Raw genomic sequence first — 72,089 nt, 5'->3', positions numbered from 1 at the left:
ATATTCTACCCACACACATTTGGAACTCTCCTGGGGTACCCTCACACATATTATTCCCTCATTTAGTGGATATTTTCACAAAAAAGTGAAATTTTCAAAAATCCAAAATATTGGCTGAAAACGACTAAATATCAAGGACTCATTGGGCGAATCGCTCTGGAAATGAAATCGGAACGCTCACTCACATTTCCCCTATCTGAAAGTCTGATAAACGCCGGAAAAATGACTAAGTCCAAAAAAAAAATTTTTTAAATTTTTTTCAATTTTACCCCCGTGGGATATATATTCTACCCACACACATTTGGAACTCTCCTGGGGTACCCTCACACATATTATTCCCTCATTTAGTGGATATTTTCACAAAAAAGTGATATTTTCAAAAATCCAAAATATTGGCTGAAAACTACTAAATATCAAGGACTCATTGGGCGAATCGCTCTGGAACTGAAATCAGAACGCTCACTCACATTTCCCCTATCTGAAAGTCTGATAAACGCCGTAAAAATGACTAAGTCCAAAAAAAAATTTTTTTCAACTTTTTTTAATTTTACCCCCGTGGGATATATATTCTACGCACACACATTTGGAACTCTACTGGGGTACCCTCACACATATTATTCCCTCATTTAGTGGATATTTTCACAAAAAAGTGAAATTTTCAAAAATCCAGAAAATTGGCTGAAAACGACTAAATATCACGGAGTCATTGGGCGAATCGCTCTGGAACTGAAATCGGAACGCTCACTGACATTTCCCCTATCTGAAAGTCTGATAAACGCCGGAAAAATGACTAAGTCCAAAAAAAAATTTTTTAAAATTTTTTTCAATTTTACCCCCGTGGGATATATATTCTACCCACACACATTTGGAACTCTCCTGGGGTACCCTCACACATATTATTCCCTCATTTAGTGGATATTTTCACAAAAAAGTGATATTTTCAAAAATCCAAAATATTGGCTGAAAACGACTAAATATCAAGGACTCATTGGGCGAATCGCTCTGGAACTGAAATCGGAACGCTCACTCACATTTCCCCTATCTGAAAGTCTGATAAACGCCGGAAAAATGACTAAGTCCAAAAAAAAATTTTTTTCAACTTTTTTTAATTTTACCCCCGTGAGATATATATTCTACCCACACACATTTGGAACTCTCCTGGGGTACCCTCACACATATTATTCCCTCATTTAGTGGATATCTACACAAAAAAGTGAAATTTTCAAAAATCCAGAAAATTGGCTGAAAACGACTAAATATCAAGGAGTCATTGGGCGAATCGCTCTGGAACTGAAATCGGAACGCTCACTGACATTTCCCCTATCTGAAAGTCTGATAAACGCCGTAAAAATGACTAAGTCCAAAAAAAAAATTTTTTTAACTTTTTTCAATTTTACCCCCGTGGGATATATATTCTACCCACACACATTTGGAACTCTCCTGGGGTACCCTCACACATATTATTCCCTCATTTAGTGGATATTTTCACAAAAAAGTGAAATTTTCAAAAATCCAAAATATTGGCTGAAAACGACTAAATATCAAGGACTCATTGGGCGAATCGCTCTGGAACTGAAATCGGAACGCTCACTGACATTTCCCCTATCTGAAAGTCTGATAAACGCCGGAAAAATGACTAAGTCCAAAAAAAAAATTTTTTTAACTTTTTTCAATTTTACCCCCGTGGGATATATATTCTACCCACACACATTTGGAACTCTCCTGGGGTACCCTCACACATATTATTCCCTCATTTAGTGGATATTTTCACAAAAAAGTGAAATTTTCAAAAATCCAAAATATTGGCTGAAAACGACTAAATATCAAGGACTCATTGGGCGAATCGCTCTGGAACTGAAATCGGAACGCTCACTGACATTTCCCCTATCTGAAAGTCTGATAAACGCCGGAAAAATGACTAAGTCCAAAAAAAAAATTTTTTAAACTTTTTTCAATTTTACCCCCGTGGGATATATATTCTACCCACACACATTTGGAACTCTCCTGGAGTACCCTCACACATATTATTCCCTCATTTAGTGGATATTTACACAAAAAAGTGAAATTTTCAAAAATCCAAAATATTGGCTGAAAACGACTAAATATCAAGGACTCATTGGGCGAATCGCTCTGGAACTGAAATCGGAACGCTCACTGACATTTCCCCTATCTGAAAGTCTGATAAACGCCGGAAAAATGACTAAGTCCAAAAAAAAAATTTTTTAAACTTTTTTCAATTTTACCGCCGTGGGATATATATTCTACCCACACACATTTGGAACTCTCCTGGGGTACCCTCACACATATTATTCCCTCATTTAGTGGATATTTTCACAAAAAAGTGAAATTTTCAAAAATCCAGAAAATTGGCTGAAAACGACTAAATATCAAGGAGTCATTGGGCGAATCGCTCTGGAACTGAAATCGGAACGCTCACTGACATTTCCCCTATCTGAAAGTCTGATAAACGCCGGAAAAATGACTAAGTCCAAAAAAAAATTTTTTTTAACTTTTTTCAATTTTACCCCCGTGGGATATATATTCTACCCACACACATTTGGAACTCTCCTGGGGTACCCTCACACATATTATTCCCTCATTTAGTGGATATTTTCACAAAAAAGTGAAATTTTCAAAAATCCAGAAAATTGGCTGAAAACGACTAAATATCAAGGAGTCATTGGGCGAATCGCTCTGGAACTGAAATCGGAATGCTCACTGACATTTCCCCTATCTGAAAGTCTGATAAACGCCGGAAAAATGACTAAGTCCAAGAAAAAAATGTTTTCAACTTTTTTCAATTTTACCCCCGTGGGATATATATTCTACCCACACACATTTTGAACTCTCCTGGGGTACCCTCACACATATTATTCCCTCATTTAGTGGATATTTTCACAAAAAAGTGAAATTTTCAAAAATCCAAAATATTGGCTGAAAACGACTAAATATCAAGGACTCATTGGGCGAATCGCTCTGGAACTGAAATCGGAACGCTCACTCACATTTCCCCTATCTGAAAGTCTGATAAACGCCGGAAAAATGACTAAGTCCAAAAAAAAAATTTTTTAAACTTTTTTCAATTTTACCCCCGTGGGATATATATTCTACCCACACACATTTGGAACTCTCCTGGGGTACCCTCACACATATTATTCCCTCATTTAGTGGATATTTTCACAAAAAAGTGAAATTTTCAAAAATCCAAAATATTGGCTGAAAACGACTAAATATCAAGGACTCATTGGGCGAATCGCTCTGGAAATGAAATCGGAACGCTCACTCACATTTCCCCTATCTGAAAGTCTGATAAACGCCGGAAAAATGACTAAGTCCAAAAAAAAAATTTTTAAAATTTTTTTCAATTTTACCCCCGTGGGATATATATTCTACCCACACACATTTGGAACTCTCCTGGGGTACCCTCACACATATTATTCCCTCATTTAGTGGATATTTTCACAAAAAAGTGATATTTTCAAAAATCCAAAATATTGGCTGAAAACTACTAAATATCAAGGACTCATTGGGCGAATCGCTCTGGAACTGAAATCAGAACGCTCACTCACATTTCCCCTATCTGAAAGTCTGATAAACGCCGTAAAAATGACTAAGTCCAAAAAAAAATTTTTTTCAACTTTTTTTAATTTTACCCCCGTGGGATATATATTCTACGCACACACATTTGGAACTCTACTGGGGTACCCTCACACATATTATTCCCTCATTTAGTGGATATTTTCACAAAAAAGTGAAATTTTCAAAAATCCAGAAAATTGGCTGAAAACGACTAAATATCACGGAGTCATTGGGCGAATCGCTCTGGAACTGAAATCGGAACGCTCACTGACATTTCCCCTATCTGAAAGTCTGATAAACGCCGGAAAAATGACTAAGTCCAAAAAAAAAATTTTTAAAATTTTTTTCAATTTTACCCCCGTGGGATATATATTCTACCCACACACATTTGGAACTCTCCTGGGGTACCCTCACACATATTATTCCCTCATTTAGTGGATATTTTCACAAAAAAGTGATATTTTCAAAAATCCAAAATATTGGCTGAAAACGACTAAATATCAAGGACTCATTGGGCGAATCGCTCTGGAACTGAAATCGGAACGCTCACTGACATTTCCCCTATCTGAAAGTCTGATAAACGCCGGAAAAATGACTAAGTCCAAAAAAAAAATTTTTTTAACTTTTTTCAATTTTACCCCCGTGGGATATATATTCTACCCACACACATTTGGAACTCTCCTGGGGTACCCTCACACATATTATTCCCTCATTTAGTGGATATTTTCACAAAAAAGTGAAATTTTCAAAAATCCAAAATATTGGCTGAAAACGACTAAATATCAAGGACTCATTGGGCGAATCGCTCTGGAACTGAAATCGGAACGCTCACTGACATTTCCCCTATCTGAAAGTCTGATAAACGCCGGAAAAATGACTAAGTCCAAAAAAAAAATTTTTTAAACTTTTTTCAATTTTACCCCCGTGGGATATATATTCTACCCACACACATTTGGAACTCTCCTGGAGTACCCTCACACATATTATTCCCTCATTTAGTGGATATTTACACAAAAAAGTGAAATTTTCAAAAATCCAAAATATTGGCTGAAAAAGACTAAATATGAAGGACTCATTGGGCGAATTGCTCTGGAACTGAAATCGGAATGCTCACTGACATTTCCCCTATCTGAAAGTCTGATAAACGCCGGAAAAATGACTAAGTCCAAGAAAAAAAATTTTTCAACTTTTTTCAATTTTACCCCCGTGGGATATATATTCTACCCACACACATTTGGAACTCTCCTGGGGTACCCTCACACATATTGTTCCCTCATTTAGTGGATATTTTCACAAAAAAGTGAAATTTTCAAAAATCCAAAATATTGGCTGAAAACGACTAAATATCAAGGACTCATTGGGCGAATCGCTCTGGAACTGAAATCGGAACGCTCACTGACATTTCCCCTATCTGAAAGTCTGATAAACGCCGGAAAAATGACTAAGTCCAAAAAAAAATTTTTTTAAATTTTTTTCAATTTTACCCCCGTGGGATATATATTCTACCCACACACATTTGGAACTCTCCTGGGGTACCCTCACACATATTATTCCCTCATTTAGTGGATATTTTCACAAAAAAGTGATATTTTCAAAAATCCAAAATATTGGCTGAAAACGACTAAATATCAAGGACTCATTGGGCGAATCGCTCTGGAACTGAAATCGGAACGCTCACTCACATTTCCCCTATCTGAAAGTCTGATAAACGCCGGAAAAATGACTAAGTCCAAAAAAAAATTTTTTTCAACTTTTTTTAATTTTACCCCCGTGAGATATATATTCTACCCACACACATTTGGAACTCTCCTGGGGTACCCTCACACATATTATTCCCTCATTTAGTGGATATTTTCACAAAAAAGTGAAATTTTCAAAAATCCAGAAAATTGGCTGAAAACGACTAAATATCAAGGAGTCATTGGGCGAATCGCTCTGGAACTGAAATCGGAACGCTCACTGACATTTCCCCTATCTGAAAGTCTGATAAACGCCGTAAAAATGACTAAGTCCAAAAAAAAAATTTTTTTAACTTTTTTCAATTTTACCCCCGTGGGATATATATTCTACCCACACACATTTGGAACTCTCCTGGGGTACCCTCACACATATTATTCCCTCATTTAGTGGATATTTTCACAAAAAAGTGAAATTTTCAAAAATCCAAAATATTGGCTGAAAACGACTAAATATCAAGGACTCATTGGGCGAATCGCTCTGGAACTGAAATCGGAACGCTCACTGACATTTCCCCTATCTGAAAGTCTGATAAACGCCGGAAAAATGACTAAGTCCAAAAAAAAAATTTTTTTAACTTTTTTCAATTTTACCCCCGTGGGATATATATTCTACCCACACACATTTGGAACTCTCCTGGGGTACCCTCACACATATTATTCCCTCATTTAGTGGATATTTTCACAAAAAAGTGAAATTTTCAAAAATCCAAAATATTGGCTGAAAACGACTAAATATCAAGGACTCATTGGGCGAATCGCTCTGGAACTGAAATCGGAACGCTCACTGACATTTCCCCTATCTGAAAGTCTGATAAACGCCGGAAAAATGACTAAGTCCAAAAAAAAAATTTTTTAAACTTTTTTCAATTTTACCCCCGTGGGATATATATTCTACCCACACACATTTGGAACTCTCCTGGAGTACCCTCACACATATTATTCCCTCATTTAGTGGATATTTACACAAAAAAGTGAAATTTTCAAAAATCCAAAATATTGGCTGAAAACGACTAAATATCAAGGACTCATTGGGCGAATCGCTCTGGAACTGAAATCGGAACGCTCACTGACATTTCCCCTATCTGAAAGTCTGATAAACGCCGGAAAAATGACTAAGTCCAAGAAAAAAATTTTTTCAACTTTTTTCAATTTTACCCCCGTGGGATATATATTCTACCCACACACATTTGGAACTCTCCTGGGGTACCCTCACACATATTATTCCCTCATTTAGTGGATATTTTCACAAAAAAGTGAAATTTTCAAAAATCCAGAAAATTGGCTGAAAACGACTAAATATCAAGGAGTCATTGCGCTAATCGCTCTGGAACTGAAATCGGAACGCTCACTGACATTTCCCCTATCTGAAAGTCTGATAAACGCCGGAAAAATGACTAAGTCCAAGAAAAAAATTTTTTCAACTTTTTTCAATTTTACCCCCGTGGGATATATATTCTACCCACACACATTTGGAACTCTCCTGGGGTACCCTCAACACATATTATTCCCTCATTTAGTGGATAGTTTCACAAAAAAGTGAAATTTTCAAAAATCCAAAATATTGGCTGAAAACGACTAAATATCAAGGAGTCATTGGGCGAATCGCTCTGGAACTGAAATCGGAACGCTCACTGACATTTTCCCTATCTGAAAGTCTGATAAACGCCGGAAAAATGACTAAGTCCAAAAAAAAAATTTTTTTAACTTTTTTCAATTTTACCCCCGTGGGATATATATTCTACCCACACACATTTGGAACTCTCCTGGGGTACCCTCACACATATTATTCGCTCATTTAGTGGATATTTTCACAAAAAAGTGAAATTTTCAAAAATCCAAAATATTGGCTGAAAACGACTAAATATCAAGGACTCATTGGGCGAATCGCTCTGGAACTGAAATCGGAACGCTCACTGACATTTCCCCTATCTGAAAGTCTGATAAACGCCGGAAAAATGACTAAGTCCAAAAAAAAAATTTTTTAAACTTTTTTCAATTTTACCCCCGTGGGATATATATTCTACCCACACACATTTGGAACTCTCCTGGGGTACCCTCACACATATTATTCCCTCATTTAGTGGATATTTTCACAAAAAAGTGATATTTTCAAAAATCCAAAATATTGGCTGAAAACGACTAAATATCAAGGACTCATTGGGCGAATCGCTCTGGAACTGAAATCGGAACGCTCACTGACATTTCCCCTATCTGAAAGTCTGATAAACGCCGGAAAAATGACTAAGTCCAAAAAAAAAATTTTTTTAACTTTTTTCAATTTTACCCCCGTGGGATATATATTCTACCCACACACATTTGGAACTCTCCTGGGGTACCCTCACACATATTATTCCCTCATTTAGTGGATATTTTCACAAAAAAGTGAAATTTTCAAAAATCCAAAATATTGGCTGAAAACGACTAAATATCAAGGACTCATTGGGCGAATCGCTCTGGAACTGAAATCGGAACGCTCACTGACATTTCCCCTATCTGAAAGTCTGATAAACGCCGGAAAAATGACTAAGTCCAAAAAAAAAATTTTTTAAACTTTTTTCAATTTTACCCCCGTGGGATATATATTCTACCCACACACATTTGGAACTCTCCTGGAGTACCCTCACACATATTATTCCCTCATTTAGTGGATATTTACACAAAAAAGTGAAATTTTCAAAAATCCAAAATATTGGCTGAAAAAGACTAAATATGAAGGACTCATTGGGCGAATTGCTCTGGAACTGAAATCGGAATGCTCACTGACATTTCCCCTATCTGAAAGTCTGATAAACGCCGGAAAAATGACTAAGTCCAAGAAAAAAATTTTTTCAACTTTTTTCAATTTTACCCCCGTGGGATATATATTCTACCCACACACATTTGGAACTCTCCTGGGGTACCCTCACACATATTGTTCCCTCATTTAGTGGATATTTTCACAAAAAAGTGAAATTTTCAAAAATCCTAAATATTGGCTGAAAACGACTAAATATCAAGGACTCATTGGGCGAATCGCTCTGGAACTGAAATCGGAACGCTCACTGACATTTCCCCTATCTGAAAGTCTGATAAACGCCGGAAAAATGACTAAGTCCAAAAAAAAATTTTTTTAAATTTTTTTCAATTTTACCCCCGTGGGATATATATTCTACCCACACACATTTGGAACTCTCCTGGGGTACCCTCACACATATTATTCCCTCATTTAGTGGATATTTTCACAAAAAAGTGATATTTTCAAAAATCCAAAATATTGGCTGAAAACGACTAAATATCAAGGACTCATTGGGCGAATCGCTCTGGAACTGAAATCGGAACGCTCACTCACATTTCCCCTATCTGAAAGTCTGATAAACGCCGGAAAAATGACTAAGTCCAAAAAAAAATTTTTTTCAACTTTTTTTAATTTTACCCCCGTGAGATATATATTCTACCCACACACATTTGGAACTCTCCTGGGGTACCCTCACACATATTATTCCCTCATTTAGTGGATATTTTCACAAAAAAGTGAAATTTTCAAAAATCCAGAAAATTGGCTGAAAACGACTAAATATCAAGGAGTCATTGGGCGAATCGCTCTGGAACTGAAATCGGAACGCTCACTGACATTTCCCCTATCTGAAAGTCTGATAAACGCCGTAAAAATGACTAAGTCCAAAAAAAAAATTTTTTTAACTTTTTTCAATTTTACCCCCGTGGGATATATATTCTACCCACACACATTTGGAACTCTCCTGGGGTACCCTCACACATATTATTCCCTCATTTAGTGGATATTTTCACAAAAAAGTGAAATTTTCAAAAATCCAAAATATTGGCTGAAAACGACTAAATATCAAGGACTCATTGGGCGAATCGCTCTGGAACTGAAATCGGAACGCTCACTGACATTTCCCCTATCTGAAAGTCTGATAAACGCCGGAAAAATGACTAAGTCCAAAAAAAAAATTTTTTTAACTTTTTTCAATTTTACCCCCGTGGGATATATATTCTACCCACACACATTTGGAACTCTCCTGGGGTACCCTCACACATATTATTCCCTCATTTAGTGGATATTTTCACAAAAAAGTGAAATTTTCAAAAATCCAAAATATTGGCTGAAAACGACTAAATATCAAGGACTCATTGGGCGAATCGCTCTGGAACTGAAATCGGAACGCTCACTGACATTTCCCCTATCTGAAAGTCTGATAAACGCCGGAAAAATGACTAAGTCCAAGAAAAAAATTTTTTCAACTTTTTTCAATTTTACCCCCGTGGGATATATATTCTACCCACACACATTTGGAACTCTCCTGGGGTACCCTCACACATATTATTCCCTCATTTAGTGGATATTTTCACAAAAAAGTGAAATTTTCAAAAATCCAGAAAATTGGCTGAAAACGACTAAATATCAAGGAGTCATTGCGCTAATCGCTCTGGAACTGAAATCGGAACGCTCACTGACATTTCCCCTATCTGAAAGTCTGATAAACGCCGGAAAAATGACTAAGTCCAAGAAAAAAATTTTTTCAACTTTTTTCAATTTTACCCCCGTGGGATATATATTCTACCCACACACATTTGGAACTCTCCTGGGGTACCCTCAACACATATTATTCCCTCATTTAGTGGATAGTTTCACAAAAAAGTGAAATTTTCAAAAATCCAAAATATTGGCTGAAAACGACTAAATATCAAGGAGTCATTGGGCGAATCGCTCTGGAACTGAAATCGGAACGCTCACTGACATTTTCCCTATCTGAAAGTCTGATAAACGCCGGAAAAATGACTAAGTCCAAAAAAAAAATTTTTTTAACTTTTTTCAATTTTACCCCCGTGGGATATATATTCTACCCACACACATTTGGAACTCTCCTGGGGTACCCTCACACATATTATTCGCTCATTTAGTGGATATTTTCACAAAAAAGTGAAATTTTCAAAAATCCAAAATATTGGCTGAAAACGACTAAATATCAAGGACTCATTGGGCGAATCGCTCTGGAACTGAAATCGGAACGCTCACTGACATTTCCCCTATCTGAAAGTCTGATAAACGCCGGAAAAATGACTAAGTCCAAAAAAAAAATTTTTTAAACTTTTTTCAATTTTACCCCCGTGGGATATATATTCTACCCACACACATTTGGAACTCTCCTGGAGTACCCTCACACATATTATTCCCTCATTTAGTGGATATTTACACAAAAAAGTGAAATTTTCAAAAATCCAAAATATTGGCTGAAAACGACTAAATATCAAGGAGTCATTGGGCGAATCGCTCTGGAACTGAAATCGGAACGCTCACTGACATTTCCCCTATCTGAAAGTCTGATAAACGCCGGAAAAATGACTAAGTCCAAAAAAAAAATTTTTTTAACTTTTTTCAATTTTACCCCCGTGGGATATATATTCTACCCACACACATTTGGAACTCTCCTGGGGTACCCTCACACATATTATTCCCTCATTTAGTGGATATTTTCACAAAAAAGTGAAATTTTCAAAAATCCAAAATATTGGCTGAAAACGACTAAATATCAAGGACTCATTGGGCGAATCGCTCTGGAACTGAAATCGGAATGCTCACTGACATTTCCCCTATCTGAAAGTCTGATAAACGCCGGAAAAATGACTAAGTCCAAGAAAAAAATTTTTTCAACTTTTTTCAATTTTACCCCCGTGGGATATATATTCTACCCACACACATTTGGAACTCTCCTGGGGTACCCTCACACATATTATTCCCTCATTTAGTGGATATTTTCACAAAAAAGTGAAATTTTCAAAAATCCAAAATATTGGCTGAAAACGACTAAATATCAAGGACTCATTGGGCGAATCGCTCTGGAACTGAAATCGGAACGCTCACTGACATTTCCCCTATCTGAAAGTCTGATAAACGCCGGAAAAATGACTAAGTCCAAAAAAAAAATTTTTTAAACTTTTTTCAATTTTACCCCCGTGGGATATATATTCTACCCACACACATTTGGAACTCTCCTGGAGTACCCTCACACATATTATTCCCTCATTTAGTGGATATTTACACAAAAAAGTGAAATTTTCAAAAATCCAAAATATTGGCTGAAAACGACTAAATATCAAGGAGTCATTGGGCGAATCGCTCTGGAACTGAAATCGGAACGCTCACTGACATTTCCCCTATCTGAAAGTCTGATAAACGCCGGAAAAATGACTAAGTCCAAAAAAAAATTTTTTTTAACTTTTTTCAATTTTACCCCCGTGGGATATATATTCTACCCACACACATTTGGAACTCTCCTTGGGTACCCTCACACATATTGTTCCCTCATTTAGTGGATATTTTCACAAAAAAGTGAAATTTTCAAAAATCCAAAATATTGGCTGAAAACGACTAAATATCAAGGACTCATTGGGCGAATCGCTCTGGAACTGAAATCGGAACGCTCACTGACATTTCCCCTATCTGAAAGTCTGATAAACGCCGGAAAAATGACTAAGTCCAAAAAAAAATTTTTTAAAATTTTTTTCAATTTTACCCCCGTGGGATATATATTCTACCCACACACATTTGGAACTCTCCTGGGGTACCCTCACACATATTATTCCCTCATTTAGTGGATATTTTCACAAAAAAGTGATATTTTCAAAAATCCAAAATATTGGCTGAAAACGACTAAATATCAAGGACTCATTGGGCGAATCGCTCTGGAACTGAAATCGGAACGCTCACTCACATTTCCCCTATCTGAAAGTCTGATAAACGCCGGAAAAATGACTAAGTCCAAAAAAAAAATTTTTTTCAACTTTTTTTAATTTTACCCCCGTGAGATATATATTCTACCCACACACATTTGGAACTCTCCTGGGGTACCCTCACACATATTATTCCCTCATTTAGTGGATATTTTCACAAAAAAGTGAAATTTTCAAAAATCCAGAAAATTGGCTGAAAACGACTAAATATCAAGGAGTCATTGGGCGAATCGCTCTGGAACTGAAATCGGAACGCTCACTGACATTTCCCCTATCTGAAAGTCTGATAAACGCCGTAAAAATGACTAAGTCCAAAAAAAAAATTTTTTTAACTTTTTTCAATTTTACCCCCGTGGGATATATATTCTACCCACACACATTTGGAACTCTCCTGGGGTACCCTCACACATATTATTCCCTCATTTAGTGGATATTTTCACAAAAAAGTGAAATTTTCAAAAATCCAAAATATTGGCTGAAAACGACTAAATATCAAGGACTCATTGGGCGAATCGCTCTGGAACTGAAATCGGAACGCTCACTGACATTTCCCCTATCTGAAAGTCTGATAAACGCCGGAAAAATGACTAAGTCCAAAAAAAAAATTTTTTTAACTTTTTTCAATTTTACCCCCGTGGGATATATATTCTACCCACACACATTTGGAACTCTCCTGGGGTACCCTCACACATATTATTCCCTCATTTAGTGGATATTTTCACAAAAAAGTGAAATTTTCAAAAATCCAAAATATTGGCTGAAAACGACTAAATATCAAGGACTCATTGGGCGAATCGCTCTGGAACTGAAATCGGAACGCTCACTGACATTTCCCCTATCTGAAAGTCTGATAAACGCCGGAAAAATGACTAAGTCCAAAAAAAAAATTTTTTAAACTTTTTTCAATTTTACCCCCGTGGGATATATATTCTACCCACACACATTTGGAACTCTCCTGGAGTACCCTCACACATATTATTCCCTCATTTAGTGGATATTTACACAAAAAAGTGAAATTTTCAAAAATCCAAAATATTGGCTGAAAACGACTAAATATCAAGGACTCATTGGGCGAATCGCTCTGGAACTGAAATCGGAACGCTCACTGACATTTCCCCTATCTGAAAGTCTGATAAACGCCGGAAAAATGACTAAGTCCAAAAAAAAAATTTTTTAAACTTTTTTCAATTTTACCGCCGTGGGATATATATTCTACCCACACACATTTGGAACTCTCCTGGGGTACCCTCACACATATTATTCCCTCATTTAGTGGATATTTTCACAAAAAAGTGAAATTTTCAAAAATCCAGAAAATTGGCTGAAAACGACTAAATATCAAGGAGTCATTGCGCTAATCGCTCTGGAACTGAAATCGGAACGCTCACTGACATTTCCCCTATCTGAAAGTCTGATAAACGCCGGAAAAATGACTAAGTCCAAGAAAAAAATTTTTTCAACTTTTTTCAATTTTACCCCCGTGGGATATATATTCTACCCACACACATTTGGAACTCTCCTGGGGTACCCTCAACACATATTATTCCCTCATTTAGTGGATAGTTTCACAAAAAAGTGAAATTTTCAAAAATCCAAAATATTGGCTGAAAACGACTAAATATCAAGGAGTCATTGGGCGAATCGCTCTGGAACTGAAATCGGAACGCTCACTGACATTTTCCCTATCTGAAAGTCTGATAAACGCCGGAAAAATGACTAAGTCCAAAAAAAAAATTTTTTTAACTTTTTTCAATTTTACCCCCGTGGGATATATATTCTACCCACACACATTTGGAACTCTCCTGGGGTACCCTCACACATATTATTCGCTCATTTAGTGGATATTTTCACAAAAAAGTGAAATTTTCAAAAATCCAAAATATTGGCTGAAAACGACTAAATATCAAGGACTCATTGGGCGAATCGCTCTGGAACTGAAATCGGAATGCTCACTGACATTTCCCCTATCTGAAAGTCTGATAAACGCCGGAAAAATGACTAAGTCCAAGAAAAAAATTTTTTCAACTTTTTTCAATTTTACCCCCGTGGGATATATATTCTACCCACACACATTTGGAACTCTCCTGGGGTACCCTCACACATATTATTCCCTCATTTAGTGGATATTTTCACAAAAAAGTGAAATTTTCAAAAATCCAAAATATTGGCTGAAAACGACTAAATATCAAGGACTCATTGGGCGAATCGCTCTGGAACTGAAATCGGAACGCTCACTGACATTTCCCCTATCTGAAAGTCTGATAAACGCCGGAAAAATGACTAAGTCCAAAAAAAAAAATTTTTAAACTTTTTTCAATTTTACCCCCGTGGGATATATATTCTACCCACACACATTTGGAACTCTCCTGGAGTACCCTCACACATATTATTCCCTCATTTAGTGGATATTTACACAAAAAAGTGAAATTTTCAAAAATCCAAAATATTGGCTGAAAACGACTAAATATCAAGGAGTCATTGGGCGAATCGCTCTGGAACTGAAATCGGAACGCTCACTGACATTTCCCCTATCTGAAAGTCTGATAAACGCCGGAAAAATGACTAAGTCCAAAAAAAAAATTTTTTTAACTTTTTTCAATTTTACCCCCGTGGGATATATATTCTACCCACACACATTTGGAACTCTCCTGGGGTACCCTCACACATATTATTCCCTCATTTAGTGGATATTTTCACAAAAAAGTGAAATTTTCAAAAATCCAAAATATTGGCTGAAAACGACTAAATATCAAGGACTCATTGGGCGAATTGCTCTGGAACTGAAATCGGAATGCTCACTGACATTTCCCCTATCTGAAAGTCTGATAAACGCCGGAAAAATGACTAAGTCCAAGAAAAAAATTTTTTCAACTTTTTTCAATTTTACCCCCGTGGGATATATATTCTACCCACACACATTTGGAACTCTCCTGGGGTACCCTCACACATATTATTCCCTCATTTACTGGATATTTTCACAAAAAAGTGAAATTTTCAAAAATCCAAAATATTGGCTGAAAACGACTAAATATCAAGGACTCATTGGGCGAATCGCTCTGGAACTGAAATCGGAACGCTCACTGACATTTCCCCTATCTGAAAGTCTGATAAACGCCGGAAAAATGACTAAGTCCAAAAAAAAAATTTTTTAAACTTTTTTCAATTTTACCCCCGTGGGATATATATTCTACCCACACACATTTGGAACTCTCCTGGAGTACCCTCACACATATTATTCCCTCATTTAGTGGATATTTACACAAAAAAGTGAAATTTTCAAAAATCCAAAATATTGGCTGAAAACGACTAAATATCAAGGAGTCATTGGGCGAATCGCTCTGGAACTGAAATCGGAACGCTCACTGACATTTCCCCTATCTGAAAGTCTGATAAACGCCGGAAAAATGACTAAGTCCAAAAAAAAAATTTTTTTAACTTTTTTCAATTTTACCCCCGTGGGATATATATTCTACCCACACACATTTGGAACTCTCCTGTGGTACCCTCACACATATTATTCCCTCATTTAGTGGATATTTTCACAAAAAAGTGAAATTTTCAAAAATCCAAAATATTGGCTGAAAACGACTAAATATCAAGGACTCATTGGGCGAATCGCTCTGGAACTGAAATCGGAATGCTCACTGACATTTCCCCTATCTGAAAGTCTGATAAACGCCGGAAAAATGACTAAGTCCAAGAAAAAAATTTTTTCAACTTTTTTCAATTTTACCCCCGTGGGATATATATTCTACCCACACACATTTGGAACTCTCCTGGGGTACCCTCACACATATTATTCCCTCATTTAGTGGATATTTTCACAAAAAAGTGAAATTTTCAAAAATCCAAAATATTGGCTGAAAACGACTAAATATCAAGGACTCATTGGGTGAATCGCTCTGGAACTGAAATCGGAACGCTCACTGACATTTCCCCTATCTGAAAGTCTGATAAACGCCGGAAAAATGACTAAGTCCAAAAAAAAATTTTTTTAAACTTTTTTCAATTTTACCCCCGTGGGATATATATTCTACCCACACACATTTGGAACTCTCCTGGAGTACCCTCACACATATTATTCCCTCATTTAGTGGATATTTTCACAAAAAAGTGAAATTTTCAAAAATCCAAAATATTGGCTGAAAACGACTAAATATCAAGGACTCATTGGGCGAATCGCTCTGGAACTGAAATCGGAACGCTCACTGACATTTCCCCTATCTGAAAGTCTGATAAACGCCGGAAAAATGACTAAGTCCAAGAAAAAAATTTTTTCAACTTTTTTCAATTTTACCCCCGTGGGATATATATTCTACCCACACACATTTGGAACTCTCCTGGGGTACCCTCAACACATATTATTCCCTCATTTAGTGGATAGTTTCACAAAAAAGTGAAATTTTCAAAAATCCAAAATATTGGCTGAAAACGACTAAATATCAAGGAGTCATTGGGCGAATCGCTCTGGAACTGAAATCGGAACGCTCACTGACATTTTCCCTATCTGAAAGTCTGATAAACGCCGGAAAAATGACTAAGTCCAAAAAAAAAATTTTTTTAACTTTTTTCAATTTTACCCCCGTGGGATATATATTCTACCCACACACATTTGGAACTCTCCTGGGGTACCCTCACACATATTATTCCCTCATTTAGTGGATATTTTCACAAAAAAGTGAAATTTTCAAAAATCCAAAATATTGGCTGAAAACGACTAAATATCAAGGACTCATTGGGCGAATCGCTCTGGAACTGAAATCGGAATGCTCACTGACATTTTCCCTATCTGAAAGTCTGATAAACGCCGGAAAAATGACTAAGTCCAAAAAAAAAATTTTTTTAACTTTTTTCAATTTTACCCCCGTGGGATATATATTCTACCCACACACATTTGGAACTCTCCTGGGGTACCCTCACACATATTATTCCCTCATTTAGTGGATATTTTCACAAAAAAGTGAAATTTTCAAAAATCCAAAATATTGGCTGAAAACGACTAAATATCAAGGACTCATTGGGCGAATCGCTCTGGAACTGAAATCGGAATGCTCACTGACATTTCCCCTATCTGAAAGTCTGATAAACGCCGGAAAAATGACTAAGTCCAAAAAAAAAAATTTTTAAACTTTTTTCAATTTTACCCCCGTGGGATATATATTCTACCCACACACATTTGGAACTCTCCTGGAGTACCCTCACACATATTATTCCCTCATTTAGTGGATATTTACACAAAAAAGTGAAATTTTCAAAAATCCAAAATATTGGCTGAAAACGACTAAATATCAAGGAGTCATTGGGCGAATCGCTCTGGAACTGAAATCGGAACGCTCACTGACATTTCCCCTATCTGAAAGTCTGATAAACGCCGGAAAAATGACTAAGTCCAAAAAAAAAATTTTTTTAACTTTTTTCAATTTTACCCCCGTGGGATATATATTCTACCCACACACATTTGGAACTCTCCTGGGGTACCCTCACACATATTATTCCCTCATTTAGTGGATATTTTCACAAAAAAGTGAAATTTTCAAAAATCCAAAATATTGGCTGAAAACGACTAAATATCAAGGACTCATTGGGCGAATCGCTCTGGAACTGAAATCGGAATGCTCACTGACATTTCCCCTATCTGAAAGTCTGATAAACGCCGGAAAAATGACTAAGTCCAAGAAAAAAATTTTTTCAACTTTTTTCAATTTTACCCCCGTGGGATATATATTCTACCCACACACATTTGGAACTCTCCTGGGGTACCCTCACACATATTATTCCCTCATTTAGTGGATATTTTCACAAAAAAGTGAAATTTTCAAAAATCCAAAATATTGGCTGAAAACGACTAAATATCAAGGACTCATTGGGCGAATCGCTCTGGAACTGAAATCGGAACGCTCACTGACATTTCCCCTATCTGAAAGTCTGATAAACGCCGGAAAAATGACTAAGTCCAAAAAAAAAATTTTTTAAACTTTTTTCAATTTTACCCCGTGGGATATATATTCTACCCACACACATTTGGAACTCTCCTGGAGTACCCTCACACATATTATTCCCTCATTTAGTGGATATTTACACAAAAAAGTGAAATTTTCAAAAATCCAAAATATTGGCTGAAAACGACTAAATATCAAGGACTCATTGGGCGAATCGCTCTGGAACTGAAATCGGAACGCTCACTGACATTTCCCCTATCTGAAAGTCTGATAAACGCCGGAAAAATGCCGAAGTCCAAAAAAAAAATTTTTTAAACTTTTTTCAATTTTACCCCCGTGGGATATATATTCTACCCACACACATTTGGAACTCTCCTGGAGTACCCTCACACATATTATTCCCTCATTTAGTGGATATTTACACAAAAAAGTGAAATTTTCAAAAATCCAAAATATTGGCTGAAAACGACTAAATATCAAGGAGTCATTGGGCGAATCGCTCTGGAACTGAAATCGGAATGCTCACTGACATTTCCCCTATCTGAAAGTCTGATAAACGCCGGAAAAATGACTAAGTCCAAGAAAAAAATTTTTTCAACTTTTTTCAATTTTACCCCCGTGGGATATATATTCTACCCACACACATTTGGAACTCTCCTGGGGTACCCTCACACATATTATTCCCTCATTTAGTGGATATTTTCACAAAAAAGTGAAATTTTCAAAAATCCAAAATATTGGCTGAAAACGACTAAATATCAAGGACTCATTGGGTGAATCGCTCTGGAACTGAAATCGGAACGCTCACTGACATTTCCCCTATCTGAAAGTCTGATAAACGCCGGAAAAATGACTAAGTCCAAAAAAAAATTTTTTTAAACTTTTTTCAATTTTACCCCCGTGGGATATATATTCTACCCACACACATTTGGAACTCTCCTGGAGTACCCTCACACATATTATTCCCTCATTTAGTGGATATTTTCACAAAAAAGTGAAATTTTCAAAAATCCAAAATATTGGCTGAAAACGACTAAATATCAAGGACTCATTGGGCGAATCGCTCTGGAACTGAAATCGGAACGCTCACTGACATTTCCCCTATCTGAAAGTCTGATAAACGCCGGAAAAATGACTAAGTCCAAGAAAAAAATTTTTTCAACTTTTTTCAATTTTACCCCCGTGGGATATATATTCTACCCACACACATTTGGAACTCTCCTGGGGTACCCTCAACACATATTATTCCCTCATTTAGTGGATAGTTTCACAAAAAAGTGAAATTTTCAAAAATCCAAAATATTGGCTGAAAACGACTAAATATCAAGGAGTCATTGGGCGAATCGCTCTGGAACTGAAATCGGAACGCTCACTGACATTTTCCCTATCTGAAAGTCTGATAAACGCCGGAAAAATGACTAAGTCCAAAAAAAAAATTTTTTTAACTTTTTTCAATTTTACCCCCGTGGGATATATATTCTACCCACACACATTTGGAACTCTCCTGGGGTACCCTCACACATATTATTCGCTCATTTAGTGGATATTTTCACAAAAAAGTGAAATTTTCAAAAATCCAAAATATTGGCTGAAAACGACTAAATATCAAGGACTCATTGGGCGAATCGCTCTGGAACTGAAATCGGAATGCTCACTGACATTTCCCCTATCTGAAAGTCTGATAAACGCCGGAAAAATGACTAAGTCCAAGAAAAAAATTTTTTCAACTTTTTTCAATTTTACCCCCGTGGGATATATATTCTACCCACACACATTTGGAACTCTCCTGGGGTACCCTCACACATATTATTCCCTCATTTAGTGGATATTTTCACAAAAAAGTGAAATTTTCAAAAATCCAAAATATTGGCTGAAAACGACTAAATATCAAGGACTCATTGGGCGAATCGCTCTGGAACTGAAATCGGAACGCTCACTGACATTTCCCCTATCTGAAAGTCTGATAAACGCCGGAAAAATGACTAAGTCCAAAAAAAAAAATTTTTAAACTTTTTTCAATTTTACCCCCGTGGGATATATATTCTACCCACACACATTTGGAACTCTCCTGGAGTACCCTCACACATATTATTCCCTCATTTAGTGGATATTTACACAAAAAAGTGAAATTTTCAAAAATAAAAAATATTGGCTGAAAACGACTAAATATCAAGGAGTCATTGGGCGAATCGCTCTGGAACTGAAATCGGAACGCTCACTGACATTTCCCCTATCTGAAAGTCTGATAAACGCCGGAAAAATGACTAAGTCCAAAAAAAAAATTTTTTTAACTTTTTTCAATTTTACCCCCGTGGGATATATATTCTACCCACACACATTTGGAACTCTCCTGGGGTACCCTCACACATATTATTCCCTCATTTAGTGGATATTTTCACAAAAAAGTGAAATTTTCAAAAATCCAAAATATTGGCTGAAAACGACTAAATATCAAGGACTCATTGGCCGAATCGCTCTGGAACTGAAATCGGAATGCTCACTGACATTTCCCCTATCTGAAAGTCTGATAAACGCCGGAAAAATGACTAAGTCCAAGAAAAAAATTTTTTCAACTTTTTTCAATTTTACCCCCGTGGGATATATATTCTACCCACACACATTTGGAACTCTCCTGGGGTACCCTCACACATATTATTCCCTCATTTAGTGGATATTTTCACAAAAAAGTGAAATTTTCAAAAATCCAAAATATTGGCTGAAAACGACTAAATATCAAGGACTCATTGGGCGAATCGCTCTGGAACTGAAATCGGAACGCTCACTGACATTTCCCCTATCTGAAAGTCTGATAAACGCCGGAAAAATGACTAAGTCCAAAAAAAAAATTTTTTTAACTTTTTTCAATTTTACCCCCGTGGAATATATATTCTACCCACACACATTTGGAACTCTCCTGTGGTACCCTCACACATATTATTCCCTCATTTAGTGGATATTTTCACAAAAAAGTGAAATTTTCAAAAATCCAAAATATTGGCTGAAAACGACTAAATATCAAGGACTCATTGGGCGAATCGCTCTGGAACTGAAATCGGAATGCTCACTGACATTTCCCCTATCTGAAAGTCTGATAAACGCCGGAAAAATGACTAAGTCCAAGAAAAAAATTTTTTCAACTTTTTTCAATTTTACCCCCGTGGGATATATATTCTACCCACACACATTTGGAACTCTCCTGGGGTACCCTCACACATATTATTCCCTCATTTAGTGGATATTTTCACAAAAAAGTGAAATTTTCAAAAATCCAAAATATTGGCTGAAAACGACTAAATATCAAGGACTCATTGGGTGAATCGCTCTGGAACTGAAATCGGAACGCTCACTGACATTTCCCCTATCTGAAAGTCTGATAAACGCCGGAAAAATGACTAAGTCCAAAAAAAAATTTTTTTAAACTTTTTTCAATTTTACCCCCGTGGGATATATATTCTACCCACACACATTTGGAACTCTCCTGGAGTACCCTCACACATATTATTCCCTCATTTAGTGGATATTTTCACAAAAAAGTGAAATTTTCAAAAATCCAAAATATTGGCTGAAAACGACTAAATATCAAGGACTCATTGGGCGAATCGCTCTGGAACTGAAATCGGAACGCTCACTCACATTTCCCCTATCTGAAAGTCTGATAAACGCCGGAAAAATGACTAAGTCCAAAAAAAAATTTTTTTCAACTTTTTTTAATTTTACCCCCGTTGGATATATATTCTACGCACACACATTTGGAACTCTCCTGGGGTACCCTCACACATATTATTCCCTCATTTAGTGGATATTTTCACAAAAAAGTGAAATTTTCAAAAATCCAGAAAATTGGCTGAAAACGACTAAATATCAAGGAGTCATTGGGCGAATCGCTCTGGAACTGAAATCGGAACGCTCACTGACATTTTCCCTATCTGAAAGTCTGATAAACGCCGGAAAAATGACTAAGTCCAAAAAAAAAATTTTTTTAACTTTTTTCAATTTTACCCCCGTGGGATATATATTCTACCCAAACACATTTGGAACTCTCCTGGGGTACCCTCACACATATTATTCGCTCATTTAGTGGATATTTTCACAAAAAAGTGAAATTTTCAAAAATCCAAAATATTGGCTGAAAACGACTAAATATCAAGGACTCATTGGGCGAATCGCTCTGGAACTGAAATCGGAACGCTCACTGACATTTCCCCTATCTGAAAGTCTGATAAACGCCGGAAAAATGACTAAGTCCAAAAAAAAAATTTTTTAAACTTTTTTCAATTTTACCCCCGTGGGATATATATTCTACCCACACACATTTGGAACTCTCCTGGAGTACCCTCACACATATTATTCCCTCATTTAGTGGATATTTACACAAAAAAGTGAAATTTTCAAAAATCCAAAATATTGGCTGAAAACGACTAAATATCAAGGAGTCATTGGGCGAATCGCTCTGGAACTGAAATCGGAACGCTCACTGACATTTCCCCTATCTGAAAGTCTGATAAACGCCGGAAAAATGACTAAGTCCAAAAAAAAAATTTTTTTAACTTTTTTCAATTTTACCCCCGTGGGATATATATTCTACCCACACACATTTGGAACTCTCCTGGGGTACCCTCACACATATTATTCCCTCATTTAGTGGATATTTTCACAAAAAAGTGAAATTTTCAAAAATCCAAAATATTGGCTGAAAACGACTAAATATCAAGGACTCATTGGGCGAATCGCTCTGGAACTGAAATCGGAATGCTCACTGACATTTCCCCTATCTGAAAGTCTGATAAACGCCGGAAAAATGACTAAGTCCAAGAAAAAAATTTTTTCAACTTTTTTCAATTTTACCCCCGTGGGATATATATTCTACCCACACACATTTGGAACTCTCCTGGGGTACCCTCACACATATTATTCCCTCATTTAGTGGATATTTTCACAAAAAAGTGAAATTTTCAAAAATCCAAAATATTGGCTGAAAACGACTAAATATCAAGGACTCATTGGGCGAATCGCTCTGGAACTGAAATCGGAACGCTCACTGACATTTCCCCTATCTGAAAGTCTGATAAACGCCGGAAAAATGACTAAGTCCAAAAAAAAAATTTTTTAAACTTTTTTCAATTTTACCCCCGTGGGATATATATTCTACCCACACACATTTGGAACTCTCCTGGAGTACCCTCACACATATTATTCCCTCATTTAGTGGATATTTACACAAAAAAGTGAAATTTGCAAAAATCCAAAATATTGGCTGAAAACGACTAAATATCAAGGACTCATTGGGCGAATCGCTCTGGAACTGAAATCGGAACGCTCACTGACATTTCCCCTATCTGAAAGTCTGATAAACGCCGGAAAAATGACTAAGTCCAAAAAAAAAATTTTTTAAACTTTTTTCAATTTTACCCCCGTGGGATATATATTCTACCCACACACATTTGGAACTCTCCTGGGGTACCCTCACACATATTATTCCCTCATTTAGTGGATATTTTCACAAAAAAGTGAAATTTTCAAAAATCCAGAAAATTGGCTGAAAACGACTAAATATCAAGGAGTCATTGCGCGAATCGCTCTGGAACTGAAATCGGAACGCTCACTGACATTTCCCCTATCTGAAAGTCTGATAAACGCCGGAAAAATGACTAAGTCCAAGAAAAAAAATTTTTCAACTTTTTTCAATTTTACCCCCGTGGGATATATATTCTACCCACACACATTTGGAACTCTCCTGGGGTACCCTCACACATATTATTCCCTCATTTAGTGGATATTTTCACAAAAAAGCGAAATTTTCAAAAATCCAAAATATTGGCTGAAAACGACTAAATATCAAGGACTCATTGGGCGAATCGCTCTGGAACTGAAATCGGAACGCTCACTGACATTTCCCCTATCTGAAAGTCTGATAAACGCCGGAAAAATGACTAAGTCCAAAAAAAAAATTTTTTTAACTTTTTTCAATTTTACCCCCGTGGGATATATATTCTACCCACACACATTTGGAACTCTCCTGGGGTACCCTCACACATATTATTCCCTCATTTAGTGGATATTTTCACAAAAAAGTGAAATTTTCAAAAATCCAAAATATTGGCTGAAAACGACTAAATATCAAGGACTCATTGGGCGAATCGCTCTGGAACTGAAATCGGAACGCTCACTGACATTTCCCCTATCTGAAAGTCTGATAAACGCCGGAAAAATGACTAAGTCCAAAAAAAAAATTTTTTAAACTTTTTTCAATTTTACCCCCGTGGGATATATATTCTACCCACACACATTTGGAACTCTCCTGGGGTACCCTCACACATATTATTCCCTCATTTAGTGGATATTTTCACAAAAAAGTGAAATTTTCAAAAATCCAAAATATTGGCTGAAAACGACTAAATATCAAGGACTCATTGGGCGAATCGCTCTGGAACTGAAATCGGAACGCTCACTGACATTTCCCCTATCTGAAAGTCTGATAAACGCCGGAAAAATGACTAAGTCCAAAAAAAAAATGTTTTTAACTTTTTTCAATTTTACCCCCGTGGGATATATATTCTACCCACACACATTTGGAACTCTCCTGGGGTACCCTCACACATATTATTCGCTCATTTAGTGGATATTTTCACAAAAAAGTGAAATTTTCAAAAATCCAAAATATTGGCTGAAAACGACTAAATATCAAGGACTCATTGGGCGAATCGCTCTGGAACTGAAATCGGAATGCTCACTGACATTTCCCCTATATGAAAGTCTGATAAACGCCGGAAAAATGACTAAGTCCAAGAAAAAAATTTTTTCAACTTTTTTCAATTTTACCCCCGTGGGATATATATTCTACCCACACACATTTGGAACTCTCCTGGGGTACCCTCACACATATTATTCCCTCATTTAGTGGATATTTTCACAAAAAAGTGAAATTTTCAAAAATCCAAAATATTGGCTGAAAACGCCTAAATATCAAGGACTCATTGGGCGAATCGCTCTGGAACTGAAATCGGAACGCTCACTGACATTTCCCCTATCTGAAAGTCTGATAAACGCCGGAAAAATGACTAAGTCCAAAAAAAAAATTTTTTAAACTTTTTTCAATTTTACCCCCGTGGGATGTATATTCTACCCACACACATTTGGAACTCTCCTGGAGTACCCTCACACATATTATTCCCTCATTTAGTGGATATTTACACAAAAAAGTGAAATTTTCAAAAATCCAAAATATTGGCTGAAAACGACTAAATATCAAGGAGTCATTGGGCGAATCGCTCTGGAACTGAAATCGGAACGCTCACTGACATTTCCCCTATCTGAAAGTCTGATAAACGCCGGAAAAATGACTAAGTCCAAAAAAAAAATTTTTTTAACTTTTTTCAATTTTACCCCCGTGGGATATATATTCTACCCACACACATTTGGAACTCTCCTGGGGTACCCTCACACATATTATTCCCTCATTTAGTGGATATTTTCACAAAAAAGTGAAATTTTCAAAAATCCAAAATATTGGCTGAAAACGACTAAATATCAAGGACTCATTGGGCGAATCGCTCTGGAACTGAAATCGGAATGCTCACTGACATTTCCCCTATCTGAAAGTCTGATAAACGCCGGAAAAATGACTAAGTCCAAGAAAAAAATTTTTTCAACTTTTTTCAATTTTACCCCCGTGGGATATATATTCTACCCACACACATTTGGAACTCTCCTGGGGTACCCTCACACATATTATTCCCTCATTTAGTGGATATTTTCACAAAAAAGTGAAATTTTCAAAAATCCAAAATATTGGCTGAAAACGACTAAATATCAAGGACTCATTGGGCGAATCGCTCTGGAACTGAAATCGGAACGCTCACTGACATTTCCCCTATCTGAAAGTCTGATAAACGCCGGAAAAATGACTAAGTCCAAAAAAAAAATTTTTTAAACTTTTTTCAATTTTACCCCCGTGGGATATATATTCTACCCACACACATTTGGAACTCTCCTGGAGTACCCTCACACATATTATTCCCTCATTTAGTGGATATTTACACAAAAAAGTGAAATTTGCAAAAATCCAAAATATTGGCTGAAAACGACTAAATATCAAGGACTCATTGGGCGAATCGCTCTGGAACTGAAATCGGAACGCTCACTGACATTTCCCCTATCTGAAAGTCTGATAAACGCCGGAAAAATGACTAAGTCCAAAAAAAAAATTTTTTAAACTTTTTTCAATTTTACCCCCGTGGGATATATATTCTACCCACACACATTTGGAACTCTCCTGGGGTACCCTCACACATATTATTCCCTCATTTAGTGGATATTTTCACAAAAAAGTGAAATTTTCAAAAATCCAGAAAATTGGCTGAAAACGACTAAATATCAAGGAGTCATTGCGCGAATCGCTCTGGAACTGAAATCGGAACGCTCACTGACATTTCCCCTATCTGAAAGTCTGATAAACGCCGGAAAAATGACTAAGTCAAAGAAAAAAAATTTTTCAACTTTTTTCAATTTTACCCCCGTGGGATATATATTCTACCCACACACATTTGGAACTCTCCTGGGGTACCCTCACACATATTATTCCCTCATTTAGTGGATATTTTCACAAAAAAGCGAAATTTTCAAAAATCCAAAATATTGGCTGAAAAAGACTAAATATCAAGGACTCATTGGGCGAATCGCTCTGGAACTGAAATCGGAACGCTCACTGACATTTCCCCTATCTGAAAGTCTGATAAACGCCGGAAAAATGACTAAGTCCAAAAAAAAAATTTTTTAAACTTTTTTCAATTTTACCCCCGTGGGATATATATTCTACCCACACACATTTGGAACTCTCCTGGAGTACCCTCACACATATTATTCCCTCATTTAGTGGATATTTACACAAAAAAGTGAAATTTTCAAAAATCCAAAATATTGGCTGAAAACGACTAAATATCAAGGAGTCATTGGGCGAATCGCTCTGGAACTGAAATCGGAACGCTCACTGACATTTCCCCTATCTGAAAGTCTGATAAACGCCGGAAAAATGACTAAGTCCAAAAAAAAAATTTTTTTAACTTTTTTCAATTTTACCCCCGTGGGATATATATTCTACCCACACACATTTGGAACTCTCCTGGGGTACCCTCACACATATTATTCCCTCATTTAGTGGATATTTTCACAAAAAAGTGAAATTTTCAAAAATCCAAAATATTGGCTGAAAACGACTAAATATCAAGGACTCATTGGGCGAATCGCTCTGGAACTGAAATCGGAATGCTCACTGACATTTCCCCTATCTGAAAGTCTGATAAACGCCGGAAAAATGACTAAGTCCAAGAAAAAAATTTTTTCAACTTTTTTCAATTTTACCCCCGTGGGATATATATTCTACCCACACACATTTGGAACTCTCCTGGGGTACCCTCACACATATTATTCCCTCATTTAGTGGATATTTTCACAAAAAAGTGAAATTTTCAAAAATCCAGAAAATTGGCTGAAAACGACTAAATATCAAGGAGTCATTGCGCGAATCGCTCTGGAACTGAAATCGGAACGCTCACTGACATTTCCCCTATCTGAAAGTCTGATAAACGCCGGAAAAATGACTAAGTCCAAGAAAAAAAATTTTTCAACTTTTTTCAATTTTACCCCCGTGGGATATATATTCTACCCACACACATTTGGAACTCTCCTGGGGTACCCTCACACATATTATTCCCTCATTTAGTGGATATTTTCACAAAAAAGCGAAATTTTCAAAAATCCAAAATATTGGCTGAAAACGACTAAATATCAAGGACTCATTGGGCGAATCGCTCTGGAACTGAAATCGGAACGCTCACTGACATTTCCCCTATCTGAAAGTCTGATAAACGCCGGAAAAATGACTAAGTCCAAAAAAAAATTTTTTTAAACTTTTTTTAATTTTACCCCCGTGGGATATATATTCTACGCACACACATTTGGAACTCTCCTGGGGTACCCTCACACATATTATTCCCTCATTTAGTGGATATTTTCACAAAAAAGTGAAATTTTCAAAAATCCAGAAAATTGGCTGAAAACGACTAAATATCAAGGAGTCATTGCGCGAATCGCTCTGGAACTGAAATCGGAACGCTCACTGACATTTCCCCTATCTGAAAGTCTGATAAACGCGGGAAAAATGACTAAGTCCAAGAAAAAAATGTTTTCAACTTTTTTCAATTTTACCCCCGTGGGATATATATTCTACCCACACACATTTGGAACTCTCCTGGGGTACCCTCACACATATTATTCCCTCATTTAGTGGATATTTTCACAAAAAAGTGAAATTTTCAAAAATCCAAAATATTGGCTGAAAACAACTAAATATCAAGGACTCATTGGGCGAATCGCTCTGGAACTGAAATCGGAACGCTCACTCACATTTCCCCTATCTGAAAGTCTGATAAACGCCGGAAAAATGACTAAGTCCAAAAAACAAAATTTTTCAACTTTTTTCAATTTTACCCCCGTGGGATATATATTCTACCCACACACATTTGGAACTCTCCTGGGGTACCCTCACACATATTATTCCCTCATTTAGTGGATATTTTCACAAAAAAGTGAAATTTTCAAAAATCCAGAAAATTGGCTGAAAACGACTAAATATCAAGGAGTCATTGGGCGAATCGCTCTGGAACTGATATCGGAACGCTCACTGACATTTCCCCTATCTGAAAGTCTGATAAACGCCGGAAAAATGACTAAGCCCAAAAAAAAATTTTTTTCAACTTTTTTTAATTTGACCCCCGTGGGATATATATTCTACCCACACACATTTGGAACTCTCCTGGGGTACCCTCACACATATTATTCCCTCATTTAGTGGATATTTTCACAAAAAAGTGAAATTTTCAAAAATCCAGAAAATTGGCTCAAAACGACTAAATATCAAGGACTCATTGGGAGAATCGCTCTGGAACTTAAATCGGAATGCTCACTGACATTTGCCCTATCTGAAAGTCTGATAAACGCCGGAAAAATGACTAAGTCCAAGAAAAAAGTGTTTTCAACTTTTTTCAATTTTACCCCCGTGGGATATATATTCTACCCACACACATTTGGAACTCTCCTGGGGTACCCTCACACATGTTATTCCCTCATTTAGTGGATATTTTCACAAAAAAGTGAAATTTTCAAAAATCCAGAAAATTGGCTGAAAACTACTAAATATCAAGGACTCATTGGGCGAATCGCTCTGGAACTGAAATCGGAACGCTCACTGACATTTCCCCTATCTGAAAGTGTGATATACGCCGTAAAAATGACTAAGTTCCAAAAAAAAATTTTTTAAACTTTTTTCAATTTTACCCCCGTGGGATATATATTCTACCCACTCACATTTGGAACTCTCCTGGGGTACCCTCACACATATTATTCCCTCATTTAGTGGAAATTTTCACAAAAAAGTGAAATTTTCAAAAATCCAGAAAATTGGCTGAAAACGACTAAATATCAAGGAGTCATTGGGCGAATCGCTCTGGAACTTAAATCGGAACGCTCACTGACATTTCCCCTATCTGAAAGTCTGATAAATGCCGGAAAAATGACAGTCCAAAAAAAAAATTTTTTAAACTTTTTTCAATTTTACCCCCGTGGGATATATATTCTACCCACACACATTTGGAACTCTCCTGGGGTACCCTCACACATATTATTCTCTCATTTAGTGGATATTTTCACAAAAAAGTGAAATTTTCAAAAATCCAGAAATTTGGCTGAAAACGACTAAATATCAAGGAGTCATTGGGCGAATCGCTCTGGAACTGAAATCGGAATGCTCACTGACATTTCCCCTATCTGAAAGTCTGATAAACGCCGGAAAAATGACTAAGTCCAAAAAAATATTTTTTTCAACTTTTTTAAATTTTACCCCCGTGAGATATATATTCTACCACACACATTTGGAACTCTCCTGGTGTACCCTCACACATATTATTCCCTCATTTAGTGGATATTTTCACAAAAAAGTGAAATTTTCAAAAATCCAGAAAATTGGCTGAAAACTACTAAATATCAAGGAGTCATTGCGCGAATCGCTCTGGAACTGAAATCGGAACGCTCACTGACATTTCCCCTATCTGAAAGTCTGATAAACGCCGGAAAAATGACTAAGTCCAAAAAAAAAATTTTTTAAACTTTTTTCAGTTTTACCCCCGTGGGATATATATTCTACCCACACACATTTGGAACTCTCCTGGGGTACCCTCACACATATTATTCCCTCATTTAGTGGATATTTTCACAAAAAAGTGAAATTTTCAAAAATCCAGAAAATTGGCTGAAAACGACTAAATATCAAGGACTCATTGGGCGAATCGCTCTGGAACTGAAATCGGAACGCTCACTGACATTTCCCCTATCTGAAAGTCTGATAAACGCCGGAAAAATGACTAAGTAAAAAAAAAATTTTTTCAACTTTTTTCAATTTTACCCCCGTGGGATATATATTCTACCCACACACATTTGGAACTCTCCTGGGGAAGCCTCACACATATTATTCCCTCATTTAGTGGATATTTTCACAAAAAAGTGAAATTTTCAAAAATCCAAAATATTGGCTGAAAACGACTAAATATCAAGGACTCATTGGGCGAATCGCTCTGGAACTGAAATCGGAACGCTCACTGACATTTTCCCTATCTGAAAGTCTGATAAACGCCGGAAAAATGACTAAGTCCAAAAAAAATTTTTTTTCAACTTTTTTTAATTTTACCCCCGTGGAATATATATTCTACCCACACACATTTGGAACTCTCCTGGGGTACCCTCACACATATTATCCCCTCATTTAGTGGATATTTTCACAAAAAAGTGAAACTTTCAAAAATCCAGAAAATTGGCTGAAAACGACTATATATCAAGGAGTCATTGGGCGAATCGCTCTGGAACTGAAATCGGAATCCTCACTGACATTTCCCCTATCTGAAAGTCTGATAAACGCCGGAAAAATGACTAAGTCCAAGAAAAAAATTTTTTCAACTTTTTTCAATTTTACCCCCGTGGGATATATATTCTACCCACACACATTTGGAACTCTCCTGGGGAAGCCTCACACATATTATTCCCTCATTTAGTGGATATTTTCACAAAAAAGTGAAATTTTCAAAAAATCCAGAAAATTGGCTAAAAACGACTAAATATTAAGGACTCATTGGGCGAATAGCTCTGGAACTGAAATCGGAACGCTCAGTCACATTTCCCCTATCTGAAAGTCTGATAAACGCCGGAAAAATGACTAAGTCCAAAAAAAAATTTTTTTCAACTTTTTTTAATTTTACCCCCGTGAGATATATATTCTACCCACACACCTTTGGAACTCTCCTGTGGTACCCTCACACATATTAATTCCTCATTTAGTGGATATTTTCACAAAAAAGTGAAATTTTCAAAAATCCAGAAAATTGGCTGAAAACGACTAAATATCAAGGAGTCATTGCGCGAATCGCTCTGGAACTGAAATCGGAACGCTCACTGACATTTCCCCTATCTGAAAGTCTGATAAACGCCGGAAAAATGACTAAGTGCAAAAAAAAAATTTTTTAAACTTTTTTCAATTTTACCCCCGTGGGATATATATTCTACCCACACACATTTGGAACTCTACTGGGGTAGCCTCACACATTTCATTCCCTCATTTAGTGGATATTTTCACAAAAAAGTGAAATTTTCAAAAAATCCAGAAAATTGGCTGAAAATGACTAAATATCAAAGACTCATTGGGCGCATCGCTCTGGAACTGAAATCGGAATGCTCACTGACATTTCCCCTTTCTGAAAGTCTGATAAACGCCGGAAAAATGACTAAGTCCAAGAAAAAAATTTTTTCAACTTTTTTCAATTTTACCCCCGTGGGATATATATTCTACCCACACACATTTGGAACTCTCCTGGGGTACCCTCACACATGTTATTCCCTCATTTAGTGGATATTTTCACAAAAAAGTGACATTTTCAAAAAATCCAGAAAATTGGCTGAAAACGACTAAATATCAAGGAGTCATTGGGCGAATCGCTCTGGAACTGAAATCGGAACGCTCACTGACATTTCCCCTATCTGAAAGTCTGATAAACGCCGGAAAAATGACTAAGTCCAAGAAAAAAAATGTTTCAACTTTTTTCAATTTTACCCCCGTGGGATATATATTCTACCCACACACATTTGGAACTCTCCTGGGGTACCCTCACACATGTTATTCCCTCATTTAGTGGATATTTTCACAAAAAAGTGAAATTTTCAAAAATCCAAAATATTGGCTGAAAACGACTAAATATCAAGGACTCATTGGGCGAATCGCTCTGGAACTGAAATCGGAACGCTCACTCACATTTCCCTTATCTGAAAGTCTGATAAACGCCGGAAAAATGACTAAGTCCAAAAAAAAATTGTTTTCAACTTTTTTTAATTTTACCCCCGTGAGATATATATTCTACCCACACACATTTGGAACTCTCCTGGGGTACCCTCACACATATTATTTCCTCATTTAGTGGATATTTTCACAAAAAAGTGAAATTTTCAAAAATCCAGAAAATTGGCTGAAAACGACTAAATATCAAGGAGTCATTGCGCGAATCGCTCTGGAACTGAAATCGGAACGCTCACTGACATTTCCCCTATCTGAAAGTCTGATAAACTTCGGAAAAATGACTAAGTGCAAAAAAAAAATTTTTTAAACTTTTTTCAATTTTACCCCCGTGGGATATATATTCTACCCACACACATTTGGAACTCTCCTGGGGTACCCTCACACATTTCATTCCCTCATTTAGTGGATATTTTCACAAAAAAGTGAAATTTTCAAAAAATCCAGAAAATTGGCTGAAAATGACTAAATATCAAAGACTCATTGGGCGAATCTCTCTGGAACTGAAATCGGAATGCTCACTGACATTTCCCCTTTCTGAAAGTCTGATAAACGCCGGAAAAATGACTAAGTCCAAGAAAAAATTTTTTTCAACTTTTTTCAATTTTACCCCCGTGGGATATATATTCTACCCACACACATTTGGAACTCTCCTGGGGTACCCTCACACATATTATTCCCTCATTTAGTGGATATTTTCACAAAAAAGTGACATTTTCAAAAAATCCAGAAAATTGGATGAAAACAACTAAATATCAAGGACTCATTGGGCGAATCGCTCTGGAACTGAAATCGGAATGCTCACTGACATTTCCCCTATCTGAAAGTCTGATAAATGCCAGAAAAATGACTAAGTCCAAAAAAAATTTTTTTTCAACTTTTTTTAATTTCACCCCCGTGAGATATATATTCTACCCACACACATTTGGAACTCTCCTGGGGTACCCTCACACATATTATTTCCTCATTTAGTGGATATTTTCACAAAAAAGTGAAATTTTCAAAAATCCAGAAAATTTCCTGAAAACGACTAAATATCAAGGACTCATTGGGCGAATCGCTCTGGAACTGAAATCGGAATGCTCACTGACATTTCCCCTATCTGAAAGTCTGATAAACGCCGGAAAAATGACTAAGTCCAAAAAAAAATTTGTTCAACTTTTTTCAGTTTTACCCGGTGGGATATATATTCTACCCACACACATTTGGAACTCTCCTGGGGTACCCTCACACATATTATTCCCTCATTTAGTGGATATTTTCACAAAAAAGTGACATTTTCAAAAAATCCAGAAAATTGGCTGAAAACGACTAAATATCAAGGACTCATTGGGCGAATCGCTCTGGAACTGAAATCGGAATGCTCACTGACATTTCCCCTATCTGAAAGTCTGATAAATGCCAGAAAAATAACTAAGTCCAAGAAAAAAAATGTTTCAACTTTTTTCAATTTTACCCCCGTGGGATATATATTCTACCCACACACATTTGGAACTCTCCTGGGGTACCCTCACACATATTATTCCCTCATTTAGTGGATATTTTCACAAAAAAGTGAAATTTTCAAAAAATCCAGAAAATTGGCTGAAAACGACTAAATATCAAGGACTCATTGGGCGAATCACTCTGGAACTGAAATCGGAATGCTCACTGACATTTCCCCTATCTGAAAGTCTGATAAACGCCGGAAAAATGACTAAGTCCAAAAAAAAATTTTTGCAACTTTTTTCAATTTTACCCCCGTGGTATATATATTCTACCCACACATTTGGAACTCTCCTGGGGTACCCTCACACATATTATTCCCTCATTTAGTGGATATTTTCTCAAAAAGTGAAATTTTCAAAAAATCCAGAAAATTTGCTAAAAACGACTAAATATCAAGGACTCATTGAGCGAATCGCTCTGGAACTGAAATCGGAACGCTTACTGACATTTCCTCTATTTGAAAGTCTGCTAAACGCCGGAAAAATGACTAAGTCCAAAAAAAAATTTTTTTCAACTTTTTTCAATTTTGCCCCCGTGGGATATATATTCTACCCACACACATTTGGAACTCTCTTGGGGTACCCTCGCACATATTATTCCCTCATTTAGTGGATATTTTCACAAAAAAGTGAAATTTTCAAAAATCCAGAAAATTGGCTGAAAATGACTAAATATCAAGGATTCATTGGGCGAATCGCTCTGGAACTGAAATCGGAACGCTCACTCACATTTCCCCTATCTGAAAGTCTGATAAACGCCGGAAAAATGACTAAGTCCAAGAAAAAATTTTTTGCAACTTTTTTCAATTTTACCCCGTGGTATATATATTCTACCAACACACATTTGGAACTCTCCTGGGGTACCCTCACACATATTATTCCCTGATTTAGTGGATATTTTCACAAAAAGTGAAATTTTCAAACAATCCAGAAAATTGGCTGAAAACGACTAAATATTAAGGACTCATTGGGCGAATCGCTCTGGAACTGAAATTGGAACGCTCACTGACATTTCCCCTATCTGAAAGTCTGATAAACGCCGGAAAAATGACTAAGTCCAAGAAAAAATTTTTTGCAACTTTTTTCAATTTTACCCCCGTGGTATATATATTCTACCCACACACATTTCGAACTCTCCTTGGGTACCCTCACACATATCATTCCCTCATTTAGTGGATATTTTCACAAAAAAGTGAAATTTTCAAAAAATCCAGAAAATTGGCTGAAAATGACTAAATATCAAAGACTCATTGGGCGAATCGCTCTGGAACTGAAATCGGAACGCTCACTGACATTTCCCCTATCTGAATGTCTGATAAACGCCGGAAAAATGACTAAGTCCAAAAAAAAATTTTTTTCAACTTTTTTTAATTTTACCCCCGTGAGATATATATTCTACCCACACACATTTGGAACTCTCCTGGGGTACCCTCACACATATTATTTCCTCATTTAGTGGATATTTTCACAAAAAAGTGAAATTTTCAAAAATCCAGAAAATTGGCTGAAAACGACTAAATATCAAGGAGTCATTGCGCGAATCGCTCTGGAACTGAAATCGGAACGCTCACTGACATTTCCCCTATCTGAAAGTCTGATAAACTCCGGAAAAATGACTAAGTGCAAAAAAAAAAATTTTTTAAACTTTTTTCAATTTTACCCCCGTGGGATATATATTCTACCCACACACATTTGGAACTCTCCTGGGGTACCCTCACACATTTCATTCCCTCATTTAGTGGATATTTTCACAAAAAAGTGAAATTTTCAAAAAATCCAGAAAATTGGCTGAAAATGACTAAATATCAAAGACTCATTGGGCGAATCTCTCTGGAACTGAAATCGGAATGCTCACTGACATTTCCCCTTTCTGAAAGTCTGATAAACGCTGGAAAAATGACTAAGTCCAAGAAAAAATTTTTTTCAACTTTTTTCAATTTTACCCCCGTGGGATATATATTCTACCCACACACATTTGGAACTCTCCTGGGGTACCCTCACACATATTATTCCCTCATTTAGTGGATATTTTCACAAAAAAGTGACATTTTCAAAAAATCCAGAAAATTGGCTGAAAACAACTAAATATCAAGGACTCATTGGGCGAATCGCTCTTGAACTGAAATCGGAATGCTCACTGACATTTCCCCTATCTGAAAGTCTGATAAACGCCGGAAAAATGACTAAGTCCAAAAAAAAATTTGTTCAACTTTTTTCAGTTTTACCAGGTGGGATATATATTCTACCCACACACATTTGGAACTCTCCTGGGGTACCCTCACACATATTATTCCCTCATTTAGTGGATATTTTCACAAAAAAGTGAAATTTTCAAAAAATCCAGAAAATTGGCTAAAAACGACTAAATATTAAGTACTCATTGGGCGAATCGCTCTGGAACTGAAATCGGAACACTCACTGACATTTGATAAACGCCGGAAAAATGACTAAATCCCAAAAAAAAATTTTTTCAACTTTTTTCAATTTTACCCCCGTGGGATACATATTCTACCCACACACATTTGGAACTCTCCTGGGGTACCCTCACACATATTATTCCCTCATTTAGTGGATATTTTCACAAAAAAGTGACATTTTCAAAAAATCCAGAAAATTGGCTGAAAACGACTAAATATCAAGGACTCATTGGGCGAATCGCTCTGGAACTGAAATCGGAATGCTCACTGACATTTCCCCTATCTGAAAGTCTGATAAATGCCAGAAAAATAACTAAGTCCAAGAAAAAAAATGTTTCAACTTTTTTCAATTTTACCCCCGTGGGATATATATTCTACCCACACACATTTGGAACTCTCCTGGGGTACCCTCACACATATTATTCCCTCATTTAGTGGATATTTTCACAAAAAAGTGAAATTTTGAAAAAATCCAGAAAATTGGCTGAAAACGACTAAATATCAAGGACTCATTGGGCGAATCACTCTGGAACTGAAATCGGAACGCTCACTGACATTTCCCCTATCTGAAAGTCTGATAAACGCCGGAAAAATGACTAAGTCCAACAAAAAATTTTTTGCAACTTTTTTCAATTTTACCCCCGTGGTATATATATTCTACGAACACACATTTGGAACTCTCCTGGGGTACCCTCACACATATTATTCCCTGATTTAGTGGATATTTTCGCAAAAAGTGAAATTTTCAAACAATCCAGAAAATTGGCTGAAAACGACTAAATATTAAGGACTCATTGGGCGAATCGCTCTGGAACTGAAATCGGAACGCTCACTGACATTTCCCCTATCTGAAAGTCTGATAAACGCCGGAAAAATGACTAAGTCCAAGAAAAAATTTTTTGCAACTTTTTTCAATTTTACCCAAGTGGTATATATATTCTACCCACACACATTTCGAACTCTCCTTGGGTACCCTCACACATATCATTCCCTCATTTAGTGGATATTTTCACAAAAAAGTGAAATTTTCAAAAAATCCAGAAAATTGGCTGAAAATGACTAAATATCAAGGACTCATTGAGCGAATCGCTCTGGAACTGAAATCGGAACGCTTACTGACATTTCCTCTATTTGAAAGTCTGCTAAACGCCGGAAAAATGACTAAGTCCAAAAAAAAATTTTTTTCAACTTTTTTCAATTTTGCCCCCGTGGGATATATATTCTACCCACACACATTTGGAACTCTCTTGGGGTACCCTCGCACATATTATTCCCTCATTTAGTGGATATTTTCACAAAAAAGTGAAATTTTCAAAAATCCAGAAAATTGGCTGAAAATGACTAAATATCAAGGATTCATTGGGCGAATCGCTCTGGAACTGAAATCGGAACGCTCACTCACATTTCCCCTATCTGAAAGTCTGATAAACGCCGGAAAAATGACTAAGTCCAAGAAAAAATTTTTTGCAACTTTTTTCAATTTTACCCCCGTGGTATATATATTCTACCAACACACATTTGGAACTCTCCTGGGGTACCCTCACACATATTATTCCCTGATTTAGTGGATATTTTCACAAAAAGTGAAATTTTCAAACAATCCAGAAAATTGGCTGAAAACGACTAAATATTAAGGACTCATTGGGCGAATCGCTCTGGAACTGAAATTGGAACGCTCACTGACATTTCCCCTATCTGAAAGTCTGATAAACGCCGAAAAAATGACTAAGTCCAAGAAAAAATTTTTTGCAACTTTTTTCAATTTTACCCCCGTGGTATATATATTCTACCCACACACATTTCGAACTCTCCTTGGGTACCCTCACACATATCATTCCCTCATTTAGTGGATATTTTCACAAAAAAGTGAAATTTTCAAAAAATCCAGAAAATTGGCTGAAAATGACTAAATATCAAAGACTCATTGGGCGAATTGCTCTGGAGCTGAAATCGGAACGCTCACTGACATTTCCCCTATCTGAATGTCTGATAAACGCCGGAAAAATGACTAAGTCCAAAAAAAAATTTTTTTCAACTTTTTTTAATTTTACCCCCGTGAGATATATATTCTACCCACACACATTTGGAACTCTCCTGGGGTACCCTCACACATATTATTTCCTCATTTAGTGGATATTTTCACAAAAAAGTGAAATTTTCAAAAATCCAGAAAATTGGCTGAAAACGACTAAATATCAAGGAGTCATTGCGCGAATCGCTCTGGAACTGAAATCGGAACGCTCACTGACATTTCCCCTATCTGAAAGTCTGATAAACTCCGGAAAAATGACTAAGTGCAAAAAAAAAATTTTTTAAACTTTTTTCAATTTTACCCCCGTGGGATATATATTCTACCCACACACATTTGGAACTCTCCTGGGGTACCCTCACACATTTCATTCCCTCATTTAGTGGATATTTTCACAAAAAAGTGAAATTTTCAAAAAATCCAGAAAATTGGCTGAAAATGACTAAATATCAAAGACTCATTGGGCGAATCTCTCTGGAACTGAAATCGGAATGCTCACTGACATTTCCCCTTTCTGAAAGTCTGATAAACGCTGGAAAAATGACTAAGTCCAAGAAAAAATTTTTTTCAACTTTTTTCAATTTTACCCCCGTGGGATATATATTCTACCCACACACATTTGGAACTCTCCTGGGGTACCCTCACACATATTATTCCCTCATTTAGTGGATATTTTCACAAAAAAGTGACATTTTCAAAAAATCCAGAAAATTGGCTGAAAACAACTAAATATCAAGGACTCATTGGGCGAATCGATCTTGAACTGAAATCGGAATGCTCACTGACAGTTCCCCTATCTGAAAGTCTGATAAACGCCGGAAAAATGACTAAGTCCAAAAAAAAATTTGTTCAACTTTTTTCAGTTTTACCAGGTGGGATATATATTCTACCCACACACATTTGGAACTCTCCTGGGGTACCCTCACACATATTATTCCCTCATTTAGTGGATATTTTCACAAAAAAGTGAAATTTTCAAAAAATCCAGAAAATTGGCTAAAAACGACTAAATATTAAGTACTCATTGGGCGAATCGCTCTGGAACTGAAATCGGAACACTCACTGACATTTGATAAACGCCGGAAAAATGACTAAATCCCAAAAAAAAATTTTTTCAACTTTTTTCAATTTTACCCCCGTGGGATACATATTCTACCCACACACATTTGGAACTCTCCTGGGGTACCCTCACACATATTATTCCCTCATTTAGTGGATATTTTCACAAAAAAGTGACATTTTCAAAAAATCCAGAAAATTGGCTGAAAACGACTAAATATCAAGGACTCATTGGGCGAATCGCTCTGGAACTGAAATCGGAATGCTCACTGACATTTCCCCTATCTGAAAGTCTGATAAATGCCAGAAAAATAACTAAGTCCAAGAAAAAAAATGTTTCAACTTTTTTCAATTTTACCCCCGTGGTATATATATTCTACGAACACACATTTGGAACTCTCCTGGGGTACCCTCACACATATTATTCCCTGATTTAGTGGATATTTTCGCAAAAAGTGAAATTTTCAAACAATCCAGAAAATTGGCTGAAAACGACTAAATATTAAGCACTCATTGGGCGAATCGCTCTGGAACTGAAATCGGAACGCTCACTGACATTTCCCCTATCTGAAAGTCTGATAAACGCCGGAAAAATGACTAAGTCCAAGAAAAAATTTTTTGCAACTTTTTTCAATTTTACCCAAGTGGTATATATATTCTACCCACACACATTTCGAACTCTCCTTGGGTACCCTCACACATATCATTCCCTCATTTAGTGGATATTTTCACAAAAAAGTGAAATTTTCAAAAAATCCAGAAAATTGGCTGAAAATGACTAAATATCAAGGACTCATTGAGCGAATCGCTCTGGAACTGAAATCGGAACGCTTACTGACATTTCCTCTATTTGAAAGTCTGCTAAACGCCGGAAAAATGACTAAGTCCAAAAAAAAATTTTTTTCAACTTTTTTCAATTTTGCCCCCGTGGGATATATATTCTACCCACACACATTTGGAACTCTCTTGGGGTACCCTCGCACATATTATTCCCTCATTTAGTGGATATTTTCACAAAAAAGTGAAATTTTCAAAAATCCAGAAAATTGGCTGAAAATGACTAAATATCAAGGATTCATTGGGCGAATCGCTCTGGAACTGAAATCGGAACGCTCACTCACATTTCCCCTATCTGAAAGTCTGATAAACGCCGGAAAAATGACTAAGTCCAAGAAAAAATTTTTTGCAACTTTTTTCAATTTTACCCCCGTGGTATATATATTCTACCAACACACATTTGGAACTCTCCTGGGGTACCCTCACACATATTATTCCCTGATTTAGTGGATATTTTCACAAAAAGTGAAATTTTCAAACAATCCAGAAAATTGGCTGAAAACGACTAAATATTAAGGACTCATTGGGCGAATCGCTCTGGAACTGAAATTGGAACGCTCACTGACATTTCCCCTATCTGAAAGTCTGATAAACGCCGGAAAAATGACTAAGTCCAAGAAAAAATTTTTTGCAACTTTTTTCAATTTTACCCCCGTGGTATATATATTCTACCCACACACATTTCGAACTCTCCTTGGGTACCCTCACACATATCATTCCCTCATTTAGTGGATATTTTCACAAAAAAGTGAAATTTTCAAAAAATCCAGAAAATTGGCTGAAAATGACTAAATATCAAAGACTCATTGGGCGAATCGCTCTGGAGCTGAAATCGGAACGCTCACTGACATTTCCCCTATCTGAATGTCTGATAAACGCCGGAAAAATGACTAAGTCCAAAAAAAAATTTTTTTCAACTTTTTTTAATTTTACCCCCGTGAGATATATATTCTACCCACACACATTTGGAACTCTCCTGGGGTACCCTCACACATATTATTCCCTCATTTAGTGGATATTTTCACAAAAAAGTGACATTTTCAAAAAATCCAGAAAATTGGCTGAAAACAACTAAATATCAAGGACTCATTGGGCGAATCGCTCTGGAACTGAAATCGGAATGCTCACTGACATTTCCCCTATCTGAAAGTCTGATAAACGCCGGAAAAATGACTAAGTCCAAAAAAAAATTTGTTCAACTTTTTTCAGTTTTACCAGGTGGGATATATATTCTACCCACACACATTTGGAACTCTCCTGGGGTACCCTCACACATATTATTCCCTCATTTAGTGGATATTTTCACAAAAAAGTGAAATTTTCAAAAAATCCAGAAAATTGGCTAAAAACGACTAAATATTAAGTACTCATTGGGCGAATCGCTCTGGAACTGAAATCGGAACACTCACTGACATTTGATAAACGCCGGAAAAATGACTAAATCCCAAAAAAAAATTTTTTCAACTTTTTTCAATTTTACCCCCGTGGGATACATATTCTACCCACACACATTTGGAACTCTCCTGGGGTACCCTCACACATATTATTCCCTCATTTAGTGGATATTTTCACAAAAAAGTGACATTTTCAAAAAATCCAGAAAATTGGCTGAAAACGACTAAATATCAAGGACTCATTGGGCGAATCGCTCTGGAACTGAAATCGGAATGCTCACTGACATTTCCCCTATCTGAAAGTCTGATAAATGCCAGAAAAATAACTAAGTCCAAGAAAAAAAATGTTTCAACTTTTTTCAATTTTACCCCCGTGGGATATATATTCTACCCACACACATTTGGAACTCTCCTGGGGTACCCTCACACATATTATTCCCTCATTTAGTGGATATTTTCACAAAAAAGTGAAATTTTGAAAAAATCCAGAAAATTGGCTGAAAACGACTAAATATCAAGGACTCATTGGGCGAATCACTCTGGAACTGAAATCGGAACGCTCACTGACATTTCCCCTATCTGAAAGTCTGATAAACGCCGGAAAAATGACTAAGTCCAAGAAAAAATTTTTTGCAACTTTTTTCAATTTTACCCCCGTGGTATATATATTCTACGAACACACATTTGGAACTCTCCTGGGGTACCCTCACACATATTATTCCCTGATTTAGTGGATATTTTCGCAAAAAGTGAAATTTTCAAACAATCCAGAAAATTGGCTGAAAACGACTAAATATTAAGGACTCATTGGGCGAATCGCTCTGGAACTGAAATCGGAACGCTCACTGACATTTCCCCTATCTGAAAGTCTGATAAACGCCGGAAAAATGACTAAGTCCAAAAAAAAATTTTTTTCAACTTTTTTTAATTTTACCCCCGTGAGATATATATTCTTCCCACACACATTTGGAACTCTCCTGGGGTACCCTCACACATATTATTTCCTCATTTAGTGGATATTTTCACAAAAAAGTGAAATTTTCAAAAATCCAGAAAATTGGCTGAAAACGACTAAATATCAAGGAGTCATTGCGTGAATCGCTCTGGAACTGAAATCGGAACGCTCACTGACATTTCCCCTATCTGAAAGTCTGATAAACTCCGGAAAAATGACTAAGTGCAAAAAAAAAATTTTTTAAACTTTTTTCAATTTTACCCCCGTGGGATATATATTCTACCCACACACATTTGGAACTCTCCTGGGGTACCCTCACACATTTCATTCCCTCATTTAGTGGATATTTTCACAAAAAAGTGAAATTTTCAAAAAATCCAGAAAATTGGCTGAAAATGACTAAATATCAAAGACTCATTGGGCGAATCGCTCTGGAACTGAAATCGGAATGCTCACTGACATTTCCCCTTTCTGAAAGTCTGATAAACGCCGGAAAAATGACTAAGTCCAAGAAAAAATTTTTTTCAACTTTTTTCAATTTTACCCCCGTGGGATATATATTCTACCCACACACATTTGGAACTCTCCTGGGGTACCCTCACACATATTATTCCCTCATTTAGTGGATATTTTCACAAAAAAGTGACATTTTCAAAAAATCCAGAAAATTGGCTGAAAACAACTAAATATCAAGGACTCATTGGGCGAATCGCTCTGGAACTGAAATCGGAATGCTCACTGACATTTCCCCTATCTGAAAGTCTGATAAATGCCAGAAAAATGACTAAGTCCAAGAAAAAAAATGTTTCAACTTTTTTCAATTTTACCCCCGTGGGATATATATTCTACCCACACACATTTGGAACTCTCCTGGGGTACCCTCACACATATTACTCCCTCATTTAGTGGATATTTTCACAAAAAAGTGAAATTTTCAAAAAATCCAGAAAATGGCTAAAAACGACTAAGTATTAAGGTCTCATTGGGCGAATCGCTCTGGAACTGAAATCGGAACGCTCACTGACATTTCCCCTATCTGAAAGTCCGATAAACGCCGGAAAAATGACTAAGTCCAAAAAAAAATTTGTTCAACTTTTTTCAATTTTACCCCGTGGGATATATATTCTACCCACACACATTTGGAACTCTCCTGGGGTACCCTCACACATTTCATTCCCTCATTTAGTGGATATTTTCACAAAAAAGTGAAATTTTCAAAAAATCCAGAAAATTGGCTGAAAATGACTAAATATCAAAGACTCATTGGGCGAATCGCTCTGGAACTGAAATCGGAATGCTCACTGACATTTCCCCTATCTGAAAGTCTGATAAATGCCAGAAAAATGACTAAGTCCAAGAAAAAAAATGTTTCAACTTTTTTCAATTTTACCCCCGTGGGATATATATTCTACCCACACACATTTGGAACTCTCCTGGGGTACCCTCACACATATTATTCCCTCATTTAGTGGATATTTTCACAAAAAAGTGACATTTTCAAAAAATCCAGAAAATTGGCTGAAAACGACTAAATATCAAGGACTCATAGGGCGAATCACTCTGGAACTGAAATCGGAACGCTCACTGACATTTCCCCTAACTGAAAGTCTGATAAACGCCGGAAAAATGACTAAGTCCAAAAAAAAATGTTTCAACTTTTTTCAATTTTACCCCCGTGGGATATATATTCTACCCACACACATTTGGAACTCTCCTGGGGTACCCTCACACATATTATTCCCTCATTTAGTGGATATTTTCACAAAAAAGTAAAATTTTCAAAAATCCAGAAAATTGTCTGAAAACGACTAAATATCAAGGACTCATTGGGCGAATCGCTCTGGAACTGAAATCGGAGCGCTCACTGACATTTCCCCTATCTGAAAGTCTGATAAACGCCGGAAAAATGACTAAGTCCAAGAAAAAATTTTTTTCAACTTTTTTCAATTTTACCCCGTGGGATATATATTCTACCCACTCACATTTGGAACTCTCCTGGGGTACCCTCACACATATTATTCCCTCATTTAGTCAATATTTTCACAAAAAAGTGAAATTTTCAAAAAATCCAGAAAATTGGCTGAAAATGACTAAATATCAAAGATTCATTGGGCGAATCGCTCTGGAACTGAAATCGGAAAGCTCACTGACATTTCCCCTATCTCAAAGTCTGATAAACGCCGTAAAACTGACTAAGTCCAAGAAAAAAAATTTTTTTTCAACTTTTTTCAATTTTTCCCCCGTGGGATATATATTCTACCCACACACATTTGGAACTCTCCTGGGTTCCCCTCACACATATTATTCCCTCATTTAGTGGATATTTTCACAAAAAAGTGAAATTTTCAAAAAATCCAGAAAATTGGCTGAAAACGACTAAATATCAAGGACTCATTGGGCGAATCGCTCTGGAACTGAAATTGTAATGCTCACTGATATTTCCCCTATCTGAAAGTCTGATAAACGCCGGAAAAATGACTAAGTCGAAAAAAAAAATTTGTTCAACTTTTTTCAATTTTACCCCCGTGGGATATATATTCTACCCACACACATTTGGAACTCTCCTGGGGTACCCTCACACATATTATTCCCTCATTTAGTGGATATTTTCACAAAAAAGTAAAATTTTCAAAAATCCAGAAAATTGGCTTAAAACGACTAAATATCAAGGACTCATTGGGCGAATCACTCTGGAACTGAAATCGGAACGCTCACTGACATTTCCCCTATCTGAAAGTCTGATAAACGCCGGAAAAATGACTAAGTCCAAAAAAAAATTTGTTCAACTTTTTTCAATTTTACCCCCGTGGGATATATATTCTACCCACACACATTTGGAACTCTCCTGGGGTACCCTCACACATATTATTCCCTCATTTAGTGGATATTTTCACAAAAAAGTGAAACTTTCAAAAAATCCAGAAAATTGGCTTAAAACGACTAAATATCAAGGACTCATTGGGCGAATCACTCTGGAACTGAAATCGGAACGCTCACTGACATTTCCCCTATCTGAAAGTCTGATAAACGCCGGAAAAATGACTAAGTACAAGAAAAAAAAATTTTCACCTTTTTTCAATTTTACCCCCGTGGGATATATGTTCTACCCACACACATTTGGAACGCTCATGGGGTACCCTCACACATATTATTCCCTCATTTAGTGGATATTTTCACAAAAAAGTAAAATTTTCAAAAATCCAGAAAATTGGCTTAAAACGACTAAATATCAAGGACTCATTGGGCGAATCACTCTGGAACTGAAATCGGAACGCTCACTGACATTTCCCCTATCTGAAAGTCTGATAAACGCCGGAAAAATGACTAAGTCCAAGAAAAAAATTTTTTCAACTTTTTTCAATTTTACCCCCGTGGGATATATATTCTACCCACTCACATTTGGAACTGTCCTGGGGTACCCTCACACATATTATTCCCCCATTTAGTGGATATTTTCACAAAAAAGTAAAATTTTCAAAAATCCAGAAAATTGGCTGAAAACGACTACATATCAAGGACTCATTGGGCGAATCACTCTGGAACTGAAATCGGAATGCTCATTGACATTTCCCCTATCTGAAAGTCTGATAAATGCCGGAAAAATGACTAAGTCCAAGAAAAAAATTTTTTCAACTTTTTTCAATTTTACCCCCGTGGGATATATATTCTGCCTTCAAACATTTGGAACTCTCCTGGGGTACCCTCACACATATTATTCCCTCATTTAGTGGATATTTTCACAAAAAAGTGAAATTTGCAAAAAATCCAGAAAATTGGCTGAAAATGACTAAATATCAAGGACTCATTGGGCGAATCGCTCTGGAACTGAAATTGGAATACTCACTGACATTTCCACTATCTGAAAGTCTGATAAACGCCGGAAAAATGACTAAGTCCAAAAAAAAAATTTGTTTAACTTTTTTCAATTTTACCCCCGTGGGATATATATTCTGCCCACACACATTTGGAACTCTCCTGGGGTACCCTCACACATATTATTCCCTCATTTAGTGGATATTTTCACAAAAAAGTGAAATTTTCAAAAAATCCAGAAAATTGGCTGAAAATGACTAAATATCAAAGATTCTTTGGGCGAATCGCTCTGGAACTGAAATCGGAAAGCTCACTGACATTTCCCCTATCTGAAAGTCTGATAAACGCCGGAAAAATGACTAAGTCCAAGAAAAATTTTTTTTCAACTTTTTTCAATTTTACTACCGTGGGATATATATTCTGCCCACACACATTTGGAACTCTCCTGGGGTACCCTCACACATATTATTCCCTCATTTAGTGGATATTTTCACAAAAAAGTGAAATTTTCAAAAATCCAGAAAATTGGCTGAAAATGACTAAATATCAAGGACTCATTGGGCGAATCGCTCTGCAACTGAAATCGCAACGCTCACTGACATTTCCCCTATCTGAAAGTCTGATAAATGCAGGAAAAATGACTAAGTCCAAGAAAAAAATTTTTTAAAATTTTTTCAATTTTACCCCATGGAATATATATTCTACCCACACACATTTGGAACTCTCCTGGGGTACCCTCACACATATTATTCCCTCATTTAGTGGATATTTTCACAAAAAAGTAAAATTTTCAAAAATCCAGAAAATTGGCTGAAAATGACTAAATATCAAGGACTCATTGGGCGAATCACTCTGGAACTGAAATCGGAATGCTCATTGACATTTCCCCTATCTGAAAGTCTGATAAACGCCGGAAAAGTGACTAAGTCCAAAAAAAAATTTGTTCAACTTTTTTCAATTTTACCCCCGTGGGATATATATTCTACCCACACACATTTGGAACTCTCCTGGGGTACCCTCACACATATTATTCCCCCATTTAGTGGATATTTTCACAAAGAAGTAAAATTTTCAAAAATCCAGAAAATTGGCTGAAAACGACTAACTATCAAGGACTCATTGGGCGAATCGCTCTGGAACTGAAATCGGAACGTTCACTGACATTTGCCCTATCTGAAAGTCTGATAAACGGCGGAAAAATGACTAAGTCCAAAAAAAATTTTTTTAAACTTTTTTCAATTTTACCCCCGTGGGATATATATTCTACCCACACACATTTGGAACTCTCCTGGGGTACCCTCACACATATTATTCCCTCATTTAGTGGCTATTTTCACAAAAAAGTGAAATTTTCAAAAATCCAAAATATTGGCTGAAAACGACTAAATATCAAGGACTCATTTAGCGAATCGTTCTGGAACTGAAATCGGAACGCTCACTAATATTTCCACTATCTGAAAGTCTGATAAACGCCAGAAAAATGACTAAGTCCAAAAAAAAATTGTTTTGAACTTTTTTCAATTTTACCCCCGTGGGATATATATTCTACCCACACACATTTTGAACTCTCCTGGGGTACCCTCACACATATTATTCCCTCATTTAGTGGATATTTTCACAAAAAAGTGAAATTTTCAACATATCCAGAAAATTGGCTGAAAACGACTAAATATCAAAGACTCATTGGGCGAATCGCTCTGGAACTGAAATCGGAACGTTCACTGACATTTGCCCTATCTGAAAGTCTGATAAACGCCAGAAAAATGACTAAGTCCAAAAAAATTTGTTTCAGCTTTTTTCAATTTTACCCCCGTGGGATATATATTCTACCCATACACATTTGGAACTCTCCTGGGGTACCCTCACACATATTATTCCCTCATTTAGTGGCTATTTTCACAAAAAAGTGAAATTTTCAAAAATCCAAAATATTTTCTGAAAACGACTAAATGTCAAGGACTCATTGGGCGAATCGCTCTGGAACTCAAATCGGAACGCTCACTGACATTTCCCCTATCTGAATGTCTGATAAACGCCGGAAAAATGAATAAGTCCAAGAAAAAAAATTTTTCAACTTTTTTCAATTTTACCCCCGTGGGATATATATTCTACCCACACACATTTGGAACTCTCCTGGGGTACCCTCACACATATTATTCCCCCATTTAGTGGATATTTTCACAAAGAAGTAAAATTTTCAAAAATCCAGAAAATTGGCTGAAAACGACTAACTATCAAGGACTCATTGGGCGAATCGCTCTGGAATTGAAATCGGAACGTTCACAGACATTTCCCCTCTCTGAAAGTCTGATAAACGCCGGAAAAATGACTAAGTCCAAAAAAATTTTTTTTAAACTTTTTTCAATTTTACCCCCGTGGGATATATATTCTACCCACACACATTTGGAACTCTCCTGGGGTACCCTCACACATATTATTCCCTCATTTAGTGGCTATTTTCACAAAAAAGTGAAATTTTCAAAAATCCAAAATATTTTCTGAAAACGACTAAATGTCAAGGACTCATTCGGCGAATCGCTCTGGAACTGAAATCGTAACGCTCACTGACATTTCCCCTATCTGAATGTCTGATAAACGCCGGAAAAATGAATAAGTCCAAGAAAGAAATTTTTTCAACTTTTTTCAATTTTACCCCCGTGGGATATATATTCTACCCACACACATTTGGAACTCTCCTGTGGTACCCTCACACATATTATTCCCTCATTTAGTGGATATTTTCACAAAAAAGTGAAATTTTCAAAAATCCAGAAAACTGGCTTAAAATGACTAAATATCAAAGACTCAATGGGAGAATCACTCTGGAACTGAAATCGGAATGCTCACTCACATTTCCCCTATCTGAAAGTCTGATAAACACCGGAAAAATGACTAAGACCAAGAAAAAAATGTTTTCAACTTTTTTCAATTTTACCCCCGTGGGATATATGTTCTACCCACACACATTTGGAACTCTCCTGGGGTACCCTCACACATATTATTCCCTCATTTAGTGGATATTTTCACAAAAAAGTGAAATTTTCAAAAATCCAGAAAATTGGCTGAAAACGACTAACTATCAAGGACTCATTGGGCGAATCGCTCTGGAACTGAAATCGGAACGTTCACAGACATTTCCCCTCTCTGAAAGTCTGATAAACGCCGGAAAAATGACTAAGTCCAAAAAACAATTTTTTTCAACTTTTTTTAATTTTACCCCCGTGGAATATATATTCTACCCACACACATTTGGAACTCTCCTGGGGTACCCTCACACATATTATTCCCTCATTTAGTGGCTATTTTCACAAAAAAGTGAAATTTTCAAAAATCCAAAATATTTTCTGAAAACGACTAAATGTCAAGGACTCATTGGGCGAATCGCTCTGGAACTGAAATCGGAACGCTCACTCACATTTCCCCTTTCTGAAAGTCTGATAAACGCCGGAAAAATGACTAAGTCCAAAAAACAATTTTTTTCAACTTTTTTTAATTTTACCCCCGTGGGATATATATTCTACCCACACACATTTGGAACTCTCCTGGGGTACCCTCACACATATTATTCCCTCATTTAGTGGATATTTTCACAAAAAAGTGAAATTTTCAACAAATCCAGAAAATTGGCTGAAAACGACTAAATATCAAAGACTCATTGGGCGAATCGCTCTGGAACTGAAATCGGAACGTTCACTGACTTTTGCCCTATCTGAAAGTCTGATAAACGCAGGAAAAATTACTATGTCCAAAAAAATTTGTTTCAGCTTTTTTCAATTTTACCCCCGCGGGATATATATTCTACCCACACACATTTGGAACTCTCCTGGGGTACCCTCACACATATTATTCCCTCATTTAGTGGCTATTTTCACAAAAAAGTGAAATTTTCAAAAATCCAAAATATTTTCTGAAAACGACTAAATGTCAAGGACTAATTGGGCGAATCGCTCTGGAACTGAAATCGGAATGCTCACTGACATTTCCCCTATCTGAATGTCTGATAAACGCCGGAAAAATGAATAAGTCCAAGAAAAAAATTTTTTCAACTTTTTTCAATTTTACCCCCGTGGGATATATATTCTACCCACACACATTTGGAACTCTCCTGTGGTACCCTCACACATATTATTCCCTCATTTAGTGGATATTTTCACAAAAAAGTGAAATTTTCAAAAATCCAGAAAACTGGCTGAAAATGACTAAATATCAAAGACTCATTGGGCGAATCGCTCTGGAACTGAAATCGGAACGTTCACAGACATTTCCCCTCTCTGAAAGTCTGATAAACGCCGGAAAAATGACTAAGTCCAAAAAACAATTTTTTTCAACTTTTTTTAATTTTACCCCCGTGGGATATATATTCTACCCACACACATTTGGAACTCTCCTGGGGTACCCTCACACATATTATTCCCTCATTTAGTGGCTATTTTCACAAAAAAGTGAAATTTTCAAAAATCCAGAAAATTGGCTGAAAACGACTAACTATCAAGGACTCATTGGGCGAATCGCTCTGGAACTGAAATCGGAACGTTCACAGACATTTCCCCTCTCTGAAAGTCTGATAAACGCCGGAAAAATGACTAAGTCCAAAAAACAATTTTTTTCAACTTTTTTTAATTTTACCCCCGTGGGATATATATTCTACCCACACACATTTGGAACTCTCCTGGGGTACCCTCACACATATTATTCCCTCATTTAGTGGCTATTTTCACAAAAAAGTGAAATTTTCAAAAATCCAAAATATTGGCTGAAAACGACTAAATATCAAGGACTCATTTAGCGAATCGCTCTGGAACTGAAATCGGAACGCTCACTGACATTTCCACTATCTGAAAGTCTGATAAACGCCAGAAAAATGACTAAGTCCAAAAAAAAATTGTTTTGAACTTTTTTCAATTTTACCCCCGTGGGATATATATTCTACCCACACACATTTTGAACTCTCCTGGGGTACCCTCACACATATTATTCCCTCATTTAGTGGATATTTTCACAAAAAAGTGAAATTTTCAACAAATCCAGAAAATTGGCTGAAAACGACTAAATATCAAAGACTCATTGGGCGAATCGCTCTGGAACTGAAATCGGAACATTCACTGACATTTGCCCTATCTGAAAGTCTGATAAACGCAGGAAAAATTACTATGTCCAAAAAAAATTTGTTTCAACTTTTTTCAATTTTACCCCCGTGGGATATATATTCTACCCACACACATTTGGAACTCTCCTGGGGTACCCTCACACATATTATTCCCTCATTTAGTGGCTATTTTCACAAAAAAGTGAAATTTTCAAAAATCCAAGATATTTTCTGAAAACGACTAAATGTCAAGTACGCATTGTGCGAATCGCTCTGGAACTGAAATCGGAACGCTCACTCACATTTCCCCTTTCTGAAAGTCTGATAAACGCCGGAAAAATGACTAAGTCCAAAAAACAATTTTTTTCAACTTTTTTTAATTTTACCCCCGTGGGATATATATTCTACCCACACACATTTGGAACTCTCCTGGGGTACCCTCACACATATTATTCCCTCATTTAGTGGATATTTTCACAAAAAAGTGAAGTTTTCAACAAATCCAGAAAATTGGCTGAAAACGACTAAATATCAAAGACTCATTGGGCGAATCGCTCTGGAACTGAAATCGGAACGTTCACTGACATTTGCCCTATCTGAAAGTCTGATAAACGCAGGAAAAATTACTATGTCCAAAAAAATTTGTTTCAGCTTTTTTCAATTTTACCCCCGCGGGATATATATTCTACCCACACACATTTGGAACTCTCCTGGGGTACCCTCACACATATTATTCCCTCATTTAGTGGCTATTTTCACAAAAAAGTGAAATTTTCAAAAATCCAAAATATTTTCTGAAAACGACTAAATGTCAAGGACTCATTGGGCGAATCGCTCTGGAACTGAAATCGGAACGCTTACTGAAATTTCCCCTATCTGAATGTCTGATAAACGCCGGAAAAATGAATAAGTCCAAGAAAAAAAATTTTTCAACTTTTTTCAATTTTACCCCCGTGGGATCTATATTCTACCCACACACATTTGGAACTCTCCTGTGGTACCCTCACACATATTATTCCCTCATTTAGTGGATATTTTCACAAAAAAGTGAAATTTTCAAAAATCCAGAAAACTGGCTGAAAATGACTAAATATCAAAGACTCAATGGGAGAATCACTCTGGAACTGAAATCGGAATGCTCACTCACATTTCCCCTATCTGAAAGTCTGATAAACGCCGGAAAAATGACTAAGTCCAAGAAAAAAATGTTTTCAACTTTTTTCAATTTTACCCCCGTGGGATATATGTTCTACCCACACACATTTGGAACTCTCCTGGGGTACCCTCACACATATTATTCCCTCATTTAGTAGATATTTTCACAAAAAAGTGAAATTTTCAAAAATCCAGAAAATTGGCTGAAAATGACTAACTATCAAGGACTCATTGGGCGAATCGCTCTGGAACTGAAATCGGAACGTTCACAGACATTTCCCCTATCTGAAAGTCTGATAAACGCCGGAAAAATGACTAAGTCCAAAAAACAATTTTTTTCAACTTTTTTTAATTTTACCCCCGTGGGATATATATTCTACCCACACACATTTGGAACTCTCCTGGGGTACCCTCACACATATTATTCCCTCATTTAGTGGCTATTTTCACAAAAAAGTGAAATTTTCAAAAATCCAAAATATTGGCTGAAAACGACTAAATATCAAGGTCTCATTTAGCGAATCGCTCTGGAACTGAAATCGGAACGCTCACTGACATTTCCACTATCTGAAAGTCTGATAAACGCCAGAAAAATGACTAAGTCCAAAAAAAATTGTTTTGAACTTTTTTCAATTTTACCCCCGTGGGATATATATTCTACCCACACACATTTTGAACTCTCCTGGGGTACCCTCACACATATTATTCCCTCAATTAGTGGATATTTTCACAAAAAAGTGAAATTTTCAACAAATCCAGAAAATTGGCTGAAAACGACTAAATATCAAAGACTCATTGGGCGAATCGCTCTGGAACTGAAATCGGAACGTTCACTGACATTTGCCCTATCTGAAAGTCTGATAAACGCAGGAAAAATTACTATGTCCAAAAAAAATTTGTTTCAACTTTTTTCAATTTTACCCCCGTGGGATATATATTCTACCCACACACATTTGGAACTCTCCTGGGGTACCCTCACACATATTATTCCCTCATTTAGTGGCTATTTTCACAAAAAAGTGAAATTTTCAAAAATCCAAAATATTTTCTGAAAACGACTAAATCTCAAGTACTCATTGGGCGAATCGCTCTGGAACTGAAATCGGAACGCTCACTCACATTTCCCCTTTCTGAAAGTCTGATAAACGCCGGAAAAATGACTAAGTCCAAAAAACAATTTTTTTCAACTTTTTTTAATTTTACCCCTGTGGGATATATATTCTACCCACACACATTTGGAACTCTCCTGTGGTACCCTCACACATATTATTCCCTCATTTAGTGGATATTTTCACAAAAAAGTGAAGTTTTCAACAAATCCAGAAAATTGGCTGAAAACGACTAAATATCAAAGACTCATTGGGCGAATCGCTCTGGAACTGAAATCGGAACGTTCACTGACATTTGCCCTATCTGAAAGTCTGATAAACGGCGGAAAAATGACTAAGTCCAAAAAAATTTTTTTTTAACTTTTTTCAATTTTACCCCCGTGGGATATATATTCTACCCACACACATTTGGAACTCTCCTGGGGTACCCTCACACATATTATTCCCTCATTTAGTGGCTATTTTCACAAAAAAGTGAAATTTTCAAAAATCCAAAATATTGGCTGAAAACGACTAAATATCAAGGACTCATTTAGCGAATCGCTCTGGAACTGAAATCGGAACGCTCACTGACATTTCCACTATCTGAAAGTCTGATAAACGCAAGAAAAATGACTAAGTCCAAAAAAAAAAGGTTTTGAACTTTTTTCAATTTTACCCCCGTGGGATATATATTCTACCCACACACATTTTGAACTCTCCTGGGGTACCCTCACACATATTATTCCCTCATTTAGTGGATATTTTCACAAAAAAGTGAAATTTTCACAAATCCACAAAATTGGCTGAAAACGACTAAATATCAAAGACTCATTGGGCGAATCGCTCTGGAACTGAAATCGGAATGTTCACTGACATTTGCCCTATCTGAAAGTCTGATAAACGCCGGAAAAATTACTAAGTCTAAAAAAAAATTTTTTTAAACTTTTTTCAATTTTACCCCCGTGGGATATATATTCTACCCACACACATTTGGAACTCTCCTGGGGTACCCTCACACATATTATTCCCTCATTTAGTGGCTATTTTCACAAAAAAGTGAAATTTTCAAAAATCCAAAATATTTTCTGAAAACGACTAAATGTCAAGGACTCATTGGGCGAATCGCTCTGGAACTGAAATCGGAACGCTCACTCACATTTCCCCTTTCTGAAAGTCTGATAAACGCCGGAAAAATGACTAAGTCCAAAAAACAATTTTTTTCAACTTTTTTTAATTTTACCCCCGTGGGATATATATTCTACCCACACACATTTGGAACTCTCCTGGGGTACCCTCACACATATTATTCCCTCATTTAGTGGATATTTTCACAAAAAAGTGAAATTTTCAACAAATCCAGAAAATTGGCTGAAAACGACTAAATATCAAAGACTCATTGGGCGAATCGCTCTGGAACTGAAATCGGAATGTTCACTGACATTTGCCCTATCTGAAAGTCTGATAAACGCAGGAAAAATTACTATGTCCAAAAAAATTTGTTTCAGCTTTTTTCAATTTTACCCCCGCGGGATATATATTCTACCCACACACATTTGGAACTCTCCTGGGGTACCCTCACACATATTATTCCCTCATTTAGTGGCTATTTTCACAAAAAAGTGAAATTTTCAAAAATCCAAAATATTTTCTGAAAACGACTAAATGTCAAGGACTCATTGGGCGAATCGCTCTGGAACTGAAATCGGAACGCTCACTGACATTTCCCCTATCTGAATGTCTGATAAACGCCGGAAAAATGAATAAGTCCAAGAAAAAAAATTTTTCAACTTTTTTCAATTTTACCCCCGTGGGATATATATTCTACCCACACACATTTGGAACTCTCCTGTGGTACCCTCACACATATTATTCCCTCATTTAGTGGATATTTTCACAAAAAAGTGAAATTTTCAAAAATCCAGAAAACTGGCTGAAAATGACTAAATATCAAAGACTCAATGGGAGAATCACTCTGGAACTGAAATCGGAACGCTCACTCACATTTCCCCTATCTGAAAGTCTGATAAACGCCGGAAAAATGACTAAGTCCAAGAAAAAAATGTTTTCAACTTTTTTCAATTTTACCCCCGTGGGATATATGTTCTACCCACACACATTTGGAACTCTCCTGGGGTACCCTCACACATATTATTCCCTCATTTAGTGGATATTTTCACAAAAAAGTGAAATTTTCAAAAATCCAGAAAATTGGCTGAAAACGACTAACTATCAAGGACTCATTGGGCGAATCGCTCTGGAACTGAAATCGGAACGTTCACAGACATTTCCCCTCTCTGAAAGTCTGATAAACGCCGGAAAAATGACTAAGTCCAAAAAACAATTTTTTTCAACTTTTTTTAATTTTACCCCCGTGGGATATATATTCTACCCACACACATTTGGAACTCTCCTGGGGTACCCTCACACATATTATTCCCTCATTTAGTGGCTATTTTCACAAAAAAGTGAAATTTTCAAAAATCCAAAATATTGGCTGAAAACGACTAAATATCAAGGACTCATTTAGCGAATCGCTCTGGAACTGAAATCGGAACGCTCACTGACATTTCCACTATCTGAAAGTCTGATAAACGCCAGAAAAATGACTAAGTCCAAAAAACAATTTTTTTCAACTTTTTTTAATTTTACCCCCGTGGGATATATATTCTACCCACACACATTTGGAACTCTCCTGGGGTACCCTCACACATATTATTCCCTCATTTAGTGGATATTTTCACAAAAAAGTGAAGTTTTCAACAAATCCAGAAAATTGGCTGAAAACGACTAAATATCAAAGACTCATTGGGCGAATCGCTCTGGAACTGAAATCGGAACGTTCACTGACATTTGCCCTATCTGAAAGTCTGATAAACGGCGGAAAAATGACTAAGTCCAAAAAAATTTTTTTTTAACTTTTTTCAATTTTACCCCCGTGGGATATATATTCTACCCACACACATTTAGAACTGTCCTGGGGTACCCTCACACATATTATTCCCTCATTTAGTGGCTATTTTTTTACAAAAAAGTGAAATTTTCAAAAATCCAAAATATTGGCTGAAAACGACTAAATATCAAGGACTCATTGTGCGAATCGCTCTGGAACTGAAATCGGAACGCTCACTGACATTTGCCCTATCTGAAAGTCTGATAAACGGTGGAAAAATAACTAAGTCCAAGAAAAAATTTTTTCAACTTTTTTCAATTTTACCCCCGTGGGATATATATTCTACCCACACACATTCGGAACTCTCCCCAGGTACCCTCACACATATTATTCCCTCATTTAGTGGATATTTTCACAAAAAAATTGAAATTTTAAAAAATTTCAGAAAATTGGCTGAGAACGACTAAATATCAAGGACTCATTGGGCGAATCGCTCTGGAACTGAAATCGGAACGTTCACTGACATTTGCCCTATCTGAAAGTCTGCTAAACGCCGGAAAAATTACTAAGTCCAAAAAAAAATGTTTTTCAACTTTTTTCAATTTTACCCCCATGGGATATATATTCCACCCACACACATTTGGAACTCTCCTGGGGTACCCTCACACATATTATTCTCTCATTTAGTGGATATTTTCACAAAAAAGTGAAATTTTAAAAATCCAGAAAATTGGCTGAAAACGACTAAATATCAAGGACTCATTGGGCGAATCGCTCTGGAACTGAAATCGAAATGCTCACTGACATTTCCCCTATCTGAAAGTCTGAACAACGCCGGAAAAATGACTAAGTCCAAAAAAAAATTTTTTTAAACTTTTTTTAATTTTACCCCCGTGGGATATATATTCTACCCACACACATTTGGAACTCTCCTGGGGTACCCTCACACAAATTATTCCCTCATTTAGTGGATATTTTCACAAAAAAGTGAAATTTTCAAAAATCCAGAAAACTGGCTGAAAACGACTAAATATCAAGGACTCATTGGGCGAATCGCTCTGGAACTGAAATCGAAATGCTCACTGACATTTCCCCTATCTGAAAGTCTGATAAACGCCGGAAAAATGACTAAGTCCAAAAAAAAATTTTTTTCAACTTTTTTCAATTTTACCCCCGTGGGATATATATTCTACCCACACACATTTGGATCTCTCCTGGGGTACCCTCACACATATTATTCCCTCATTTAGTTTATATTTTCACAAAAAAGTGAAATTTTCAAAAATCCAGAAAACTGGCTGAAAACTACTTAATATCAAGGACTCATTGGGCGAATCGCTCTGGAACTGAAATCGGAACGCTCACTGACATTTGCCCTATCTGAAAGTCTGATAAACGCTGGAAAAATGACTAAGTACAAAAAAAAATTTGTTCAACTTTTTTCAATTTTACCCCCGTGGGATATATATTCTACCCACACACATTTGGAACTCTCCTGGGGTACCCTCACACATATTATTATTTCATTTAGTGGATATTTTCACAAAAAAGTGAAATTTTAAAAAATCCAGAAAATTGGCTGAAAACGACTAAATATCAAGGGCTCATTGGGCGAATTGCTCTGGAACTGAAATCGGAACGCTCCCTGACATTTGCCCTATCTGAAAGTCTGATAAACGGCGGAAAAATGACTAAGTCCAAAAAAAAAATTTTTTCAACTTTTTTCAATTTTACCCCCGTGGGATATATATTCTACCCACACACATTTGGAACTCTCCTGGGGTACCCTCACACATATTATTCCCTCGTTTAGTGGATATTTTCACAAAAAATTGAAAGTTTCAAAAATCCAGAAAATTGGCTGAAAACGACTAAATATCAAGGATTCATTGGGCGAATTGCTCTGGAACTGAAATCGGAACGCTCACTGACATTTCCCCTATCTGAAAGTCTGATAAACGCCGGAAAAATGACTAAGTCCAAAAAAACATTTGTTCAACTTTTTTCAATTTTACCCCCGTGGGATATATATTCTACTCACACACATTTGGAACTCTCCTGGGGTACCCTCACACATATTATTCCCTCATTTAGTGGATATTTTCACAAAAAAGTGAAATTTTCAAAAATCCAGAAAATTGGCTGAAAACGACTAAATATCAAGGATTCATTGTGCGAATTGCTCTGGAACTGAAATCGGAACGCTCACTGACATTTCCCCTATCTGAAAGTCTGATAAATGCCGGAAAAATGACTAAGTCCAAGAAAAAAATTGTTTCAACTTTTTTCAATTTTACCCCCGTGGGATAAATATTCTACCCACACACATTTGGAACTCTCCTGGGGTACCCTCACACATATTATTCCCTCATTTAGTTGATATTTTCACAAAAAATTGAAAGTTTCAAAAATCCAGAAAATTGGCTGAAAACGACTAAATATCAAGGATTCATTGTGCGAATTGCTCTGGAACTGAAATCGGAACGCTCACTGACATTTCCCCTATCTGAAAGTCTGATAAACGCCGGAAAAATGACTAAGTCAAAAAAAATTTTTTTTTCAACTTTTTTCAATTTTACCCCCGTGGGATATATATTCTACCCACAAACAATTGGAACTCTCCTGGGGTACCCTCACACATATTATTCCCTCATTTAGTGGATATTTTCACAAAAAAGTGAAAGTTTCAAAAATCCAGAAAATTGGCTGAAAACGACTAAATATCAAGGATTCATTGTGCGAATTGCTCTGGAACTGAAATCGGAACACTCCCTGACATTTCTCCTATCTGAAAGTCTGATAAACGCCGGAAAAATGACTAAGTCCAAAAAAAAATTTGTTCAACTTTTTTCAATTTTACCCCCGTGGGATATATATTCTACCCACAAACATTTGGAACTCTTCTGGGGAACCCTCACACATATTATTCCCTCATTTAGTGGATATTTTCACAAAAAATTGAAATTTTCAAAAAATCCAGAAAATTGGCTGAAAACGAGTAAATATCAAATACTCATTGGGCGAATCGCTCTGGAACTGAAATCGGAACGCTCAATGACATTTGCCCTATCTGAAAGTCTGATAAACGCCGGAAAAATGACTAAGTCCAAGAAAAAAATTGTTTCAACTTTTTTCAATTTTACCCCCGTGGGATATATATTCTACCCACACACATTTGGAACTCTCCTGGGGTACCCTCACACATATTATTCCCTCATTTAGTGGATATTTTCACAAAAAATTGAAAGTTTCAAAAATCCAGAAAATTGGCTGAAAACGACTAAATATCAAGGATTCATTGTGCGAATTGCTCTGGAACTGAAATCGGAACGCTCACTGACATTTCTCCTATCTGAAAGTCTGTTAAACGCCGGAAAAATGACTTAAGTCCAAAAAAAAATTTGTTCAACTTTTTTCAATTTTACCCCCGTGGGATATATATTCTACCCACACACATTTGGATCTCTCCTGGGGTACCCTCACACATATTATTCCCTCATTTAGTGGATATTTTCACAAAAAAGTGAAATTTTCAAAAAATCCAGAAAATTGGCTGAAAACGACTAAATATCAAGGATTCATTGGGCAAATTGCTCTGGAACTGAAATCGGAATGCTCACTGACATTTCCCCTATCTGAAAGTATGATAAACGCCGGAAAAATGACTAAGTCCAAAAAAAAATTTGTTCAACTTTCTTTCAATTTTACCCCCGTGGGATATATATTCTACCCACACACATTTGGAACTCTCCTGGGGTACCCTCACACATATTATTCCCTCATTTAGTGGATATTTTCACAAAAAAGTGAAATTTTCAAAAATCTAGAAAATTGGCTGAAAACGACTAAATATCAAGGATTCATTGGGCGAATTGCTCTGGAACTGAAATCGGAACGCTCACTGACATTTCCCCTATCTGAAAGTCTGATAAACGCCGGAAAAATGACTAAGTCAAAAAAAAATTTTTTTTAAACTTTTTTCAATTTTACCCCCGTGGGATATATATTCTACCCACAAACATTTGGAACTCTTCTGGGGAACCCTCACACATATTATTCCCTCATTTAGTGGATACTTTCACAAAAAATTGAAATTTTCAAAAAATCCAGAAAATTGGCTGAAAATGAGTAAATATCAAGGACTCATTGGGCGAATCGCTCTGGAATTGAAATCGGAACACTCACTGACATTTGCCCTATCTGAAAGTCTGATAAACGCCGGAAAAATGACTAAGTCCAAGGAAAAAATTGTTTCAACTTTTTTCAATTTTACCCCCGTGGGATATATATTCTACCCACACACATTTGGTACTCTCCTGGGGTACCCTCACACATATTATTCCCTCATTTAGTGGATATTTTCACAAAAAAATGAAATTTTCAAAAATCTAGAAAATTGGCTGAAAACGACTAAATATCAAGGATTCATTGTGCGAATTGCTCTGGAACTGAAATCGGAACGCTCACTGACATTTCCCCTATCTGAAAGTCTGATAAACGCCGGAAAAATGACTAAGTCAAAAAAAAATTTTTTTTTAACTTTTTTCAATTTTACCCCCGTGGGATATATATTCTACCCACAAACAATTGGAACTCTCCTGGGGTACCCTCACACATATTATTCCCTCATTTAGTGGATATTTTCACAAAAAAGTGAAAGTTTCAAAAATCCAGAAAATTGGCTGAAAACGACTAAATATCAAGGATTCATTGTGCGAATTGCTCTGGAACTGAAATCGGAACACTCACTGACATTTCTCCTATCTGAAAGTCTGATAAACGCCGGAAAAATGACTAAGTCCAAAAAAAAATTTGTTCAACTTTTTTTCAATTTTACCCCCGTGGGATATATATTCTACCCACACACATTTGGAACTCTCCTGGGGTACCCTCACACATATTATTCCCTCATTTAGTGGATATTTTCACAAAAAATTGAAATTTTCAAAAAATCCATAAATTGGCTGAAAACGAGTAAATATCAAATACTCATTGGGCGAATTGCTCTGGAACTGAAATCGGAACGCTCACTGACATTTGCCCTATCTGAAAGTCTGATAAACGCCGGAAAAATGACTAAGTCCAAGAAAAAAATTGTTTAAACTTTTTTCAATTTTACCCCCGTGGGATATATATTCTACCCACACACATTTGGAACTCTCCTGGGGTACCCTCACACATATTATTCCCTCATTTAGTGGATATTTTCACAAAAAAGTGAAATTTTCAAAAATCCAGAAAATTGGCTGAAAACGACTAAATATCAAGGATTCGTTGGGCGAATTGCTCTGGAACTGAAATCGGAACGCTCACTGACATTTCCCCTATCTGAAAGTCTGATAAACGCCGGAAAAATTACTAAGTCCAAAAAAAAATTTGTTCAACTTTTTTCAATTTTACCCCCGTGGGATATATATTCTACTCACACACATTTGGAACTCTCCTGGGGTACCCTCACACATATTATTCCCTCATTTAGTGGATATTTTCACAAAAAAGTGAAATTTTCAAAAATCCAGAAAATTGGCTGAAAACGACTAAATATCAAGGATTCATTGTGCGAATTGCTCTGGAACTGAAATCGGAACGCTCACTGACATTTCCCCTATCTGAAAGTCTGATAAACGCCGGAAAAATGACTAAGTCCAAAAAAAAATTTGTTCAACTTTTTTCAATTTTACCCCCGTGGGATATATATTCTACCCACACACATTTGGATCTCTCCTGGGGTACCCTCACACATATTATTCCCTCATTTAGTGGATATTTTCACAAAAAAGTGAAATTTTCAAAAATCCAGAAAATTGGCTGGAAACGACTAAATATCAAGGATTCATTGTGCGAATTGCTCTGGAACTGAAATCGGAACGCTCACTGACATTTCCCCTATCTGAAAGTCTGATAAACGCCGGAAAAATGACTAAGTCAAAAAAAATTTTTTTTTCAACTTTTTTCAATTTTACCCCCGTGGGATATATATTCTACGCACAAACAATTGGAACTCTCCTGGGGTACCCTCACACATATTATTCCCTCATTTAGTGGATATTTTCACAAAAAAGTGAAAGTTTCAAAAATCCAGAAAATTGGCTGAAAACGACTAAATATCAAGGATTCATTGTGCGAATTGCTCTGGAACTGAAATCGGAACACTCACTGACATTTCTCCTATCTGAAAGTCTGATAAATGCCGGAAAAATGACTAAGTCCAAAAAAAAATTTGTTCAACTTTTTTCAATTTTACCCCCGTGGGATATATATTCTACCCACAAACATTTGGAACTCTTCTGGGGAACCCTCACACATATTATTCCCTCATTTAGTGGATATTTTCAAAAAAAATTGAAATTTTCAAAAAATCCAGAAAATTGGCTGAAAACGAGTAAATATCAAATACTCATTGGGCGAATCGCTCTGGAACTGAAATCGGAATGCTCACTGACATTTGCCCTATCTGAAAGTCTGATAAACGCCGGAAAAATGACTAAGTCCAAGAAAAAAATTGTTTCAACTTTTTTCAATTTTACCCCCGTGGGATATATATTCTACCCACACACATTTGGAACTCTCCTGGGGTACCCTCACACATATTATTCCCTCATTTAGTGGATATTTTCACAAAAAATTGAAAGTTTCAAAAATCCAGAAAATTGGCTGAAAACGACTAAATATCAAGGATTCATTGTGCGAATTGCTCTGGAACTGAAATCGGAACGCTCACTGACATTTCTCCTATCTGAAAGTCTGTTAAACGCCGGAAAACTGACTAAGTCCAAAAAAAAATTTGTTCAACTTTTTTCAATTTTACCCCCGTGGGATATATATTCTACCCACAAACATTTGGAACTCTTCTGGGGAACCCTCACACATATTATTCCCTCATTTAGTGGATACTTTCACAAAAAATTGAAATTTTCAAAAAATCCAGAAAATTGGCTGAAAACGAGTAAATATCAAGGACTCATTGGGCGAATCGCTCTGGAATTGAAATCGGAACACTCACTGACATTTGCCCTATCTGAAAGTCTGATAAACGCCGGAAAAATGACTAAGTCCAAGAAAAAAATTGTTTCAACTTTTTTCAATTTTACCCCCGTGGGATATATATTCTACCCACACACATTTGGAACTCTCCTGGGGTACCCTCACACATATTATTCCCTCATTTAGTGGATATTTTCACAAAAAAGTGAAATTTTCAAAAAATCCAGAAAATTGGCTGAAAACGACTAACTATCAAGGATTCATTGGGCAAATTGCTCTGGAACTGAAATCGGAACGCTCACTGACATTTCTCCTATCTGAAAGTCTGTTAAACGCCGGAAAAATGACTAAGTCCAAAAAAAAATTTGTTCAACTTTTTTCAATTTTACCCCCGTGGGATATATATTCTACCCACAAACATTTGGAACTCTTCTGGGGAACCCTCACACATATTATTCCCTCATTTAGTGGATATTTTCACAAAAAATTGAAATTTTCAAAAAATCCAGAAAAATGGCTGAAAACGAGTAAATATCAAGGACTCATTGGGCGAATTGCTCTGGAACTGAAATCGGAACGCTCACTGACATTTGCCCTATCTGAAAGTCTGATAAACGCCGGAAAAATGACTAAGTCCAAGAAAAAAATTGTTTCAACTTTTTTCAATTTTACCCCCGTGGGATAAATATTCTACCCACACACATTTGGAACTCTCCTGGGGTACCCTCACACATATTATTCCCTCATTTAGTTGATATTTTCACAAAAAATTGAAAGTTTCAAAAATCCAGAAAATTGGCTGAAAACGACTAAATATCAAGGATTCATTGTGCGAATTGCTCTGGAACTGAAATTGGATCGCTCACTGACATTTCCCCTATCTGAAAGTCTGATAAACGCCGGAAAAATGACTAAGTCAAAAAAAAATTTTTTTTCAACTTTTTTCAATTTTACCCCCGTGGGATATATATTCTACCCACAAACAATTGGAATTCTCCTGGGGTACCCTCACACATATTATTCCCTCATTTAGTGGATATTTTCACAAAAAAGTGAAAGTTTCAAAAATCCAGAAAATTGGCTGAAAACGACTAAATATCAAGGATTTATTGTGCGAATTGCTCTGGAACTGAAATCGGAACACTCACTGACATTTCTCCTATCTGAAAGTCTGATAAACGCCGGAAAAATGACTAAGTCCAAAAAAAAATTTGTTCAACTTTTTTCAATTTTACCCCCGTGGGATATATATTCTACCCACAAACATTTGAACTCTTCTGGGGAACCCTCACACATATTATTCCCTCATTTAGTGGATATTTTCACAAAAAATTGAAATTTTCAAAAAATCCAGAAAATTGGCTGAAAACGAGTAAATGTCAAATACTCATTGGGCGAATCGCTCTGGAACTGAAATCGGAACGCTCACTGACATTTGCCCTATCTGAAAGTCTGATAAACGCCGGAAAAATGACTAAGTCCAAGAAAAAAATTGTTTCAACTTTTTTCAATTTTACCCCCATGGGATATATATTCTACCCACACACATTTGGTACTCTCCTGGGGTACCCTCACACATGTTATTCCCTCATTTAGTGGATATTTTCACAAAAAAAGTGAAATTTTCAAAAATCTAGAAAATTGGCTGAAAACGACTAAATATCAAGGATTCATTGGGCGAATTGCTCTGGAACTGAAATCGGAACGCTCACTGACATTTCCCCTATCTGAAAGTCTGATAAATGCCGGAAAAATGAGTAAGTCCAAAAAAACATTTGTTCAACTTTTTTCAATTTTACCCCCGTGGGATATATATTCTACTCACACACATTTGGAACTCTCCTGGGGTACCCTCACACATATTATTCCCTCATTTAGTGGATATTTTCACAAAAAAGTGAAATTTTCAAAAGTCCAGAAAATTGGCTGAAAACGACTAAATATCAAGGATTCATTGTGCGAATTGCTCTGGAACTGAAATCGGAACGCTCACTGACATTTCCCCTATCTGAAAGTCTGATAAACGCCGGAAAAATGACTAAGTCAAAAAAAAATTTTTTTTAAACTTTTTTCAATTTTACCCCCGTGGGATATATATTCTACCCACAAACAATTGGAACTCTCCTGGGGTACCCTCACACATATTATTCCCTCATTTAGTGGATATTTTCACAAAAAATTGAAAGTTTCAAAAATCCAGAAAATTGGCTGAACACGACTAAATATCAAGGATTCATTGTGCGAATTGCTCTGGAACTGAAATCGGAACGCTCACTGACATTTCTCCTATCTGAAAGTCTGTTAAACGCCGGAAAAATGACTAAGTCCAAAAAAAAATTTGTTCAACTTTTTTCAATTTTACCCCCGTGGGATATATATTCTAGCCACAAACATTTGGAACTCTTCTGGGGAACCCTCACACATATTATTCCCTCATTTAGTGGATATTTTCACAAAAAATTGAAATTTTCAAAAAATCCAGAAAAATGGCTGAAAACGAGTAAATATCAAGGACTCATTGGGCGAATTGCTCTGGAACTGAAATCGGAACGCTCACTGACATTTGCCCTATCTGAAAGTCTGATAAACGCCGGAAAAATGACTAAGTCCAAGAAAAAAATTGTTTCAACTTTTTTCAATTTTACCCCCGTGGGATATATATTCTACCCACACACATTTGGTACACTCCTGGGGTACCTTCACACATATTATTCCCTCATTTAGTGGATATTTTCACAAAAAAGTGAAATTTTCAAAAATCTAGAAAATTGGCTGAAAACGACTAAATATCAAGGATTCATTGGGCGAATTGCTCTGGAACTGAAATCGGAACGCTCACTGACATTTCCCCTATCTGAAAGTCTGATAAATGCCGGAAAAATGAGTAAGTCCAAAAAAACATTTGTTCAACTTTTTTCAATTTTACCCCCGTGGGATATATATTCTACTCACACACATTTGGAACTCTCCTGGGGTACCCTCACACATATTATTCCCTCATTTAGTGGATATTTTCACAAAAAAGTGAAATTTTCAAAAGTCCAGAAAATTGGCTGAAAACGACTAAATATCAAGGATTCATTGTGCGAATTGCTCTGGAACTGAAATCGGAACGCTCACTGACATTTGCCCTATCTGAAAGTCTGATAAACGCCGGAAAAATGACTAAGTCCAAGAAAAAAATTGTTCAACTTTTTTTCAATTTTACCCCCGTGGGATATATATTCTACCCACACACATTTGGAACTCTCCTGGGGTACCCTCACACATATTATTCCCTCATTTAGTGGATATTTTCACAAAAAATTGAAATTTTCAAAAAATCCAGAAAATTGGCTGAAAACGAGTAAATATCAAATACTCATTGGGCGAATTGCTCTGGAACTGAAATCGGAACGCTCACTGACATTTGCCCTATCTGAAAGTCTGATAAACGCCGGAAAAATGACTAAGTCCAAGAAAAAAATTGTTTAAACTTTTTTCAATTTTACCCCCGTGGGATATATATTCTACCCACACACATTTGGAACTCTCCTGGGGTACCCTCACACATATTATTCCCTCATTTAGTGGATATTTTCACAAAAAAGTGAAATTTTCAAAAATCCAGAAAATTGGCTGAAAACGACTAAATATCAAGGATTCGTTGGGCGAATTGCTCTGGAACTGAAATCGGAACGCTCACTGACATTTCCCCTATCTGAAAGTATGATAAACGCCGGAAAAATGACTAAGTCCAAAAAAAAATTTGTTCAACTTTTTTTCAATTTTACCCCCGTGGGATATATATTCTACCCACACACATTTGGAACTCTCCTGGGGTACCCTCACACATATTAATCCCTCATTTAGTGGATATTTTCACAAAAAAGTGAAATTTTCAAAAGTCCAGAAAATTGGCTGAAAACGAATAAATATCAAGGATTCATTGTGCGAATTGCTCTGGAACTGAAATCGGAATGCTCACTGACATTTCCCCTATCTGAAAGTCTGATAAACGCCGGAAAAATGACTAAGTCAAAAAAAAATTTTTTTTAAACTTTTTTCAATTTTACCCCCGTGGGATATATATTCTACCCACAAACAATTGGAACTCTCCTGGGGTACCCTCACACATATTATTCCCTCATTTAGTGGATATTTTCACAAAAAAGTGAAAGCTTCAAAAATCCAGAAAATTGGCTGAAAACGACTAAATATCAAGGATTCATTGTGCGAATTGCTCTGGAACTGAAATCGGAACACTCACTGACATTTCTCCTATCTGAAAGTCTGATAAACGCCGGAAAAATGACTAAGTCCAAAAAAAAATTTGTTCAACTTTTTTTCAATTTTACCCCCGTGGGATATATATTCTACTCACACACATTTGGAACTCTCCTGGGGTACCCTCACACATATTATTCCCTCATTTAGTGGATATTTTCACAAAAAAGTGAAAGTTTCAAAAATCCAGAAAATTGGCTGAAAACGAGTAAATATCAAATACTCATTGGGCGAATCGCTCTGGAACTGAAATCGGAACGCTCACTGACATTTGCCCTATCTGAAAGTCTGATAAACGCCGGAAAAATGACTAAGTCCAAGAAAAAAATTTTTTTTTCAACTTTATTCAATTTTACCCCCGTGGGATATATATTCTACCCACACACATTTGGAACTCTCCTGGGGTACCCTCACACATATAATTCCCTCATTTAGTGGATATTTTCACAAAAAATTGAAATTTTCAAAAATCTAGAAAATTGGCTGAAAACGACTAAATATCAAGGATTCATTGGGCGAATTGCTCTGGAACTGAAATCGGAACGCTCACTGACATTTCCCCTATCTGAAAGTCTGATAAACACCGGAAAAATGACTAAGTCCAAAAAAACATTTGTTCAACTTTTTTCAATTTTACCCCCGTGGGATATATATTCTACTCACACACATTTGGAACTCTCCTGGGGTACCCTCACACATATTATTCCCTCATTTAGTGGATATTTTCACAAAAAAGTGAAATTTTCAAAAATCCAGAAAAATGGCTGAAAACGACTAAATATCAAGGATTCATTGTGCGAATTGCTCTGGAACTGAAATCGGAACGCTCACTGACATTTCCCCTATCTCAAAGTCTGATAAACGCCGGAAAAATGACTAAGTCCAAAAAAAATTTTTTTTCAACTTTTTTCAATTTTACCCCCGTGGGATATATATTCTACCCACAAACAATTGGAACTCTCCTGGGGTACCCTCACACATATTATTCCCTCATTTTTTGGATATTTTCACAAAAAAGTGAAAGTTTCAAAAATCCAGAAAATTGGCTGAAAACGACTAAATATCAAGGATTCATTGTGCGAATTGCTCTGGAACTGAAATCGGAACACTCACTGACATTTCTCCTATCTGAAAGTCTGATAAACGCCGGAAAAATGACTAAGTCCAAAAAAAAATTTGTTCAACTTTTTTCAATTTTACCCCCGTGGGATATATATTCTACCCACAAACATTTGGAACTCTTCTGGGGAACCCTCACACATATTATTCCCTCATTTAGTGGATATTTTCACAAAAAATTGAAATTTTCAAAAAATCCAGAAAATTGGCTGAAAACGAGTAAATATCAAATACTCATTGGGCGAATCGCTCTGGAACTGAAATCGGAACGCTCACTGACATTTGCCCTATCTGAAAGTCTGATAAACGCCGGAAAAATGACTAAGTCCAAGAAAAAAATTGTTTAAACTTTTTTCAATTTTACCCCCGTGGGATATATATTCTACCCACACACATTTGGAACTCTCCTGGGGTACCCTCACACATATTATTCCCTCATTTAGTGGATATTTTCACAAAAAAGTGAAATTTTCAAAAGTCCAGAAAATTGGCTGAAAACGACTAAAGATCAAGGATTCATTGTGCGAATTGCTCTGGAACTGAAATCGGAACGCTCACTGACATTTCCCCTTTCTGAAAGTCTGATAAACGCCGGAAAAATGACTAAGTCAAAAAAAAATTTTTTTTAAACTTTTTTCAATTTTACCCCCGTGGGATATATATTCTACCCACAAACAATTGGAACTCTCCTGGGGTACCCTCACACATATTATTCCCTCATTTAGTGGATATTTTCACAAAAAAGTGAAAGTTTCAAAAATCCAGAAAATTGGCTGAAAACGACTAAATATCAAGGATTCATTGTGCGAATTGCTCTGGAACTGAAATCGGAACACTCACTGACATTTCTCCTATCTGAAAGTCTGATAAACGCTGGAAAAATGACTAAGTCCAAAAAAAAATTTGTTCAACTTTTTTTCAATTTTACCCCCGTGGGATATATATTCTACCCACAAACATTTGGATCTCTTCTGGGGAACCCTCACACATATTATTCCCTCATTTAGTGGATATTTTCACAAAAAATTGAAATTTTCAAAAAATCCAGAAAATTGGCTGAAAACGAGTAAATATCAAATACTCATTGGGCGAATCGCTCTGGAACTGAAATCGGAACGCTCACTGACATTTGCCCTATCTGAAAGTCTGATAAACGCCGGAAAAATGACTAAGTCCAAGAAAAAAATTTTTTTTTCAACTTTATTCAATTTTACCCCCGTGGGATATATATTCTACCCACACACATTTGGAACTCTCCTGGGGTACCCTCACACATATAATTCCCTCATTTAGTGGATATTTTCACAAAAAATTGAAATTTTCAAAAATCTAGAAAATTGGCTGAAAACGACTAAATATCAAGGATTCATTGGGCGAATTGCTCTGGAACTGAAATCGGAACGCTCACTGACATTTCCCCTATCTGAAAGTCTGATAAACACCGGAAAAATGACTAAGTCCAAAAAAACATTTGTTCAACTTTTTTCAATTTTACCCCCGTGGGATATATATTCTACTCACACACATTTGGAACTCTCCTGGGGTACCCTCACACATATTATTCCCTCATTTAGTGGATATTTTCACAAAAAAGTGAAATTTTCAAAAATCCAGAAAAATGGCTGAAAACGACTAAATATCAAGGATTCATTGTGCGAATTGCTCTGGAACTGAAATCGGAACGCTCACTGACATTTCCCCTATCTCAAAGTCTGATAAACGCCGGAAAAATGACTAAGTCCAAAAAAAATTTTTTTTCAACTTTTTTCAATTTTACCCCCGTGGGATATATATTCTACCCACAAACAATTGGAACTCTCCTGGGGTACCCTCACACATATTATTCCCTCATTTAGTGGATATTTTCACAAAAAAAGTGAAAGTTTCAAAAATCCAGAAAATTGGCTGAAAACGACTAAATATCAAGGATTCATTGTGCGAATTGCTCTGGAACTGAAATCGGAACGCTCACTGACATTTGCCCTATCTGAAAGTCTGATAAACGCTGGAAAAATGAATAAGTCCAAGAAAAAAATTGTTTCAACTTTTTTCAATTTTACCCCCGTGGGATATATATTCTACCCACACACATTTGGAACTCTCCTGGGGTACCCTCACACATATTATTCCCTCATTTAGTGGATATTTTCACAAAAAAGTGAAATTTTCAAAAAATCCAGAAAATTGGCTGAAAACGACTAAATATCAAGGACTCATTGGGCGAATCGCTCTGGAACTGAAATAGGAATGCTCACTGACATTTCTCCTATTTGAAAGTCTGATAAACGCCAGAAAAATGACTAAGTCCAAAAAAATTTTTTTTTCAACTTTATTCAATTTTACCCCCGTGGGATATATATTCTACCCACACACATTTGGAGCTCTCCTGGGGTACCCTCACACATATTATTCCCTCATTTAGTGGATATTTTCACAAAAAAGTGAAATTTTTAAAAATCCAGAAAATTGGCTGAAAACAAGTAAATATCAAGGACTCATTGGGCTAATCGCTCTGGAACTGAAATCGGAACGCTCACTGACATTTCCCCTATCTGAAAGTCTGATAAACGCCGGAAAAATGACTAAGTCCAAAAAAAAATTTTTTTCAACTTTTTTCAATTTTACCCCCGTGGGATATATATTCTACCCACACACATTTGAAACTCTCCTGGGGTACCCTCACACATATTATTCCCTCATTTAGTGGATATTTTCACAAAAAAGTGACATTTTCAAAAAATCCAGAAAATTGGCTGAAAACGACTAAACTTCAAGGACTCATTGGGCAAATCGCTCTGGAACTGAAATCGGAACGCTCACTGACATTTCCCCTATCTGAAAGTCTGATAAACGCCGGAAAAATGACTAAGTCCAAAAAAAACATTTTTTAAATTTTACCCCCGTGGTTTATGTATTCTACCCACACACATTTGGAACTCTCCTGGGGTACCCTCACACATATTATTCCCTCATTTAGTGGATTTTTTCACAAAAAAGTAAAATTTTCAAAAATCCAGAAAAATGGCTGAAAACGACTAAATATCAAGGACTCATTGGGCGAATCGCTCTGGAACTGAAATCGGAACGCTCGCTGACATTTCCCCTATCTGAAAGTCTGATAAACGCCAGAAA

Source organism: Phyllobates terribilis, unplaced genomic scaffold (assembly GCF_046119375.1).
Source record: "Phyllobates terribilis strain yellow unplaced genomic scaffold, ASM4611937v1 Scaffold_2__4_contigs__length_985480577, whole genome shotgun sequence".
Taxonomy (NCBI): domain Eukaryota; kingdom Metazoa; phylum Chordata; class Amphibia; order Anura; family Dendrobatidae; genus Phyllobates; species Phyllobates terribilis.
Note: the sequence above shows the minus strand (reverse complement) of the source record.